Raw genomic sequence first — 70,104 nt, 5'->3', positions numbered from 1 at the left:
CACTCAAACCCATGTCCATTGAGTCACTGATGCCATCCAACCATCTCATCCTCTGTCATCCCCTTCTCCTCCTGCCCTCAATCTTTCCCAGCATCAGGGTCTTTTCCAATGAGTCAGCTCTTTGCATCATGAGGCCAAAGTACTGGAGTTTCAGCTTCAACATCAGTCCCTCCAATGAACACCCAGGACTGAACTCCTTTAGGAGGGACTCTTTGGATCTCCTTGCAGTCCAAGGGACTCTCAAGAGTCTTCTCCAACACCACAGTTCAAAAGCATACATTCTTTGGGGCTCAGGTTTCTTTATAGTCCAACTCTCACATCCATACATGACCACTGGAAAACCATGGACTTGACTAGATGGATCTTTGTTGGCAAAGTAATGTCTCTGCTTTTTAATATGCTGTCTAGGCTGGTCATAACTTTCCTTCCAAGGAGTAAGCGTCTTTTAGTTTCATGGCTGCAATCACCATCTGTAGTGATTTTGGAGTCCAGAAAAATAAAGTCAGCCACTGTTCCCACTGTTTCCCCATCTATTTGCCTTGAAGTGATGGGACCGGATGCCATTATCTTAGTTTTCTGAATGTTGTGCTTTAAGCCAACGTTTTCACTCTCCACTTTCACTTTCATCAAGAGGCTCTTTAGTTCTTCTTCACTTTCTGCCATAAGGGTCGTGTCATCTGCATATCTGAGGAAATTGATATTTCTCCTGGCAATCTTGATTTCAGCTTGTGCTTCTTCCAGCCCAGCGTTTCTCATGATGTACTCTGCATAAAAGTTAAATAAGCAGGGTGACAATAGACAGCCTTGACGCACTCCTTTTCCTATTTGGAACCAGTCTGTTGTTCCATGTCCAGTTCTAACTGTTGCTTCCTGACCTGCATACAGACTTCTCAAGAGGCAGGTCAGGTGGTCTGGTATTCCCATCTCTTTCAGAATTTTCCACAGTTTATTGTGATCCACACAGTCAAAGGCTTTGGCATAGTCAATAAAGCAGAAATAGATGTTTTCCTGGGTCATGTGGTGGTTCTATTTTCAGTTTTTTGAGAACCATCTATACTCTTTTCCACAGTGGGTGTACCAATATGCATTTCTACCAATAGTGACAAGGTTCCCTGTTCTCCACACCCTCACCAACATTTGTTGCTTGTGTTCATTTTGATGATGGCCATTCTGACACATATAAGGTGATGTCTTAATGTGGTTTTAATTTGCATTTCCCTGATAGATAGTAATGTGAAACATCATTTCTCAGCCTGCTGGCCATCTATATTTCCTCCTTGGAAAAATGTATTTTCAGGTCTTCTGCCCATTTTTTAATAGGACTGTTTCTCTATTTTTTTGATGTTGAGTTGTGTGAGCTGTTTATTCACTCTAGATATTAACACCTTGCCAGTTATATCGTTTGCAAATCTTTTCCTCCATTCAGTATTTCCTCTTTGACCCTTCCATGCCATTTTGTTTTAGATGTAGCTTATAGAGAAAGTATCAAAAAACATGTAGCTTTTTTTAAAATTGTACTAAGAGCAATTACTTTGTCAATAAAGGTCTGTCTAGTCAAGGTTATGGTTTTTCCAGTAGTCGTGTATGGATGTGAGAGTTGGACTGTGAAGAAAGCTGAGCACCAAAGAATTGATGCTTTTGAACTGTGTTGTTGGAGAAGACTCTTGAGAGTCCCTTGGACTGCAAGGAGATCCAACCAGTCCATCCTAGAGGATATCAGTCCTGGGTGTTCATTGGAAGGACTGACAAAGAAGCTGAAGCTCCAGTACTTTGGCCACCTGATGCGAAGAGTTGACTCATTGGAAAAGACTCTGATGCTGGGAGGGATTGGGGGCAGGAGGAGAAGGGGATGACAGAGGATGGGATGGCTGGATGGCATCACTGACTCGATGGCATCACTGACTCAATGGACATGGGTTTGGGTAAGCTCCGGGAGTTGGTGATGGACAGGGAGGCCTGGGGTGCTTCGGTTCATGGGGTGGCAAAGAGTCGGACATGACTGAGCGATTGAACTGAACTGAAGAGGAATTCTCCGTGAAAAGTTTAATTTATTACATTTTGCTTCATTGCAATTTTTGATATATTTTGATTTGTAACTCATGTATTTATTATGTTATTTGGTATTTAAAATCTGGTCATTTTTATTACATTTTATCTATGAATTGTATAATATTTTGGAGATTTCACATTTATAGCTATTCTTTTCTAGTTTCTCTTGCATTTTTAACACATGTTAAACATATTTTGTATTGAATCAGAATCTGCTTCCTCAAGAAACCTAGAACATTAACATGCCCTTCCCTAAAACGAACTACTCTAAAATTAACATTATTTAGCACTTTAGAACCAGATTCTATTAAAAAAAAAAACAAAACACTGTATTGCATTCTATATAAAAAGTCATGGGCTTAAAAATATGTTTTACATTTTTGTTTTTCACCCTGATTTCTTTTGTCCCCGTCTCTCTCATTTTTGAACCATTTATTTTACTGGAGTGTATCATACAATTACCTCCTTTACTTGGTAAACGTGATGTACCAGAATCTTACCTTTTTGGATCTGTGGCTACCTATACAGGACCACACTTCTCTGGCTCTAATTTCAACAAATTTTGAACTGTGAACAAATGCACCCTAAGAAAACTGGGGAGGAACTGGTCCTGTAGATTTGTTCAAGTAGCTCCCCAGTTAATCACCTGGCAAAGCCCTGGAGTCATTTCTGCTTCTTGTGTCTGTTAACAGAACACCAGTAATGCTTATCTTCATAGACACCTTCCCTGCGTGTTTGGGGTTTCATCCTCACTGTCTCAGTCACTTCACAGGCCTTTTCCTTTCTGAAGTAACCTATAAAATATCTGCTAACTGATGACATTATTTCTGACTTTCCTAATATTAATGCAGTTTTACATTTCAAAAATGATTTTTCTGTCATTTAATGAAATCTGGAGTGGACACAAGAAAAACCAAACATGTTTATTAAGCCATTTGTCCAATACAGTTTCAATTTGTATAACAATACAATGCGGCGGCTGCTGCTAAGTCGCTTCAGTCGTGTCTGACTCTGTGCGACCCCATAGACGGCAGCCCACCAGGCTCCCCTGTCCCTGGGATTCTCCAGGCAAGAACACTGGAGTGGGTTGCCATTGCCTTCTCCAATGCATGAAAGTGAAAAGTGAAAGTGAAGTCATTCAGTCGTGTCTGACTCTTTGCGACCCCATGGACTGCAGCCCACCAGGCTTCTCTGTCCATAGGATTTTTCAGGCAAGAGTACTGGAGTGGGGTGCCATTGCCTTCTCCGAATGGAAAAGTGACACCTATTATTTGGATTTTTAATCTGAATTTTTATTAACTTCCAAATTAATTAATTTTTATTCAATAAAGAAGAGATTTTAAAAGATTCAGAGGGTTAAAATGGATTTTAAAATTTCTAAGCACATGAGTACTAACATATCACTTTAATAGATCTATCCATGGAATTCTCCAGGGAAGAATACTGGAGTGGGTAGCCATTTCCTTCTCCAGGGGATTTCCCAACTCAAGGACTGAACCTGGGTCAGCTGCATTGCAGGCAGATTCTTTACCATCTGAGCCACCAGGGAAGCCTGATATATATTTGAGTGTATTTAAATGAAATGCTAGTACTTAAGTGATTAGATACTGTATTCAAATACATCTTGCAAAATAATAATCCTAATCAACCTATTCTATACTATGCTACACAGCTAAAATGCATTAACACGCTTATTTAAATATATTCTAACACCACTGTGAATCGAGTAGTAATAGTACTTGGTGGTTGACTCTTTTCGAGAGCCTACTGCTAGTGATTGAACTGGGACTCAGGTCTAGGTCTTATAATAGAAGCCTAGCACTGGTTCTGCACGAAAGCTGCTCTTTTCTATTGCCTTCTAACCTTGCCTTATCAGAAATGAGTTAGCTATGGCCTTGGACTGTTTACCAATAATACCGGAGCCTGTTTTTCCCCAATGAGGTAATATACTCCCTTGAGCTCTGTCTTCAAGCTAACTCTGCTGCTAACCATCCTGAAACTCTTGCCTCATTAAAGAGTTTCTAATGAGGTAGTCAAACATGGATAGAGTGCAGCCAAGGAAAGGTCCTTGGAGGATGTGGCTTCTGAGACAAGGAGGGTTGAGATTTGAATCCCTGGAGAACTCAGCCTTGAAGCTTTGGGGCTTCTAATGAGTGAGGTTGGCGCACAAACAGCTCCCAGTGAGCACATTGGATCAAAGTGCGTGTGGTAATGAGCACGAGGTCTCCACCCCAGCTGCCAGGGCACCTCCTTGGTGAACCACATCTGCTAAGACACTCATGAGGCAAAGCTGAGCCTCACACTCTGTAGTTCCAACACACACCCACCCAACACAGATGCTCCTCTTCTGTCTAAGCTGTCAAACACCGGCTTCTGAATAGCTCACTGTCTGTGGGGCCAGAACTGGAAAACTCGGAAATATCCATAAGTTCATGTAGCCAAATCCTATCATTTGATGGGAAAAGAAAATGGGACCTAGACAAATAGGGATATAACAGGTTGTACAAACTCAGATGTCAATCACAAATTGAAAATAACTGAAAACTTTGAAAAAGAACAATGAGGAGAGATTTCCCCCCCAGCGGATATTCACATGTATTATAAAGGTGATGCTATCTTGAACTGTTGCTTATCTTATACTGGGCTTCTCCGGTGGCTCAGACGGTAAAGCGTCTGTCTACAACGCAGGAGACCCGGGTTCGATCCCTGGGTTGGGAAGGTCCCCTGGAAAAGGAAATGGCAACCCACTCCAGTACTATTGCCTGGAAAATCCCATAGACAGAGGAGCCTGGTAGGCTACAGTCCACGGGGTCGCTAACAGTCAGACACGACTGAGCGATTTCACTTTCACTTTCTTTCACTGTTGCTTAAGCAGCCATTTCCTTGTTATCTGCTCATTAGCATAGCCACCGTCCATGGCAGAGATTAGGAATGCCAGGCCCCAGCTTTCTTTACCCCCTTATAGCTGGGGTACTTGTGCTGGTGCAGCTGTGACCAAGGAGATATCAAGGGGAATGATCTGGGAAACAGTTTACTCATGCTCAAAAGGGAGAGGAGGCCAAGATACCTTCTGCAGAAAAGACCAATAATTTCCATCAATATCCGTTTCCTTTTATTACATTCTAAAACATCCCTATTATTGCTGTTCACATGATCACCCAGAAGAAAGACAGCAATTTTCATTCTCTTTGGCAATGGGTGTGGTGATGTAGCTGAGTTCTGATTAATGTAATACAGCAATTTCCCACTTTTCATAAGATATTTGTTGTATGTGTGTGTGTGCTCATTCAGTTGTGCCTGACTCTTTTGCGACCCCATGGACTGTAGCCCACCAGGCTCCTCTGTCCGTGGAATTTTCCAGGCAAGAATACTTGAGTGAGTTGCCATTTTCTACTCCAGAGGGCCTTCCTGATCCTGGGATCAAGGCTGCATCTCTGTGTCTCTGGCATTGGCAGGTGGAAATATATACCATTCCTCTTGAACCTCCCTCCCCGCCTTCTAGGTCTTCACAGAGCACCAGGCTGGGCTCCCTGTTTAATATAGCAGCTTCTTACCTTTATTTTTCCAAAATGGGAAGGGAGTACTTCAAGGCTGTATATTGTCACTCTGCTTACTTAACTTCTATGCAGAGTACATCATGAGAAATACTGAACTGGATGAAGCAAAAGCTGAAACCAAGATTGCCGGGAGAAACATCAATATGCAGATATGCAGATGATACCACCCTTATGGCAGAAAGTGAAGAAGAACTAAAGAGCTTCTTGATGAAAGTGAAAGAGGAGAGTAAAAAAGTTGGCTTAAAACTCAACATTCAGAAAAGTAAGATCATGGCATCTGGTCCTATCACTTCATGGCAAATAGATGGTGAAACAATGACAGATTTTATTTTCTTGGGCTCCAAAATCACTGTAGATGGTGACTGTAGCCATAAAATTGAAAGATGCTTTCTCTGTGGAAGAAAAGCTATGACCAAAATGGACAGCATAAAAAGCAGAGACATTACTTTGCTGACAAAGGTCCATCTAGTGAAAGCTATGGTTTTTCCAGTAGTCATGTATGGATGTGAGAGTTGGACTATAAAGAAAGCTGAGCACCAAAGGATTGATGCTTTTGAACTGTGGTGTTGCAGAACACTCTTGAGAGTCCCTTGGACTGCAAGGAGATCCAAAGTGTCCATCCTAAAGGAGTTCAGTCCTGGGTATTCATTGGAAGGCCTGATGTTGAAGCTGAAACTCCAATACTTAGGCCACCTGATGCAAAGAACTGACTCATTGGAAAAGACCCTGATGCTGGGAAAGTTGAAGGCAGGAGGAGAAGGGGACCACAGAGGGTGAGATGGTTGGATGGCATCACTGACTCAATGGACATGAAATATGGGTAAGCTCCAGGCGTTGGTGATGGACAAGGAGGCCTGGCGTGCTGCAGTCCATGGGGTTGCAAAGAGTCAGACATGAGTGAACTGAACTGAACAATTTCCCAGGACCTTCCTAAAGAGATGACACATGTATACCCTCTGATCTTTTATTTGTCTCTTCCTCAATGGTACCCTACTCAAGAACTCTTGCCTGGAAAATCCCATGGATGGAGGAGCCTGGTAGGCTGCAGTCCATGGGGTTCCTAAGAGTTGGACACGACTGAGCAACTTCATTTTCACTTTTCGCTTTCATGCATTGGAGAGGGAAATGGCAACCCACTCCAGTGTTCTTGCCTGGAGAATCCCAGGGACCACGGAGCCTGGTGGGCTGCTCTCTGGGGTCGCACAGAGTCGGACACGACTGAAGCAACTTAGCAGCAGCAGCAGCAGCTAGCCTTCCATTTATAACAGATCTTACCAGCTTGGACCATGAATTCATGTTCAAATGGGTGGAGCCAAAAGGAAGGAGAAATGTGAGTTCTTGGTACATGGAGCTCCACAGCAGCCTTGCACTACCTACACGGAAGGGCTAACAAAAAACAAGTGAACTTTTTTCTTGTTTAAGCCACTGTTGTTTGGGGTTTTCTATCACTCACAAATCCTAAATAGTACACACTTTCGTCCATGCTCCCTTTCTTTCTCTCTCTGGATATGTTTGAGGGTGGATGTGATGTTTGGAGTTGCAATAGTCACGTTGAAACCCTGAGTATTATACTCAATACTCAGGAATGTGGCAAAAGGAAGAAGGAGCCTGCATCTTTGAGTGCTTGGAGCACTTTCAGTCCAACTACTCTTGGACTGTACCCTTGGCACGATAATAAAGACATTTTTGTTTAAGCCACTTATAGTAAGATATTGGTTGTGTGTGTGTGTGTGTGTGTGTGTGTGTGTGTGTGCTCAGTCAGTCAGTTGTGTCTGACTCTCACAACCTCATGGACTGTAGCTCACCAGCCCCTTCTGGACTCCCACCCTTCTAGGTCTTCACAGAGCACCAGGCTGGGCTCCCCGGTGTAATACAGCAGCTTCTTGCCTTTGTTTTTTTTAAGGCTGTTAAATTTTAAAATCAGTAACCTTGCTTTAAACAGGCAGATATTTTTTGAAAGTGCTGTTTGCATGGATTCCCTGTGCTTCTCCAAGAATTCCAAGAGGCCTGTCTCCTTTCCTTAGTGGTTTTCTAAGCTCTGAAAAATAGGAGCAATCATTTTTCTTCTCAAATAAATATGCACTGTAAAGGCTGAAGAATAAATTACCACTCTCCCTTTCCCAGGAAGGGGGAATGTAGGCCAAGGAAAGCAGAAGCTTTCTCCAAAAATTTCTGACTGTAAAATTGTCAGCCCAACACAAATTGAACAGTCAAAACCAATTTTCATCTTATAATTAGCTCCAAAACTCATAGTCAAGCCTAATGTAACCTATGTGGTTAGTGTTCGTACAACATGGCTTTGAATGGAAGCTCTAATGAGATTCCCTCTTCTAAGCCCCAGGAGCCTAGCAACATGTCTAAACAGTTTCTGCTGGAGTGTAGGCGCTTCCCAGCGCTGTGCTGGTGTCTGCCGGGCAGCAAGGTGAGTCAGCCAGGCGTGCACACAGACGCCCTCTCTGTTGGGTCTCCTTCCCAATTAGGTTGCCACAGTGCCCCGAGCTCCCCTGCTGTGCGATAGACTGTTGTTCTGCCACTAGGTTGTGTCCGACTCTTTGTGACCCCACGGACTGAAGCCCACCAGGCTCCTTTGTCCGTGAGATTCTCCAGGCAAGAACACCAGAGTAGGTTGTCATTTTCTACTCCAGAGGACCTTACTGATCCCGGGATCAAACCCACATGTCTCGCATCTCCTGAACTGGCAGGCAGATTCTTTACCACTGAGTCGCTTGGGAAGCACCAACAGATTTGACCGCTTGGATGAAAAATCTACATACTTTAGAAACTCATCATATCAAATATGACTTCAGGCACAGGAGAAAGCATTAATCAACAGATTCCAGTTGTAACATATGGAACTTGTAAACAAAGTCTTCCGACAAAGAAAATTCTAGGTCCATATGATTTCACAGAAATCTCTATAAAAAGGTAATGAAAAATAATACCCACCCCACAGACACTGCCAGAAAATCTGTGGTTGAAGCTAGTGAAAGCCTGCTTCCCAAACACAGACGTCACAAGAGCAGAAGACAACAGATCATTCGCTCATTAGCATAGTCACAGAAGTCTCTCAAAGTGGGAGCAAAGAACCCAGAAACACAGGAAGGGCGTCACGGCATGACCGAGCAGGGTCCATTCCAGGCTGGAGAATGTTCAAAAATTTTACGGTAATTTACCAAGTTAACAGAAAAAAAATATGATCTCAATAAATGCATGAAAAAAAAAAACTTTGACAAAATTCAATGCTCATTCAAAATATCTGAGAAAGTAAGAGTAGAATAATTAAAGAAAATGTACTCTGGCCAAAAAGGGCATCTCTAGTTCAGTTCAGTTCAGTTCAGTCGCTCAGTCGTGTCCGACTCTTTGCAACTCCATGAATCGAAACAAACCAGGCCTCCCTGTCCATCACCAACTCCCGGAGTTCACTCAGACTCATGTCCATCGAGTCAGTGATGCCATCCAGCAATCTCATCCTCTGTCGTCCCGTTCTCCTCCTGCCCTCAATCCCTCCCAGCATCAGGGTCTTTTCCAATGAGTCAACTCTTCGCATGAGGTGGCCAAAGTACTGGAGTTTCAGCTTCAGCATCAGTCCTTCCAATCAACACCCAGGACTGATCTCCTTTAGGATGAACTGGTTGGATGTGCTTGCAGTCCAAGGGACTCTCAAGAGTCTTCTCCAACACCACAGTTCAAAAGCATCAATTCTTCGGTGCTTAGCTTTCTTCACAGTTCAACTCTCACATCCATACATGACCACTGGAAAAACCATAGCTTTGACTAGATGGACCTTTATTGGCAAAGTAATGTCTCTGCTTTTGAATATGCTATCTAGGTTGGCCATAACTTTCTTTCCAAGGAGTAAGTGTCTTTTAATTTCATGGCTGCAATCACCATCTGCAGTGATTTTGGAGCCCCCCAAAATAAAGTCTGTCACTGTTTCCACTGTTTCCCCATCTATTTCCCATGAAGTGATGGGACCAGATGTCATGATCTTCGTTTTCTGAATGTTGAGCTTTAAGCCAACTTTTTCACTCTCCTCTTTCACTTTCCATCACACATGATGGTGAAAATTGTAACGTTTCCCCTAAGATCAGGAGTGGAGCATAGCTGTCTGCTCTCCCTACCCTCATTTAACTTTGTGCTGGAGACTTCAACAAGGGCAAGAAGACAAAGAAAAGACATGAGACGTAGCAATTTTGACCAAAAATTTAAGATGCTATTTATTCACAAATAATATGATTTTCATTGTATAAAATACTTGGGATCTACAACCCAACTATTCAACTTAATAATGAACTTAGTTAAGCCATAGAACATGAGCTGCTTTTCAATATACTAGCAACAAATAACAGGGAAAAAATTTAATGTGAAAGCTATTTATGATAGTAGAAAAATAAGGAATAAATTTAATAATAGGCACACACGAGGTCTGCACTATAAATTGAAGAACCTTGAAAAGGAAAATTAAAGTAGCCCTAATAGAGAAATGTATTATGTCCATACTTTTCAAATACAAACACTAAATTCCCTTAATCTGCCTGCAATGTAGGAGTCCCGAGTTCGATTCCTGGGTCGGGAGGATCCCCTGGAGAAGGGAGTGGCAACCCACTCCAGTGTTCTTGCCTGGAGAATCCCACGGACAGAGGACCTGGTGGGCTGCAGGCCACGGGGTCTCAGTCAGACACAACTGAGCAGCTGACATTTTCACTTTCACGTTTTTCAAATTTCCTTAAATGATCTCAGATGGAAATAGAATAATGTAAAAATCAATGAGGAGTAATTGAAGTATAAATAAATGGATAAACATTAATTTTTTGGTGATATAAAAATAAGACAAAAGATATGTGGACTAAGGTTTATATGGAAATTTGCAAAAGTTGGGAGAGAGTAAGTGAATTTGAACTTTTAAAGCTCTAGCATTATCATAGCAGTTACAAAGTAGTAGCTCTCCTTTGACTATAATGAGAGAATAATGTATGTTGTCTTTCATAAGATAACAAGAAAATAATAGTATAAAGTGTGCAATAATGTGATAATAAGAGGAAAGCAAAAATCTAAAAAAAAATCCATTCAATTGCAGGTAAATAAAAAATATAAATAAAGGGCCAAATGAAAACAGGCAACACATGTTAATAAAATTACACACCATTTACACTAAGCTTTAATGTAATAAATATTTCATTATCAGATTGGCCAAATAAAAAAAGCTGTATAAAACCTATATGCTTTTTACAAGAGACATCATAAATATAGGGACAGAGAAAAGACAGAAGCAGGAGTAAGGGAGAAATCTGGGCTGCCCTGGTGGTTCAGATGGTAAAGAATCCACCTGCCAATGCAGGAGACCTGGGTTCAATCCCTGGGTCAGGAAGATCCCCTGGAGGAGGGCATGGCAATCCACCCCAGTGTTCTTGCCTGGAGAATCCCATGGACAGAGGAGCCTGGTGGGCTACAGTCCATGGGGCCACAAAGAGTCGGAGATGATTGAAGCGACTTAGCACATATGCATAGCTGTTGGAAAAATGACCAGAGGGTGGAGAAAATATTTGTCTTGGAAACCTCGACATAGGAGCCCAACTTGGTTCCAGAGCCTGTTGGTAAACCTTCCAGGTAAAGTCCTACCTGGAAGATACAGGTAGATTGGGAGGAAATAGAGCTAGACTGGGCGGTGATGGGATTAAGGTGAAAGCATGGATGAAAACTGGAATACTTGAATGGACTTCATTGAAGTGGCTGCATCACCTTTATGTGGCTATATTATTGGGATAGATACTGTGTCTGACTTGGGAACACTTCCCCTGCCTAGTTTTGGAATACGGGAAATGTGTAAGCCCACCCTTCACTCAGTGTTAATTCAGTATACCACATGGGCCCAAAGAACTGCCGGAGCCCATACAGGTTGTTAATTTGAAATAGTATAGAATTATAAACGAATGTATAGTAGACAAGAAGAGATAACCACTTTAGTTAATAACATGTTAGAAACTGGGATGCTTGTAAATAAATTCCTGTATAACAGCCCTGTGCAACCTGTGAGAGAATCAGACTGCTAGTGGAGACCCACATAGACTATTAAGGCTCAAATACCACCCATAACGGGGCTTCCCAGGTGGCTCAGTGGTAAAGAACCTGTCTGCCAGGGCAGGATGCACAGGAGACGAGGGTTCAATCCCTGGTCGGAAAGATCCTCTGGAGGAGGAAATAGCAACCCACTCCAGTATTCTCGCCTGGGAAATCCCAAGGACAGAGCATACACATACCACCAATAGCATCAGAAGTTCTTCCTGTGGTTTCAGTAGTGCAAAAAAATGGAAAACAAGCAAGCTAAAGGAGATGTGTGCTCAGGGATGGGTCTTGCAGATCGCCTTTTTCTTATCTCAGCCTCGTATAGAAGTCAACGTGGAAAGCACCCCATTTTACACTTACCGTCCAGTCACAGGGTTTCCTGAATCTGCCAACTTACTGTCATAACTTGGAAGGGGGACATTTGCGCCTGATGCGTGGCCTGACTGTAATAAACACTAAACTGGTATCACAGTAATGTCAGACGCTGGAGAGCAAGCTGGGAGTGACTCACGTACCGTGCTGGTGCACGTGACTCACAGAAGCCGGTAGGTGGGCCCAGCAGACAGAGACATTCTCAGGAACGACACAGGAGAAGCCATCCTTGACATCCCACCGGCATCTGAAGATAGACTGCAGTCCTTGCCTCTCCCTGGAACTAAGGAGAAACGCCATGCGCGGTTGGGTTGTTCAGAGGATGCAAAATGCCACGTTTGAAGACTGCTGGCTCCTACTCACACCTGAAAGAAGCCGTGTTTGAAGGGGAGCTGAACAACAGCAGCTTATATCTGAGTCTCTACTGTGCCCTTGGCCCTGAAGAGAATACGGTCTCGGACACGGCTTGGGAAGAATCTGTAAGTCACGCTCTTGCAGACTGGAGCGCACGGCTAAAGCCTGAGAGTGCCACCTAGTGGCAAACAGCGGGATTTTGGAGCATGGCGCTTCTAGACCCAGGGACGATGAAACGTACCATCTGAGGGAGAGTCACCAGCTACTGTTGAGCATTGGGTGCAAGTGTCCTCAGGACTGATGATGTGAAATAATCCTGAAGCCAAGGCACCCATAAAGTCTTGGGTGATGTCAGAGAAGCACTGCGATAAGGGGCGAGTTCCATGATAACACGGAACTGGCCATTCAGGAGCCTGCTGTCATGAGCTGGGTGCCTCTTCCTCCAAGGCTGGCTTTAGGACCGTCTGCTGAGCAGCCAGACCCTGCTGCCACATGGACAACGTCCTGTGAGTGCTCTTGACTGACCAGCTGCAAGCGTCCTGGTTTAGGAGGGGCAGCTCCAGGTGGACAGGCAACATCCGGTTTGGAATCCTGCCATCCTATGACGAACTGATGGGAAAGCCCTGGCTGAAGCACGGAAGAGCCGGCAATGCAGTGCGCTGAACGGCGTGATGCTGTTCTCGCAGTGATGGGCAAATAGATGTGATAACCATGCTGAGCACACAGGCTTAGACTAATTAGCCCTCTCCCAGGAGTTAGCAAAATGGCTGTCTGAGGAGGCCTTACAAATAGCTATGAAAAGAAGAGACGTGAAAAGCAAAGGTACACCCATTTGAATGCAGAGTTCCAAAGAATAGCAAGGAGAGATAAGAAAGCCTTCCTCAGCGATCAATGCAAAGAAATAGAGGAAAACAATAGAATGGGAAACACTAGAAATCGCTTCAAGAAAATTAGAGAATCCAAGGGAACATTTCATGGAAAGATGGGCTCAATAAAGGACAGAAATAGTATGGACCTAACAAGCAGAGGACATTAAGAAGAGGTGGCAAGAAAACAGAAAAACTGTACAAAAAAGATCTTCATGACCAAGATAATCACGATGGTGTGATCACTCACCTAGAGCCAGACATCCTGGAATGTGAAGTCAAGTGGGCCTTAGAAAGCATCACTACGAACAAAGCTAGTGGAGGTGATGGAATTCCAGTTGAGCTATTTCAAATCCTGAAAGAGGATGCTGTGAAAGTGCTGCACTCAATATACCAGCAAATTTGGAAAACTCAGCAGTGGCCACAGGACTGGAAAAGGTCAGTCTTCATTCCAATCCCAAAGAAAGGCAATGCCAAAGAATGCTCAAACTACCACACAATTGTACTCATTTCACATGCTAGTAAAGTAATGCTCAAAATTCTCCAAGCCAGGCTTCAGCAATACATGAACCGTGAACTTCCTGATGTTCAAGCTGGTTTTAGAAAAGGCAGAGGAATCAGAGATCAAATTGCCAACATCTGCTGGATCATGGAAAAAGCAAGAGAGTTCCAGAAAAACATCTATTTATGCTTTATTGACTATGCCAAAGCCTTTGACTGTGTGGATCACAATAAACTGTGGACAATTCTGAAAGAGATGGGAATACCAGACCACCTGACCTGCCTCTTGAGAAACCTATATGCAGGTTAGGAAGCAACAGTTAGAACCGGACATGGAACAACAGACTGGTTCCAAATAGGGAAAGGAATACCTCAAGGCTGTATACTGTCACCCTGCTTATTTAACTTCTATGCAGAGTACATCATGAGAAATGCTGGGCTGGAAGAAGCACAAGCTGGAATCAAGATTGCCGGGAGAGATATCAGTAACCTCAGATATGCAGATGACACCACCCTTATGGCAGAAAGTGAAGGAGAACTAAAGAGCCTCTTGATGAAAGTGAAAGTGGAGAGTGAAAAAGTTGGCTTAAAGCTCAACATTCAGAAAACTAAGATAATGGCATCCAGTCCCATCACTTCATGGCAGATAGATGGGGAGACAGTGGAAACAGTGTCAGACTTTATTTTTATGGGCTCCAAAATCACCGCAGATGGTGACTGCAGCCATGAAATTAAAAGACGCTTTCTCCTTGGAAGGAAGGTTATGACCAACCTAGAGAGAATTATTAAAAAGCAGAGACATTACTTTGCCAACAAAGGTCCGTCTAGTCAAGGCTATGGTTTTTCTAGTGGTCATGTATGGATGTGAGAGTTGGACTGTGAAGAAAGCTGAGTGCTGAAGAATTGATGCTTTTGAACTCTGGTGTTGGAGAAGACTCTTGAGAGTCCCTTGGACTGCAACAAGATCCAACTTGTCTATCCTAAAGGAGATCAGTCCTGGGTGTTCATTGGAAGGACTGATGTTGAAGCTGAAACTCCAATACTTTGGCCACCTTATGTGGAGAGCTGACTCATTGGAAAAGACCCTGATGCTGAGAGGGATTGAGGGCAGGAGGAGAAGGGGACGACAGAGGATGAGATGGCTGGATGACATCACCAACTCGATGGACATGGGTTTGAGTGAACTCCGGGAGTGGGTGATGGAAAGGGAGGCCTGGCGTGCTGTGGTTCATGGGGTCACAAAGAGTCGGACATGATTGAGCAACTGAACTGAACTGATACAATCGTGTGTGTGTTGATTATGTATGTGGGGAAAAGGTTCTCTTGTGCCAAAAAGTCAAATTTCCCTGCCCTTTATGAATAATAACGTCCATGAACCCTGAGATAGCGCAGGGTCCCCGCTGAGTCCATCTCCCTGGAGCAGATCATGGTCCTTGTCCCTGGAGCAGCCCCTGGCCCCAAGCAGGAGTCATACCCCTTCACAGTTGTGACGGGAAGGGGTATCAGAGGTTGGTGTGAAGACAGCACTCTGTGGTGGGAGACTGAGTGGACAGGGGCCAGAGCTCAGTCAAGGGCCTGGATGCCTGGACAGGGCGCGGGCAGGTCAGCACTGAAGCCCCGCAGGGCTGTGTCCTCGGCAGATGCCAGCAGCAGGGCCCGGAGGCACAGGCTGGGAGATTCCGCACTAATTGATGGTGTGGGGGCAGTTACATCTCCGTGGCGGGGTAATTAGACCCTGGAGCCCCGCGTCTGGGAGTGATGGGGAGGAAGCCAACAGCCCTCTTCCCGGCTCCTCCTTTAAACCAGCAGAGCCCCAGAGCTAGCCAGCTGCCTCTCAGGACGGGCCAGACCGCACAGGCACTGTCTGCTTGGGGGTCAGTGGGCAGAGGGGGCGACGGCAGCCTGTGCTGGGCTGGGGGAAGCCAGCAGCGCCTGCGGCTGTCAGGTAGGTTCCTGGGGGTCCTTCCTCTCGGACGAGGGGCCCGTCTGGTGGCCTCTGGACCTGGAGTCTTGGGACTGTGGGGAGTGGGGCAAGGACTGAGAGGCCCCTTGCTACCCATGGCCCCCTCCCTGATCTTACGAGGGGGGCTTCCTCCCTGCCATTCTTCCCCCACCACCACCAGCCACATCTCCAGCATCCTGCCCCTGAGCTCTGAAGGTATCCATGGAGGGTCCCAGGCTCTCCTCCTACCGTCCACTGTCCCCCAGGAGACGTCCCCCTGCTCTAGAAATGTGGGGGCAGCTGCACCAAAAGTCGCCTGCCCCTGCCAGTGCCCCAGGCTGCTCGAGGCTGCCCTCTGTCTCCCCTGCCCCCCGCTGGGCCCTGCCTCCCTGCCCTGCTTCTGTCCCCTCCTGCCCTCACAGGGATGGACAGGGAGGGACGTTATCAGACAGGGAGCCTAGTCTGCGTCTGCTGTATCTTCTGCAGTCACAGCAGGTGTGATGGGAGACTTCCGCTTTGCCCCCCACCCCCGTCAGGGGAAGGGACCCCTGATTTCAGGGGAGGGCGACCCTGGCATCCTTGGCTCCTGCCCCCTCATCCTCCACAGGGTGGCCCCCCTCTCGGTGGTGGAGCCCCCGGCAGCTGCGCTGTCCCACTCTGCTCCAATGGGCTTGTCTCCTCTAAGCCCTGCCCGCACTGAGACGCGCCCTAGGGTCCTCCTCGCACAGCTGCCCAGCCAGTCCTCACCGCATCAGGGTGTTGCCCAGTGTTGCTCTTCACCTATGCGCACTCCCACACCCAGCACCGTCAGCCCCACCGCCCTGACCTGCCCTTCACTTGGGAACGTCCTCAGCAACTGGCCTGCAAGTTACAAGTGTGGGTCCTTTTTTTCTTCTTCTATGCCTCTCCTAGAACTTGCATTTCATGAAGGTGGAAGTTGTAGACTGTTTTCTCTCCTGATTGAGCCCAAGGGCCTTGCAATCCTAACTTCCCAGCTTTGGGATCTCAGTGTCAGATGGATAGGGACTGGCCCCTCCCCTGCCTCCCCCCTGCTGTGAGGTCTGGACAAGGCGGCCCTACTCGAGGGGTCTGGATGTGGGGGTCCCTCAGATCCAGCACAGTCCAAACCCAGCTCTTTCTAGCCCTCTCTCACAAGCATGCTTTCTCCCCTCTGCGCCCAGATCCTGAAGCCTCCCCTTCAGGGCGTCTTGGAGCAGCACTGGGGGCCCAGCCAGCCCTCGGGGAGGAAGACATCTGAGACTTGATGGATGCCCGAGTTCTGGACGCAGCAGGGCAGCAGGGGCACCTGAGGTCAGCAAGGTGCTGTCAGGGACTGAAAGTGGCTCCTCGGGCAGGACTCTGTTGTTGGATGGGGTGGGGGTGAGTGGGGGGCAGACAGGTCTGTTGGGAGAGCAGAGTTCGTGCCAGGAGCGTTCCATGGACGCGGCTGGAAGATCCGTGTGCCGTTCTCCAGCCTGTGGAGGGTGGACCAGATGGAGTCAGGAAGGTGGGTGAGGATCAGTTAGAGTTCAGGGACCGTCATTCGGGCGTGGTGGTGGAACCTGGACGCGGGGTAGCTGGACAGAAGCCCAGGAGAGAGGAGACAAGGGAGCCAATCCTAGAGACGCCGAGGATGCGGGAGGACTAGGACCAGCCTTGGCTGAGCCACACCAGGGAGAAGAACTGAAGCTGGGCGTCTGCTCGGGGCAGCTGGGGGCATGGTGGTGCCGCTGCCTGATGACAAACACAAGGAGGAGGGTGTGGACTCCAGGGCCAGTGGAGGCCTCTCGTCATCGGCTGGACACATGGGCAGGATCGGTAGAGAGTTGGGGGTGTGGGCCTCACCAGGTGGAGACTTGGGAGTGGGTGGCCTTGCTGAGCGAGGACGGTGAGAGCAGATGGCTGGGGCCAAGGCAGCACACGTGGAGGAGAGGCGGGTGGAGAAAGAACTGGATCGCGGCCCGGAAGTTAGGACGGGCTGGTTACAGGCACCGGTGGGACCACCGGTGTGGGGACAGAAGCCAGGCGCCTGTGGGCCTGGGGGCTAAGACCGTGGCGCAGGTGAGCAGTCGCAGATGAGATAGAGGGAGGTGCACCAGGGATGCCAAGTCAGGGAGATGTCTAACCGCTCAGCAGAGTCCACGGCAAAGGGGAGAAGAAGCAGGAGGAGGCTGGACCGGGCGCATGCAGAGCAGTGGGGTGGCTCAGCTCCGTGGGACCCCTACGCCCAAGGCTGAAGCCAAGTAAGAGAGGGGCCGTGGGTGCGAACAACTCGAGGGCAGCCTGGGGCGCAGGAGTGGTTCTCACACCGTCCTAGGGTCCAGCCTGCCTGAGGGTCCAGCCTCCATGGGCATGCGGGAACTCTGACCATGCTACCACCCCCTGCCCCCAGACCTTTAAATTTTTCAAGAGAAGCCAGAAATCTGCGCTTCTCTGTGCAGTGTTCTGATTGTCCGAAACAATGGCCAAAGTGAGGGTGTAAAGAATTTTCTGTGCTAAAACGTGTAGCATAAGATGGGGGTGTAATAACACAGTGGTGGCTGGGAGGGGCCCTCGGACTCACTCAGCTCCGTTTAAGCCCTCCCTCTGCCCCACCATGAAATCTGACCTCTCAGGTATTTTAAAATGTCACTCTTAATCTTTGACTTATTTGTTAACGACCACAGTCCTGAGAGTGGCCTGTGCCTCCACAGATGTGGGCCACGCTCTCCACTCCATGGTGCCCATGGACAAGGACAGGGCTGGGGGGCCTTTGGGCACTGACGTTTCATCCGCCAGAAGTCTTCTTTCCGGTGTTGTATATAAAGAAAAGGCTCATTTAGGTTTTTAGCAAATGTTTAACAGATGACCTTGACATCATTCATTCAGCAATCCTCCCTTTTCTTCCTATTTATACCCCATGAGATCTGATTTAGAACTTTCTATCTAAGAGCTAGAGATAGAGATAGTTGAAGAGCTGACTCCTTGGAAAAGCCCCTGATGCTGGGAAAGACCCTGCAGGGCAGGAGGAGAAGGGGATGACAGAGGATGAGAGGGTTGGACAGCATCACCGACTCAAAGGACATGAGTCTGAGCAAGCTCCAGGAGATGGTGAAGGACAGGCAGGCCTGGCGTGCTGCACTCCAGAGGATCGCAGAGTCGGACATGACCAAGCAACTGAATAACATACTGTGTTCACACCGTCCCATTGACTAAGTGGCAGCACTTCTCATTTTCAACATTTCCATTATTAAACCATTCAGTTCAGTTCAGCCGCTCAGTTGTGTCTGACTTTTTGCGACCCCATGAATTGCAGCATGCCAGGCCTCCCTGTCCATCACCAGCTCCCGGAGTTCACTCAAACTCACGTCCATCAAGTCGGTGATGCCATCCAGCCGTCTCATCCTCTGTTGTCCCCTTCTCCTCCTGCCCTCAATCCCTCCCAGCATCAAGGTCTTTTCCAATGAGTCAACTCTTCGCATGAGGTGGCCAAAGTACTGGAGTTTCAGCTTCAGCATCAGTCCTTCCAATCAACAGCCAGGACTGATCTCCTTTAGAATGGACTGGTTGGATCTCCTTGCAGTCCAAGGGACTCTCAAGAGCCTTCTCCAACACCACAGTTCAAAAGCATCAATTCTTCGGCGCTCAGCTTTCTTCACAGTCCAACTCTCGCATCCATACATGACCACTGGAGAAACCATAGCCTTGACTAGATGGACGTTTGTTGACAAAGTCATGTTTCTGCTTTTCAATATGCTATCTAGGTTGGCCATAACCTTCCTTCCAAGGAGTAAGCGTCTTTTAATTTCATGGCTGCAATCACCATCTTCAGTGTTTTTGGAGCCCGAAAAAATAAAGTCTGACAGGGTTTCCCTTGTTTCCCCATCTATCCATGAAGTGATCGGACCAGATGCCATGATCTTTGTTTTCTGAATGTTGAGCTTTAAGCCAACTTTTTAACTCTTTTCTTTCACTTTCATCAAGAGGCTTTTTTAGTTCCTCTTCACTTTCTGCCATAAGGGTGGTGTCATCTGCATATCTGAGGTTATTGATATTTCTCTCAGCAATCTTGATTTCAGCTTGTGCTTCTTCCAGCCTAGCATTTCTCATGATGTACTCTGCATAGAAGTTAAATAAGCAGGGTGACAATAGACAGCCTTGACGTACTCCTTTTCCTATTTGGAACCAATCTGTTGTTCCATGTCCGGTTCTAACTGTTGCTTCCTGACCTGAATACAGGTTTCTCAAGAGGCAGGTCAGGTGGTCTGGTATTCCCATCTCTCAGAATTTTCCACAGTTTATTGTGATCCACACAGTCAAAGGCTTTGGCATGGTCAATAAAGCAGAAATAGATGTTTTTCTGGAACTCTCTTGCTTTTTCCATGATCCAGCGGATTTTGGCAGTTTGATCTCTGATTCCTCTGCCTTTTCTAAAACCCACTTGAACATCTGGAATTTCAGGGTTCACATATTGCTGAAGCCTGGCTGGGAGAACTTTGAGCATCCCTTTACTAGCGTGTGAGATGAGTGCAATTGTGCGGTAGTCTGAGCATTCTTTGGCATTGCCTTTCTCATTACTTTCACTTTATTGTATTTTCTCATCTCCAAAATAGCAAGTCCTCTTCATTAATCCTCTCCTTTCTTTTTCCTGAACCTTCTTTGATATTCCTATCTGTTCATACTTAAAGATGACTTTAAGGATTATTTCATTCTGTTTTAAGGAAAATAAAATTTGGTGAGATTTCAACTGTGACCAAAGCTTCCCTGGTAGCGCTAGTAGTAAAGAACCCACCTACCGATGCAGGAGGCGTACGATACAGGGGCTCGATCCCTGATTGAGGAAGACCCCCTGGAGGAGGGCATGGCAACCCACTGCAGTATTCTTGCCTGGAGAATCCCACGGACAGAGGAGCCTGGGGGCCTACAGTCCATAGAGTCAGACACGACTGAAGCAACTTAGCACATGCGTGCACAACGATAATCAAGTTAAATTTTAAAGCCCACTTGGAAGTGTTGACAGCTTTACAATATCTCTTCAGGGGACATAGTCATGACTAGTTGTTGGTAACCCAGGGGTTGAACCTGTGTCGGTTGCGTCTCCTTCATCGGCAGGCAGGTTCTTCACCACCAGCGCCACTGGGAAGCCATATAGGAAGACTGCAGCTTTACTATCGTTTGAGATCCCTTAATCAGTTATGCATGAACGTGGGCAAACTTTGGGAGATGGTGAGGGACAGAGAGGCCTGGCGTGCTACAGTCCATAGGGTCGCAAAGAGTCGGACCCAACTGGGTGGCTGAACAACACCAACAGTCAATTATAATCTGCGTTTTCTAGGTTAAAGACACATTATCTGGAAATAATGACAGTTTCGTCTACTTCTTTATCCATTTTTGTAGTAGGCAGTAGAGGGTGACGTTCTTACTTCTTGGTGGTTTTAAAGAAGACCCATCTTAACCCTAGTCTCTGCAGAATGTGAGTGATTCTGGTACTATCCACAGGGATGTCACAGGCTGTTGGCCGAGTGAGAGATGTTTTTTCTTACCTGAAGTCAGGATTTATTGGAAGTCATTGCTAACATAATCTACAGCAAACGGTATTGACATTTTTGAGTTGTTTTTCCATTTTTATTGGAGTGCAGTTGATTTATAACGGTATGTTAGTTCCCGGTACACAGCAAGGCAATTCAGCCATAGATTCTTTTCGGTTATAGGTTATTACAAGATGTTGAGTGTAGTTCCCTTTGCTACAAAGAAGGACTTTGTTGGTTCTCTATGTTATATATAGTAGTGTGTATGTATCTGTTAATCCCAAACTCCTGAAGTACCCCCCACTTGCCCCTTTGGTAACCATAAGCTTATTTACTATGTTCAATCAGAGATTATTTATATATTAATATTCAAATAAATCACTTATTTGGGGATGGCAAATGTATACAAAGTTTGGAATTGCTTTGGGTCAAAGCCTTTCCGCATCAGTGGGACTCCCGTCATCACTCTGATACATTTGATTGCCCGGCAGCCGCTTGGGCTCTGAGCGTGGGCATGCTTGCTTGTCTGTGGCATTCGCTCTCTGAATGTGCTTCTGGGTGCTACCTCCTGGCTTTTCATCTGAGTTTTGTAACTACACTAAACACGCGCACACACACACTAGGTCATTGGCACATAGTTCTCCTTTTGTGGAAAGGAATTTGCCATTTTGTGAAATGAATTGGGAAATCCCCACATCCTGCAGCAGTTTATAAGCCACGAGAAAGCTCTGCTCCTGAGAGAAGAGGAAGATTTGTGCTGGTACAGCATTTGAGGCCATGGCTGTCTCTGAAGCATCTCTAACAGTTCTTGTGTTTATATCATGGGGACATGGGGCCTTCTGTCTTGTCAGCTTTCTCAGAAAGTGGGGACCTTGAGACTCTAACTTTGGCCATCCTGTGAGTGCCTTTAGGAATTGTCTAAGCTCTTGGCGCAGCATTTTCATCTGTGAAATTAAGCTATAAGAAAACCATGGCATAAACCTCTGCCATTTCTTCTGATGATACTATTTATTTTGTGACTTTCTGTTTTACAGCCTGTTAGAATAGTGTCAGAGGGCAACCTGAAGCTCTAACAGTCCATCTTAATAATTCTGAATCTCTAGCCCACACGCAAATGGGCTCACTGTTTCTCTTGTTGACACCCCGTGGGAAGAGTCATGGCCTCAGTGTCTGAGGACCCGTGTGTCTTGGTGAGTCCCTGAACTTTTCACTCTGAGCCTCAGATTTTCACCTGGAAAATGTGAGCCTTGTTTCCCCATGGCCACGGTAAGGGTTACAAGAGGGAATTTATGTGAGTTACATCTGACATGTGATAAGGGCTAGGGTTGGGAAGATCCCCTGGAGAAGGAAATGGCAACCCACTCCAGTACTCCAGTATCCTGGCCTGGAGGATCCCATGGACAGAGGAGCCTGGTGGGCTACAGTCTACAGGCTGGTTCTGGGGGACCCACCTGCAGGGTGGAGGAAGCGTGCTGGAGCAGCCCCTGGACTGTTCTGCAGACACTGCGTGTAGAGCTCTGTCTTCATGCCCTGTCACACACACCCCCTTAACCCTGTCCATGGGCTCACTGGGCAGGTGGCTCCTCCTTCGGTGGTGACAGGCCCCTCAAGAACATTCTGGACTCCCCCACTCTGCTGCCCCAGCCCCTCTGCCTTCTGTTTTCTTTCCTCCGGAACCCCGTTGACACCTCCCCTTGCTGGTACTCCCCTCAGGAGTTTCTGATGTTATGGGGCTTTATCTTTTCATCCTTTACCAGATCTCAAGGGGGCCTTGAGGTGACAACTCTCTCCTGTTGACCTGGGAGGCTCCTCCTTCTCTTCACACCCCCAGCTCTGTGGAGAGATGCCATGGGTCTGGGGTCTGGCTGGTCAGAGAGACCCATAAACCTTACCAGCCCCTGGTATCCCTTCCTCTTACAAAAGCGTCTCTGAAACCAGGTGAAGGACAAGTATCTTCTAATGTAGCCAAGGACTGTGGACATCCCTTATGGTTATTAGACTCCTTAGGGAAAGTTCAGGTTATAAAAGCAATTAGATGATTTGAAGGTCACCTGGAGGAGGAAACGGGCAGGCTATTCCAGAGCCCCACCTGCTCTCAGGGTGTCCAGTCCCCAGGAGACCTACACCCCCCCCAGTGAGTTCAGTTCAGTCGCTCAGTCGTTTCCGACTCTTTGCAACCCCATGAATTGCAGCAACGCCAGGCCTCCCTGTCCATCACCAACTTCCTTCACTCAGACTCGCATCCATCGAGTCAGTGATGCCATCCAGCCGTCTCATCCTTGGTCGTCCCCTTCTCCTCCTGCCCCCAATCCCTCCCAGCATAGTTTCTGTTCCCCTGCTGTCCGAGGAGACAGGCACCCACTCCTTGGGTCAAAACCCACCCCCAGACTGACCTCCACTTTCTCTCCTCAGCTGCCCTTGGCCCTCATCTGGCCTGAAGGTTGTTTGTGGCCCTGGGCGCCCCGCACAGGAGGATGAGGGGGGAGAATGTGACGCAGGTCAGCGCCTTCATCCTGGTGGGTTTCCCCACAGCTCCCCGGCTGCAGTACCTGCTCTTCCTCCTCTTCCTGCTCACCTACCTCTTCGTGCTGGTGGAGAACCTGGCCATCATCCTCACCGTCTGGGGCAGCCCCTCCCTCCACAGGCCCATGTACTACTTTCTGGGCTCCATGTCTTCCCTGGAGATCTGGTACGTGTGTGACATCATCCCCAAGATGCTGGACGGCTTCCTCCTGCAGAGGAGGCGCATCTCCTTCGTGGGCTGCATGACCCAGCTCTACTTCTTCAGCTCCCTGGTGTGCACCGAGTGTGTGCTCCTGGCCTCCATGGCCTACGACCGCTACGTGGCCATCTGCCACCCCCTGCGCTACCAAGCCATCATGACCACGGGGCTGTGTGTCCAGTTGGTGGCCTTCTCCTTCATGAGTGGCTTCACCGTCTCCGTGATCAAGGTCTACTTTATCTCCAGTGCCACGTTCTGTGGTTCCAACGTCCTGAACCACTTCTTCTGTGACATCTCCCCCATCCTCAGACTGGCCTGCATGGACTACTCAACCGCAGAGCTCATTGACTTCATCCTGGCCTTCCTCATCCTGGTGCTCCCGCTCGTGGCCACTGTGCTGTCCTACGGGCACGTCACCCTGGCCGTGCTGCGCATTCCCTCGGCCACGGGCCGCTGGAGAGCCTTCTCCACCTGTGCGTCTCACCTCACCGTGGTCACCATCTTCTACACGGCCATGATCTTCATGTATGTTCGGCCCCAGGCCATTGATTCCCGGAGCTCCAACAAGCTCATCTCTGCTGTTTACACTGTCCTCACCCCAATCATCAACCCCTTGATCTACTGTCTTAGGAACAAAGAGTTCAAGGGCACCTTTAAAAGACTCTGGTCTTAGGCCAGGTTTCAAAGCAACACAATTAAATGTCTTGCCATCTAATTTGTGATGATAATACCATTTTATAAGGCACATTATGTTTTCTAAAGTAAACCTTTAAATGAAATTTAGTAAACCTACAGAGACATTACTTTGCCAACAAAGGTCCATCAAGGCTATGGTTTTTCCAGTGGTCATGTATGGATGTGAGAAATGGACTGTGAAGAAAGTTGAGCACCGAAGAACTGATGCTTTTGAACTGTGGTGTTGGAGAAGACTCTTTTGATAGTCCCTTGGATTGCAAGGACATCCAACCAGTCCATTCTTTAGGAGATCAGCCCTGGGATTTATTTGGAGGGAATGATGCTGAAGCTGAAACTCCAGTACTCTGGCCACCTGATGTGAAGAGTTGACTCACTGGAAAAGACTCTGATGCTGGGAGGGATTGGGGGCAGGAGGAGAAGGGGACGACAGAGGATGAGATGGCTGGATGGCATCACTGACTCGATGGATGTGAGTCTCAGTGAACTCCAGGAGTTGCTGATGGACAGGGAGGCCTGGAGTGCTGCAATTCATGGGGTCGCAAAGAGTCGGACATGACTGAGCAACTGAACAGAATTGTGCACAGTTAAGAAACCTGCCCCTGAACTTGTTTTCACAGAAGGACTGCACCCAAGCCAAGAGTCAGAAGCTCCACTCATGCCCCTGGCCCCAAGATTTCCCCCATCCTGTCTTCTAACACCAGATGCTATTTTTGATGTTTCTGAGGCTTTTACAAATGAAACCATGAAGGACGATTTATATTCAGTTTCTTTCAGTCGTTATGATGGTTAAGGGAAACTGTGATTTTTTTTTAATGTAGCAATAACCCATGCATATAATATTAATATGTAATATCCCAGTGTATAGATACATCACAATATATTTCAGCATTATTATTCAGAATTATGAATAGTGCTGCTATAAATACCTGGTTTGTCTCTTTCTCTCAATGTGCGTACAGTTTTATGAACTGTGTGCTAGGCTATGGACATGGAATCCATACCTACAGTGGCTGTAACAGAGGATTGATATCTGATCAGGCTTAGTAGAAACAGCAAGACTGTTTCCCCAGTGGGAACATGAGAATTCCAGGAGCTCCATGCCTTGCCAACATCTGCATTCTAATATTTCTCTCCTTGCCTTCCTTCTGGGTTTGTACAAGTGCTCACAGCAGCCTGAACTGATTTCCCATGACCAAGGCTGGGCCCCTTTGTAAGTTTACCTTTTTAATGTCCTTGTGTATGTGCCCATTCTGAAGGATCCTTGCAATCAAGTTTTTTGCCTACTTTTGTATCGAATCACTTTTTAACATGCAGGACTTCTTATATATTCTGTATCCACGCCCTCTGTTGGATACAGTTATTGCAAAAATATCCTAATGTCTGGACTTGCCTTTCATTCTCTTAATGTTGAATTTTATGAAGAGAAGTTCTTTATTAATGCACAATTTCTCCATTTCCCCCCTTCATAGTTAGTTCATTATTTTGCATTTGAGAAGTGTTTGCCTATTCCAATATCATGAAGATATTCTCCTGTGTAACTCCAGAAGCTTTGTGACTTTACCTTTCATGTCCCGATTTACAGTCCATCAAATGATTTTGATTTATGGTATGAGATCTGGGTCAACATTAATTCTTTTCTATATGCATATGAAATTGACCAGAACCCACTCTTTGTTGAAAAGACAATGCTTTGCCCTCTGCAAAATCACCCTTTCCATAAACCAATCATCTCTTTTTGGACTCATTTTGCCCCATGGTCTGTTTGTCTATTCATGTGTATTATGCTCTTGATGTCAAGCCCAAGAATTCTTTCCCTAATCCTAAGTCCCAAAGGTTTTATCCTATGACTTTTTTTCTAAGGGCTTCATAGCTTTGCCCTTACAATGAAGGGCCATGGTCCACTGTGAGTCAGGTTTTGTATAACGTGTGATGGGCATACTCAGGTTTGTTGTCCATGGATGTCCATTTGCTGTAATACCATTTGCTCAAAAGGCTGTCATTCCTTTGCTGAGCTGCACTACACTTTTGGAAAGCATCAGTCGACTATACTGCGGATTTATTTCTGATCTCTGTGTCACTCCCTGTCAGGACCACGTGGTCTCAATTAATGTAGACGCAGAGTAAATCCTCAACAGTGGAGGAATGATCTCTTCCACTTCATCTTCCTTTTCCAAATGGCTGCTGCTCTTCTAGGGCCTGGGCAAGTGAATTTTATTACAAGCTCATGTACATCAATAAAAATCTTGTTGAGATTTTGACAGCCCTTGCGTTAAACTTACAGATCATTTGGGGGAGAATTCTCTTTGTTTCTCTGTTGAGTCTTCTCATGTTGTGTAGCTTTCAGCATACATATCTTGTACGTTTGCTAGATTTATATGTCTTTGCTAGATTTATACCTAAGTATTATATTTTAAGAGCAATCATCAATGGCATTGCATTCTTTTTATTTCCACTTGTTTTTTTGTTAGTATATAGCAATGCAGTTGATTTTCATCTTGATTTTGTAACCTGAAATCTTGCTGAATTCACTTATGATTTCTAGGAGTTTTTTGTAGGTTGCTTTGAGTTTTCTACACAAACAATCATGTTACCTACTATACAGATAGTCTTATTTCTTCCTTTCCAATCTTTATGCCTTGAAAGTGAAAGTGTTAGTCATTCAGCCATGTTCGACTCTTTGGGACTCCATGGACTGTAGCCCACCAGGCTCCTCTGTCGTGCATGTGATTCTTCAGGCAAGAATACTGGAGTAGGGTGCCATTTCCTCCTCCAGGGAATCTTCCCGACCCAAGGATCGATCCTGTGTCTCCTGCACTGGGGTGGATTAACGCTGAGCAGCCAAGGAAGCCTGCAGATATTGTAGCCTGTTTCTTATTTTAGAAAGATTAGAAGGAAATCATCAGTCTTTCACTATCAAGTATGATGTCTGCTATAGGTTTTTGTAGATTTTTTTAAATCAACTAATTAGTAAATTGTTGCACCTTATGTGATTTCAGGATAATGCAGCTATAATATTTTTGTTACAATAAGTCCCCTACATACAAACATTCAAGTTGCAAACTCTCAACGATTTGTTTGCGTGTCCAATCACACAAGTAGAACTGTACACAAAGGCTGCAGCAGCCATTCAGAATGCAATCCAGTGTTACCCTGTCATCTATGAAGAGAAAAAAAGAGGTACTATCCAGACATCGCTGGATCTTTTTTTCCAAGGGGGTGGATAGAACTGAATCCAGGAAGGAACCATAACCTGTGTCATCCACGTCATGCGTGAGTGAAGCAGGAGCTCACCCTCCATCTCCTGTCACTGATGATCCTTCAGTTCTGCCATCTCCCACCTCCTCTCTCTCCTCCAGTCAGTAACTTCTTGCCTGTTTAATCCATGCCAGTCCTTGTATGCCAGCTGTTGGTATGTGCTACTGTACTTTTCAAGGCGCTGTGTGTACTGTCAGGTTAAACATGTTTTTTGTTTGCTTGTCTTTTATATATTGTGAAAAGTATTATAAAGCCATTGCAATACAGTATTAGTAAGTTGTGTTAGTTGGGTATCTAGGCTCACCTGGTTGAACCTAGAAACGTCTTAGGACTCAGAACAGAACTCGTTCAAGTGCAGGGGCCTTAATGTATGGTGGTTTTCAAAGTACCTCATACTGATCCAGAAAATCCACTTTTCTCTCTTATAAGCTAATATTGAACTTCTGCTCATTTGGTTTCAGTGCTGTAGTTAAGTGATTATACAATTGCTCCAACTGAAGCTGGACAGATAGGCTAGAGAATCATAAATGGAGCTCCTTTGGAAGGGACATCTCCGAGCGCACTGCTTCCTCTCCCTGTTTCTGGATACGGAATGGCAGAACCTGGTCATAGTTGGCTGTCCAGATCCCAGAACAAATATCCACGTGAACCACCTTACTATTAGGGACATCGAACATATCATTTATTTCTGTGCAGCAACAACTCAACTTACTCTAGATACAACAGTATTTCTGTGTAACTGAGTAAGGTTTAGTTTTAAAAAAGTAGTTGGGGAAACATTATATATAACAAACCATGCCTTCCTACAAAATTCATCATAAACATTAGGGTTAAGAGCCGTGAGAAGAACTGCCCCTGTGGACACCATCTCCTGTCTTGCTCACGATCCATAGCTGGAGGCAGGAACCAGGGAGAAGAGGAGACCAGGCCTGGAAAGGCCCTTGACAGAAAGGCAGTTTTCAAAACAGAGTGGTGGGTGTGGGGCCAAGGAGACTGACCATGTGCTTCCATTTGGGGGAGTTGTTTCCAGCTGGCCCCAGTGGTAAAGAATCTGCCTGCTAATGCAGGAGATGAGGGTTCGATGCCTGGGTCAGGAAGATCTCCTGAAGGTGGAAATGGCAAACAGCTCTAGTATGCTTGCCTGGAAAATCCCTTGGACAGAGGAGCCTATCGGGCTACAGTGCATGGTTTCACAAAGAGTCGGACACGATTGTGTCTGTGTTTGCGTGTACGTGTGCACAAACGTGTGCACACACACACACACTGTTTGAGAAAACAGGACAGTGATATCCTCAGGATAGTGATATTTAACTTAAGGTTATTTCGCTTTCCACTGAGATCTCGCTCTCTTTTTCACTATGCCATCAGTACAAAGTTAATAAAAACAGAACTTGGTCTTAGGAAGTGATAAGGATGTGTATTTGCTTGGGTGAAGCAGGAAAGACAACCAAGTGCTGGAGCGACTATGCAAATTGGCTAGAGGCACAAGGCCAGAGAACCTGACAGGGAGGCGTCCCCACCCTCACCCCCCACACCCCCAACTTCTCAGACACACTGGCAAGGACATGGGGCTTCCCAGACATCACAATGTGGAGCCAGCACTTGGGTAATAAGTGGTGACTCCACTGGGCCAGGTGGCTTGGGGCTACCTGGTCACACCTGGTCATCTAACTGTATTTGAGGCACACCTGTGCTGTGTGAGGAGTCTGCCGCGGGCTGAGGGCACAGTGGTGCAGGATCTGGACACGGCCATTGCTCTCGGACAATGTATACAGCCGTGTTTCTCTCAATGTGGGTCATTCACATCAGAACTAGCTGGAAGCTTGCTAAACAGATTTTAGAGCCCATCCCAGATCTTCTAAATCAGACCCTCCGCCATTGGGGGCTGGGGATCTGAATTTTGGACAAGCATTTCTCTTTCTGGAGACATATCCATTGAAAGGACATTTGTTGTGACAACTCCATGACCATTCTGAAAAGCTGAAAACGGAATGAATGTTAAACAACACTTAGGGTATTAAAAACAATACGCCTGAGGGGGGGGGGGGTAGGGGGAGGTTTGTGAGACCTTTTTAAATGGTAAGTGTAGTAGGAAAGAAATCTCAAGCGCCTTGGGCCGGGAAGGCCGATCCTGGTCCCGATCCCTCTTCGAGAGCCTCTCTGAGGATCACGCTTCTCCGCCGTCCGCTCTCACACCGGCCCTCCTTTCACCCACTGGCTGCCCTCCTACCCTCCGGTGGTTTGTGAGCTGCGGAGACACTTCAAGATGACTCTTAAGTCCGCCCTGCAGCCCTGGGGAGTCGGGGGGGTGGGGTGCGCCGCGCCCTGGACGCGGATGAGGCGCGGTAGTAACTACCGGACCCGGGGCGGCTTCAGCTCCCCACACTGCGCCACCTCAAAACCCGCGGCGAGCGGGCCTCCCTTAAGATCCAGGAGGCGAGAGGACCGTCCCTCAGAACCCAGGCGGCGGTCGAGCCTCTCGGGGACCCGGGCGAACCTCCCCTGGGAACCTGGGCGACGGGAGGACAACCCCTCAGAACTCACCCCTCAGAACTCGGACTGCGGGCAGGCCCTGAGAGGCCCGGACGAGGCGGACGCAAAGGGAGACCCCTGGCGGACTAGCCCGCGACTGCGCACTGTGAGCCTGCGCTCGCCGCCGGAACGTTCCCGACAGGCGCGGCGCGGACACCCCGGCCGTGACGTCACGGCGGCGCGCCGGCAGCGGGAGAGGACCCCGTCGCGACCGCGTCCCCGCGGGTCCTTGAGCCGGGGCAGATCGCGGAGCCATGGCCTTGAGGTTGCTGAAACTTGTCCCCGCGTCCGCGGCTTCGCGGGGCCTCGCGGCGGTCGCCCCGCGCGTGGTGAGCCGGCGGCGGGCGGGAGCTGCGGGGTGACCTGTCTTGTCCTCCTGGCGCCGCCCCATCCTCACCTCCCCGGGCCTCCCAGGGTCCTTCCTGGCGGGGAATCCCACTGTCCTCTGAAGTGTCCGGTCGTGCATCGCGAGGGCACAGCTTGGAAGGGCCGCCAGCTTCTTCAGGCCATTTTCTCCCAGCTCCAAGTAGAACGTGGGGCTCGGAGGTGAATGGGCCGCCTGGCCGCCCTGCTGGGGGAAGCCAGGTTACAGAGGTTGTGGGGTGGGCGAGTGAGCAGGTGTGTTGAGCCGGGGCCGGGGCGCGCGCGCTCATTCATTCATTAACTCCTGAGGCGGCGCTGTCAATAGCCGGTAAGCCGTGAGTGACGGAGAGCAGAAATGGCAGAAGGCGTTCAGGTCAGATCTGGAAGCATTAGGAGACCTTCTGGAATGACACTGTTCGCAGAGCCAGCAAGACAAGCAAAATGAGTTGTGTCAGGAAAACCATTTTATGACAGTGACTGTATCTTAGCTTCTGTGGCTCCTAGTGACTGGAGGAACGTTGGTAGCAAATTGTAAAGAGACTTGACCTCTGTGCTCAGGATTTTGACGCGCAAAGATTATTGAACAGAGCAGTCCAGTGGTCTTATTAAAAAGTCATATAAATGTCTTTAGGAGATAATTCAGGCTGCAAAAGAGAAGAAAAAGAGAGAGATAATTGTGTTTAACACCCAATATATTTCCCTGCATTAGTGGAAGTGAGAGCCCCAGGATAGAGGGGGTACTACTCTGCTGCGGGGTGCTCACTAGATGGACCCACCTGTGACTGTGTACAGTCTTGAGCATCACTCCCTGCAGGGAATATAGATGGACTTCAGTAGGTCCAGAGAAAAATGAATAGGAGGCAAAGGGTATGCAGCTTGTTATTAGATTGGTGCAAAAGTAATTGCATTTCACATTGTTGAAATACATTCTTAAATGTGGTTATGTTATACATCATTTTAATGCACCATTTCTCACTTTATGGTTTTTTTTTTTTTTTTTTTAAAAAATTTTTTTTTTGTTTTTTTTACATTTATTTTAGAATAGGGAAATGATGTTAGACAAAAAGCAAATTTGAGTGACTTTTTTTTTTTTGAGTTCAAAATGAGTCATAAAGCAGGGGAGACAACTCGCAACATCAATGCATTTGGCCCAGGAACTGCTAATGAACGTACAGTGCAATAATGGTTCAAGAAGTTGCAAAGGAGACAAGAGCCTTGAAGATGAGCTCAGTGGCTAGCCATCGGAAGTTCAGTTCAGTCGCTCAGTCGTGTCTGACTCTTTGCGACCCCATGAATCACAGCACGCCAGGCCTCCCTGTCCATCACCAGCTCCCGGAGTTTACCCAAACTCATGGTCATTGAGCCGGTGATGCCATCCAGCCATCTCATCCTCTGTTGTCCCCTTCTCCTCCTGCCCCCAATCCCTCCCAGCATCAGAGTCTTTTCCAGTGAGTCAACTCTTCACATGAGGTGGCCAAAGTATTGGAGTTTCAGTTGAAACATCAGTCCTTCCAGTGAACACCCAGGACTGATCTCCTTTAGGATGGACTGGTTGGATCTCCTTGCAGTCCAAGGGACTCTCAAGAGTCTTCTCCAACACCACACTTCAAAAGCATCAGTTCTTCAGCACTCAGCTTTCTTCATAGTCCAACTCTCACATCCATACATGAGCACTGGTAAAACCATAGCCTTGACTAGACGGACCTTTGTTGACAAAGTATATCTCTGCTTTTCAATATGCTATCCAAGTTGGTCATAACTTTCCTTCCAAGGAGTAAGCGTCTTTTAATTTCATGGTTGCAATTGACAGTGACCAATTGAGAGGATCATCAAAGCTGATCCTCTCACAATTACACGAGAAGTTGCTGAAGAACTCAGCATCGACCATTCTGTGGTTGTTTGACCTTTGAAGCAAATTGGAAAGGGGAAAAAGCTCAGAAAGTGGGTGCATCATGAGCTGAGTGAAAATCAAAAAAATCATCAATTGGAAGTGTCGTCTTCTCTTATTCTGTGCAATAACAATGAACCATTTTTCTATCGGATTGTGACATGTGACAAAAAGTGGATTTTGTATAACAATCTGCAATGACCAGCTCAGTGGTTGTACTGAGAAGAAGCTCCAAAGCACTTTCCAAAGCCACGCTTTCACCAAAAAAATGTCATGGTCACTGTTTGGTGGTCTGCTGCCTGTCTGATCCGCTACGGGTTTCTGAATCCTGGCAAAACTATTACATCTGAGAAGTATGCTCAGCAAATTGATGACATGCACGGTAGACTGCAGTGCCTGCAGCCGGCACTGGGGAACAGAATGGGCTCAGTTCTTCACGACAACACCCGGCTGCACGGTGCACAACCAACACTTTAGAAGTTGAACGAATTGGACTACAAAGTTTTGCCTCATCCACCATATGTGCCTGACCTCTCGCCAACCAACTACCGCCTCTTCAAGCACCTTGATGACTTTTTGCAGGGAAAACACTTCCACAACCAACAAGAAGCAGAAAATGCTTTCCAAGAGTTCATTGAATGCCAAAGCATGGATTTTTTACTCTATAGGAATAAACAAATTTATTTATTGTTGGCAGAAACATATTGATTGTAGTGGTTCCTATTTTGTTTAACAAAGATGTGGTTGAGCCTAGTTATAATAATTTAAAATTCACTGTCCAAAACCGCACTTACTTTTTCATCAACCCAATAATTGAGGAATAATTGAAGAAATTGGAAATGTGTTATGAAAGATCACTATTCCATGTGATTCCACAGAGCAGAAAAATGAGACTGAGGATAGGAAATTACAGAAAGACTATCATAAATGTGAAAAAGCACTTTGGAAAGATTTTGAAGTCAGAGTGGCTGATAGCTTTCTATGACATTGCTGCACACCTGCTCTGTGCCACAACTTGTGTCTTCAGGTTGGGGACACGGATAAGGAACAGTTTGCACATGGCTCAGAGGTAGCCTGGAGGAGTGAGAGAGTGAGAGTCGCCCAGTCGTGTCCGACTCTGCGACCCCATGGACTATACAGTCCATGGAATGCTCCAGGCCAGAACACTGGAGTGGGGAGCCTTTCCCTTCTCCAGGGGCGAGAGTGATTGATTCCCAGGATGCAAGGCACCAATATGATTAACCCCCTCACTCGTCTCCTCTGCTGCTCTTCCCCCATCCGGTCCCCTTGGCACCAGCTACCCTGGCCTTGCTGACCTTTGCAGTGCCCCAGCCTCGGCATTGGTGCGCACTGCTCCTCTGCCCAGATGTCCATGGGGCCAGTCCCCTCACTGCCGTCCAGTCTTTCTTCAGGCTCATCCCTGTTGATGGGCCTTTGGGTGGTTTGTCTTTTCAGGCGTTACCTCTGGAGCACTGTGATACTGTTGTTCTGCCCATTGGCTTCCTGTGGTCGCAGAGGTTTCTTAGGTTCTCCTGTGTCTGAGGACTGTGGCAATTTGGGGCAGTACCGGGTGGGTAGTTTCTCCCTTGATGGGATTCGTCTGATATTTTCTCATGACTAGACTGGGGTTGTGTGTTCTGGGAGGAAGAGCACAGAGGTCAAGCGCCGTCCCCCTCATGTACTGTGCGAGGTACACTGAGCATGACTTATCACTGTCGACCTTAGTCACCTGACTGGGGTAGCGGCAGTGTCTCTGCTGTGAAGTTGCTCTTTCCTCCCTGCTTTCCGTCCAGTCCTCTTTGGAGGGAAGTCACTGCGTGCAGCCCACACCCAGGGAGTGGGGATTATTCTCTGTCCCCAGGGCAGAGTATCCACATGAATTATCTGGAATTCTATTGTGTGGGAGGCTTGTCTCTCTTCCACACTTGTATATTTATATCAGTATGGACTGTGTATATTGTTTCGTATTTCGGGCTAAAACTCAGTGCAGCTATACTCTGTTGCTCAGGCTGTTCCAGCTGTAGTGTTGCTCAGGGTGTTCCAGCTGTGGTCATTGGGTGCTCCTTCAGGTAGCTCCTGTATCCCTGCAGCCTGCCCCTCCTGGTGTGTGTGTGAGCACTTCCTTACTACTTGGTCTGGCAAGAGGGTAGCCGTAGAATCAGCCATTTCTCCGGGGAGCCCTTGCTTCTTTGAATGGAGAACAGCATTAGAAACCAAGATCTAGGTGCTTGGCGTAATTGCTCCTAGGGTGTTGTTGCTCAAGGCCCTCTTGCCAGACAGCAGGGGAGTCCATTGTACGCACCTCTGAATACCTGTGTCCGTGAGTGTTTCCCTGTGTGACCCCCTATGTCTCTAGTGAACTGGACATGAGTTCACACCGATGTCTCTAGCTCTAGCCCAGTACTGCACAGGGCATTCCAGCTCCTCCCTGTGCTGATCTGTGGGGTTTTTTGGTTGGGAGGGGGGCAGTGGCAAGGCGTGGTGTTTGAGTTTCAGTGTGGAGAATAGAGCTGCGTGCTGGAGACAGGAGAAGCAGGCTTTTGCATTGCAGACAAGGGATGTGAGATGGCCGCCATCAGTGTGCCGAGGGGAGGGAGGGGCCGCTGGCCAGAGAGACTTAAGGCTTGGGGTCAGTGGGCTTGTGTGCTTGGTGATGGAGCCGGAGGAAGGAGGAGGGGGTCACAGGTGACTCTTGCCTTTGTTCTGCTTGGTGGGTGGTGGAGGGGAGCTTGTGAGGGGAGCAGATGGGGGTGAAGTGTGGATGCTGAATTTCAGTTTTAGGTCTGTTAGCTTTCAAGTACTTTGAGGACATCGGGAACTGTTTAAAAACATGAGATAACCTGTTCCAGAGACAGAGGCCTGAACCAGAGAAATGTTCTCTGTTTGCTTCCTCTCCGCCCCACCCCCCCCCGCCTTCCTTTCATTCATACACACACAGACACACACACACCCCTACACACCACACCACACCCCCCACACCACACCCCCCACACGCACCACGCGCACACACACACATACAGTTTTTATTGAACAAGGTAGATGTGTCCTGTTCCAGGCCCTGAGGATTTAGCAGTGGTCAAAACAGTATTCTACCTTTATGAGCTTATGTTGGGGGTGGGGCTAGGAGATGGTAATTAAACAAATAGGTTGTAAAGATGTTGATGTTGGTTTTTCTGTCACCAAGGGTCTTCTTGGCATTCGTATCTAATAGTTGCTAATGCAATGGCACCCCACTCCAGTGCTCTTGCCTGGAGAATCCCAGGGACGGGGGAGCCTGGTGGGCTGCTGTCTATGGGGTTGCACAGAGTTGGACACGACTGACGTGACTTAGCAGCAATGCCTGCAATAACCGTGACACTCCCGTGGTGGTGATGTTTGGTGTGTGTTTTTCAGGGAGGAATTCATACAAGTGTCCAGCACAAGCTGCAGTATGGCCCGTTGGCGTACATACTTGGTGAAAGAACAACCAAAAAGATGACAGAAAACAGCAAACTGATAACTGTAGATGGCAATATATGTTCTGGAAAAAACAAGCTTGCAAAAGAAGTAGCAGAGAAACTAGGTATGAAGTTACGTTATGCAGAATAATAGCGTCTTCTCAGATAAACAGTTCCTTGTCTGGGTGTGATTTTATTTTCATATTGAGTAGGTAGAATTGGGCCTAAGATAGGTATTTTACATTTTTGAAACACTTATTGAAAAAGCTGTTTTTAATCTTCCAGATAAGGGACATTTTTAAGTCCAAGCTGGTTGTGAGTTTGGACTGGGATTTTATGTTGACGATGTAAGCTGAGCACGCTCACGTGAGCGGTCTCACTTGTAACAGCCCCTGGAGCAGGGACATGTGCCCTCAGTAGGAAGTGGTGGCCCGCAGCTCCCTGGTGCAGAGCCAGGTGTCACCCCGGTTCTGACTCTGGGCCGGTGTTGTCCGAGCCCCTTCTCTACTATTTGACAGGCCAGTGCCGCCCACATGCACGCAGTGGACGCCCGCACGTAGGGGCGGCTCTCCCTCTCGGGAGGAGCTCACACAAGGCTGCGGGGGCCCTGCTGTCGTCAGCCCTGGGCTTCATGCCGCCCCTGCACACGTTGTCTCCAGGGTCTCGCGCGCTCCCTTCTGCGCACCAGGAACGCAGGCATCAGGGTGCCTTTCCTTGGTCTCAGCCGACCGGCCGCAAGGACAATGCTTAGCTGGGTCCTCACTGCTCCCTGTGGGGTGTGGCGTTTCCGCATCACGTTTCTGGGGCTTGTGTCCTCAGGCCTGAAGCACTTTCCTGAGGCGGGGGTCCACTATGCGGACAGCACCACGGGGGACGGGAAGCCCCTGCCTGTGCACTTCAGTGGCAACTGCAGTTTGGAGAAGTTTTACGACGACCCGAAAAGCAACGATGGCAACAGCTACCGCCTGCAGGCCTGGCTGTACGCTAGCCGCCTGCTGCAGTACGCGGACGCCCTGGAGCACCTGCTGAGCACAGGTGCGTGTCCCTGCGTGGACGGACGCTGCCAGGCGTAGGCTGCACTCGGGCCCCTTCCGGAATTCGGTCGTCCTAGATTGCCTCTCTGTAGAGCTGGTTTTAAGGGGTATTTGATGAGGCAAGTTCTGGCTTTCCAATTAGATCATACTTGAGATCCACGATGGTGTGGTGGGGGGCTGACCCTGGGGTCTCACTGAGCAGTTGGGATGGGGGCAGGATGGTGGTCGGGGTGGGGAGTCTGCAGTTCAAAAACCAGTGTCTTTTCTCTGTTAGCTGATGTTTCTGTTGGATCTGCGAAAGAGCGAAACAAAACATTGTATTTCTGAAGTGGATACATATTCTAGTTTTAGAAAAGGATTTTCCCCTTAGAAGTGCATACATGATATGTGTTCTTTTGAAGATATTTGGTATGGAAATGGAGTTGTAGATAATTTTTTTCCATTTCTAAAGTGGACAGACTGGTCTTCACTGCTGCAGTTACTCTCTGATCCTGACTTCTGTCTCCCCGTCTTTAACAGGACAGGGTGTGGTGTTGGAGCGCTCCGTTTACAGTGACTTTGTCTTCCTGGAGGCGATGTACCGACAAGGCTTCATCCGGAAGCAGTGTGAGTCGGTGGCAGGCTGGCCTTGTGGGCACGGGGGTGGCTTTGTAAAGGTCCTGCTAGACCCACCCTGCAGCTGGTACACGTTCTGGGAGCGTCTGTTGTTAATAAGTAGACAAATGATGCCGTTCCTCAGGAAAAGCCAGTCCCTGCCCGCCCCTGTCCCTCCTAAAGTCATCTCTCCCCGTGAGAGCGGCCTGTCCCGGAGCCTGCCTGCAGCCCGCACGGCTCATTCCTGGCCCTGTGAAGCCCGCCTTTGCTCCCACGTGCTGTTCAAGTGCTTTCAGTGACGGCAGCACCAGGTGGGGGGTGTGGAAGCTCTGACAAGTGGCCAGTAGACAAGGAAAAAGGCTCCTGGTTGCAGTTAGCCTGGCCACGAGGAGGGAGGGAGCCTGGGGAACGGCTGACCACATGGAGATGGGGTGTCGGGGGCAGCGCCCCTGAGCAGGGAGCCCTGGTTGAGCCACGGTGCTGCCCTCGAGGGAGCAACCTGCGCTGCAGGCGCGGGCGAGGCTCAGAGAGGGGCCGGGGGTGAGTGTGCATGGGGGTGGGCGAGCACAGGGGAGCCCCTCGGGGGTTAGGCGAGGGAGATGTGTGGTTCCGTTTGAGATCGTTTGTCTGAAGGATGTGTTCAGGGAAGGGAGGTCAAGAAGGAGACCCTCGGTAGGAAGTTGGGGTTGGAGGGGCACCACCAGAGGAAGGCCCGCAGTGGGCAGTGGAGCACCTGTGGGGCCAGCTGGGCCTGAGGCACCCAGGACGTGCACCTGGCAACCCTGTGGGAGAGTAGAGTGGACCCACCAGGCCGGTGGGGTTACCCATTGTACCTTGTATGCAGCCAAGGCATGTGCGGATCTGGCCTGTAGAGAACTCTTAAGGTGAAGTGAAAGTGTTACTAGGCTGGGTTTAAATCCCAGTGTCTGACTCGGGATTCTTGCTCTCTAGTCGCTCAGTCACGTCTGACGCTTTGGGATCCCATGGACTGTAGCTGCCAGGCTCCTCTGTCCACGGGATTCTCCAGGCAAGAATCCTGGAGTGGGTTGCCATTCCTCCTCCGGGGATCTTCCCGACCGAGGGATCAAACCTGCGTGTCCTCCATTGGCCGGCGGGTTCTTTACCACTGAGCCACCGGGAAAGCCCTGACTGTGGGGTAGTCGGCTAGTCTCTGTGGCCTGACGCGTGTGGTCTGTGGCGGTGGGGAAGCCCTGCTGTGTGGGGTGGCTGTGGGCGCCGAGTGCCGGCGCGATGTGCGTGCCGCCGGCGGTCCCGGTCATGACGGTCGTGTGGCTGCAGGTTGACGTGCGGCTCTGGGAGCTGCCGGTCCCTTTGTCCCTTGATCTGAGGGGGACGCGTGTCTGAAGGCTGTCTGGGCTGCTGGCTGACAGGTGGCATTTCTGCCCCCCAGGTGTGGACCACTACAACCAGGTGAAGAAGGTCACCATCTGTGAGTACCTGCCTCCCCATGTGGCCATCTACGTGGACGTGCCGGTCCCCGAGGTGCAGAGCCGGATCCAGAAGAAGGGAAACGTAACTCAGCCTTCCTGTCCTAGACCTGCCTCTCTGTGTGTCGGCATTCATGGTGGTGGTGTTTACACGTGGTGGGAGACTGACTCACTGATGGCCCCACGGGGACCTGGGTGCACATGCGCCATCCTCCAGGTGCTGGCGTGGAGGGCTGCGGGCGGCCCTGCTTGCCCCCTGCTCCCCAGGACCTGGGTGCTCAAGTACCGTCCCCCAGGTGCCAGCGTGGTGGGCTGCGGGCAGCCCTGCTTGCTCCCTGCTCACCCAGGACCTAGGTGTGCATGTGCCGTCCCCCAGGTGCTGGCTCGGTGGGCTGCAGGTGGCCCTGCTTGCCCCCTGCTCCCCAGGGCCCCCCGGGCCTGGTACACCGGCCCTCACCCCCTGTGCTGCCCCCTGCTCCCTGGTGGGGCCGCCCTTTTAGCTCTTGATGGCCATGCTCTGTCGCTTCCTGCAGGTTGAGAATCGTCTCTGACACCCTTTGAGTTTACCTCTCACATCTAACGGGCTTGGGCCCCTTGTCCTCTTTCTCCTGCTCAGTGACTCTGTGACCCCAAGTGGGATCTGCACACATGTCCATTCACCACCTTAGTGGTGCTGAGACAGTCGGTCTTGGAAGCCCTGTGATTTGAAATTGGTCCTGCCGGCGGGGTGCACGCTGGCCAGGCCCGTCGTCACCCTTACAGCTAGTCCTTTTTGGAAAGATCAGTCCCGCTGAGGGTGTTTTTTCATGGGAGGAAACGCTGTGATGACAGCCTGGACTCGCCTGTGTGTCTCTTGTCCCAGGGTCCGCCCTGGGCGCTGGGGCTCACGTGGGTGCTCAGTGAGTGCCTCTCAGGGCAGGTCCTCTCCAGGGCAGCAGCGATGCTCAGGCGCCCTCGAGGCGGCTGAGCGAGCCTGTGGTCACTCGCCTCCTCCCCTGATCAGTTAGCACATGCTCAGGGTACCTGTGTCTCTGCTGGTGGCCTGGCTGCACCTGGGAGTGTTTACTCCTGAGTGTGCCCTGTGGTTTATGCTTTGGAGAGCCTTCCATCTGGTGGCCAAAGAGGGGAACTACAAGTCAGAGTATTTAATTATCACTCTACTACTACTAAGTCGCTTCAGTTGTGTCCGACTCTGTGCGACCCCATAGACGGCAGCCCACCAGGCTCCCCCGTCCCTGGGATTCTCCAGGCAAGAACACTGGAGCGGGTTGCCATTTCCTTCTCCAATGCATGAAAGTGGAAAGTGAAAGTGAAGTCACTCAGTCGTGTCTGACTGTTAGCGACCCCATGGACTGCAGCCCACCAGGCTCCTCCGTCCATGGGATTTTCCAGGCAAGAGTACTGGAGTGGGGTGCCATTGCCTTCTCCAATTATCACTCTAGGGAACACTTTTGCTTATTAAAGTGACATTTATTGAGAAATAGGAAGTTATATATTAATATTTACAGTTCTCTGTATAACTCTTGTTATCTGTATAGCAATATTTAAGAGACATTCGAGGAACACAGTAGATCTGTTAACATTCTTGTTTTTCCAGTACTCGATGAATACTGTCACCAGCTAAAACTACCACTGTGTCTAAGAAAAGGAGACATTTTGTCAAAGAAACATTATGCCATTTTCAGATGTGTATTCTGATGGCAGATACTAATAGTAAACAAGGAAATAAATGCCAGGAAGAAACTTGAACGGGGTGACGATAATCTCGCCTTCAGCACTGCAAACCCAAGAGGTTTTGGTGTGGAAAGTTGCCACTCACGATTGAAGTTTACATTTCTGTACCTGGCAAGCTTCATGTGAAAGGGAAGTGAGCTTGAGCAGGTGGGAGGGGTGGGGAGACAGCTGGTGACAGGAGGGTGTGAGGATGGGGGAGAGGTGGGCCCTCCCCTGCTGCGGCCGGTCATCTCTCATTCCCCGCACGGGACACACAGAACAGGGAAGGCGCTGTGGCCGCTCACAGTCCACATCTTAAGTCTGGGAAGGGGAGGCCGCACCCCAGGTCTCCCTGGGCAGACTCCCGCGCTCTGTGCGGCAGGAGGGGGGCTGCTAGGACGCACTGCAGCTCCTTCCTGTCACCCCCAGTCCCCGCAGCCCCCCACACGACTGTCCTGGGAACACTGTGCTGGTTGATTGCCTCACACTTACATAAGCGCGGGAATAAGAAAGAAGCCCGGACGTTTCCCATGTTTGCTTTCTGCTTTTGTCTAGCCACACGAGATGAAGATCACCTCCGCCTACCTTCAGGACATCGAGAATGCCTATAAGGGGACCTTCCTGCCCGAAATGAGGTGAGCGGGGTCACAGTGGGTTTGTGTGCCAGATGGGAGCTCTCCACACATGGCCCCCCAGCCCAGGGAGTGCTTCTCGTTCATTTCACTAGGTCTTGTCTGGGAGACTTAATCTGACGTTTATAAGCAAGAACAACAACAGACATTTCAGTTTGATTTGGTCGGCTGGGAGTTGGTTTGTTTTATTAATTTACCAATATTTACTTTGTCATATCGTTAGACTATTCTGATAGTAGAAGTGAGTTGAAGCTATGTTTGGTGACAGGTTTTAACGTTAGAGAACTCATGTTTTCACTCTCGGTGGCAACTGACTGGACCTTTTACCTAGAAAGGTTGTCTGGAGGGACTCAGTGAGTCCACACGCAGGATTGTGAAGGCTCAGTAGCACCTGTCGGTCCTTTCGAAAGCTGTTGCTTAAGGAGCCTTTGGGTTCACTGGAAACGCCACTGGGCCCCTTTCCAGCTTTGCTTCTCCCCTCCCTCTGACAGCACCGAGCATCTGCTCTCTCTGGCCGGTTGTCCTGTGGCCCTTGTGTGTCAGGCACACGGCAGTCATTTGCTGCTGCACCTCACATCCAGCTACAATTAGGATGTTTCAGTAATGCTGTTAAGGTTTCTAGTAGAGTTTCTCAGACTTTTAGAAAACGTAAGCCTTTTTGATACCTAAAAATGTTTTGCTCTTGTTATTTAAAATGTCAAAGTAACTGAAATTGTGAACAGAGTATTGTCTAGCAGTTTTGGAGGAAAAGTTTTAAATTAGAATGTAGTTTTTTAGCTGTAAGCCAGTGCTTGCTTGTGATCAGCTTTTCCCTCACGGGTAGTGGAAACAGCACTGCTCCGTTTTCAAGGCCAGAAGCGCAGAAAGAAAGTGTCATGAGTCTTGCTGGGGTGGGCATGGAGAGGTGTCAGGGAGAGGTGGCCGGCCCTAGACTCTCAGTTCCAAACATTCCTTGTGGAGATCTTCCGGCTGCAGAGTCACTGCTGAGCAAAGGCTTCCCAGCCAGTCCCAAATAGGACACTGAGCTGGAACGTCGGGAAAGGGAGTCTTAGATTCGGCTTACAGATGAAATGAGGGTTTTCTTGCACCCGGCATTTAATCTTCAAGAACTCACCCCAGGCCTCCTGCTGGTGAAGTGTCCAGCAGGGGTTCTGAGTGTCCGTTGCTTGGTCCGGTGCTCCCGTGTGCTCTGTACGCGAGCCGAGTGGGGAGTCGGCTCATGCCCCTGCACGGGCCTGGGCTCCCGAGGGGCTGCTTTGTGTCCTGCTGGAGGTCAGACAGCCGCCTCCTTGGAGGTGGACCCCGCCCCGCACTTGCTCTCTGGTGGCTGGTGAATCCCCTGTGGAGCTAAGACAGTTCACGTCCTCACCCAGCAGGGCAGATGGTCAGACGCGGGGCTCTCCAAACTTATAGCAGCTCAAGTAACGTGTCCCTCCTGCCACCCCCTCTGCCCCACCCTCCCGAAACCCCCTCAGCTGCTCTCCGTGTGGCCCAGTGCGGCCCTGGGCTCCCTGCGCCTTCCTGCGATGCATGCTGCCGCTGGTGGAGGTTTGCGTGGCTGCGGAGCTGACCCGTGTCCCTGCCCCGTAAACACCAGCCTCCTGCCTGTGCGGTGGGGGCGGTCCAGTCAGGCGAGGGTCAGAAAACAGACTTGCCGCTACTACCATCCAGCCTTGGGCACAGCCCTGCCTCGGGTTTGCCCTTCTTAGCCGGCCATGCCCTGAGAGCCAGTTCAGAGAACGCAGGCGTTTCTGTTTAGAAGGGGCGCCTGACATCAGGTGTTCATTTGTGCAGTGACATCCGCTTGGAAGATTCACATGAAATGTCATCTTGTTTTCTCTTACAGTGAGAAATGTGAGGTTTTACAGTACAGTGCATGGGAAGCTCAAGATGCAGAAAAGGTAAGAAAACGGCTGAAAATCTTATAACTTTTCTTAAATTTAACTCCTGTATGGGGGTTTTGCAAATCAAGTGATGAGTTTGGCTCCTCCTGATGCTGGAAGCATCTGTGTTTCGTGATCTGACATAAGTGCCTCGCCCCCATCACATTTCTCTGAGCGTGACATTTTGATTTTCCTTTAAGTTATTCACTTTCTAGGATCTTAAAAATTATGAAAGGGTGGAGATGCAAGGAATTTGGGGTTATTTGCATCAGCATTTTCATTAAACACTTGGTAAAACTGAGCGTTGGATTAGTTAATAGGTAAGATCTATTGAGACTCTCGACCCTTGAATGACAGGGGTTTGAACCGCGAGGGTCCGCTCTTCCGTGGATTCTCAGTAGTAGCCACACTGCCGCACAGCATGAGGGCCTCAGTAGGAAACACGGCGATGGCCTCGCGGCATCAAGGAAGTGGAGGAGCCGCTGTCCCCGCACGAGGAGGCCCGCCTCCGGGTCATGCTTGTCGACTCTGGATCGTGTTGTCTGGGGTCGGCCACATAAAGATGCCAGCTTTCCCCAAAGTAGTGGGTGCAGGTCACCCCCTGCCATTTTCAGGAGAACTTGAGTAATCAGTACATTTGGATAGGCAGCTGGTGGGAAGGTGGCGTATGACACAGCAAGCCCAGCCTGTCTCTGCTGCGACCTGGAGGGTGGGGTGCGGGAGCGGGGACGGAGGAGGGAGAGGCTTGGGAGGGGTGTACACAGTTGCAGGTGAGTCTCAGTGTTGCGCTTCAGAAACCAGCACGGCAGTGTCATTCTCCAGCTTAAAAACAGTTTTTGAAAAAGAATAACATTTTCCTTCCCGAGTGTAAAAACATATTACAGATTTACGGTAATGAAGGGACTGTGGTATTAATAAAAGAAATAATAGGTAGTTTAACAGAGCAGAGTCCAGAAACAGGTGCGTGTGTGTGCTCACGGTTGGAAAAGTCAGTGCTTTAAACGATGATAGAAATAGAAGAAGCTGGATTATCTCTTAAGTGATATTGAGGCAAATGACCATCATTTGGTTAAAAAAAATCCCATGTTTTATATTAAGTATCAATTGAAAAGTGAAAGTGAAATCACTCAGTCGTGTCTGACTCTTTATGACCCCATGGACTATACAAATTCTCCAGGCCAGAATGCTGGAGTGGGAAGCCTTTCCCTTCGCCAGGGGATCTTCCCGACCCAGGAATTGAAGTGGGGTCTCCTGCATTGCAGGCAGATTCTTTATCAGCTGAGGTACCAGGGAAGCCAATTACTTATTTTAAAAAGCTTAAAGATTCTAAAAGAAAATACAGGTTTTGGGTCTGGAGTTGAGGAGTAGGTGATGACAGCACGCAGCTTTGCAGCGGCCGCTGCTTTAGGGACAGCAGAGCCTCAGCGCCACCCTCGGCGTGGGAGAGAGCTGGCCCTTCTCCACAGCGGGAGACCCACCGTCCAGGCAGACTCTGGCCCGGCTCTGGGGGTTCTCGTAGGCTTGCTTCCTTCTGCCTGGAAACGAGGCTGCACTTCGTTTCCTTCAGGCTTCTCTGTCTGCGATGCCCGTTTCTTTGTGTTCAGGTTATTTCTGTCCCTCTGGCAGAGGGTTTACATGGCACGGGTCTGAGCGGAAGAGTAGTGCGTGTTCTCTGAGACTGTGTTATCACTGGAGTTCATAACTGAATGTGCTCACATTCTTGGAACCTAAAGAAGTCCCCGAGTTTGGCGGGTTTTGAGGGAGAATGTGTCTGAAAAGGCTGCCCCACTGGGAGGTATAGGCTGTCCAGACTGCAGGCGAGGAATGTAGGTTCTTGGAACTCTAGGAATTGTGTGTATTCTCTTGTCCTGTTGTTCCTTTGGTGGATGAGATTTGCCTCCTGGAGTCAGGTTGCCGCAGGAAATGAGTCTGGGGTAGGGCTGCTCCCCTCTGCGCCCCGCCCCTGGCCTGCCCCGTTCTCCCAGCCTGCGGGGAATTGCCATACCACCGAGGTTCAGCCGGTCCAGCGCCCGCATGGGGCTCACCCCTCAGCCACTCACTTCACTGAAGACTGACCATCAGACCTTTCTTTCTGACCCTTAGGGCATGATCCTTCCTGCCGGGGGTCTGTGGTTTGTCGTGCGCTGAGTGTTCTCTGTTAAGTCCTGTGTTAAATCCCTACGCACAGGTAGTCGAGGATATTGAGTACCTGAAGTACAACAAAGGCCCGTGGCTGGATCAGGACGACCGCAAGTTGCACAACCTGAGGATGCTGTGAGTCCGTGCGGGGCGGGGCGGGCTGGGCAGGGGCCGAGCCGGGCCGGGAGTGACCTAGGTGGGCGCGGGGCGGGGCCAGAACCTGGGCTCTCAGAGCTCTCCGCAGGTGGCTCCTGTCTGCATAGTGAGGTGAGAGACAGGTCATCAGTCCGGAGTAGCCGCGAGGGCGGGAGGCCGTGTTGGAGGCTTGAGGGAGGAGCGGGTCCGGGGTGCTGCCCAGGGGTGGGGGAGGACTGTCCAGGGGAGGCTGAGCTCTGGAGGGGCCATGAGTGGGCGAGGGCAGGAGGCCAGGCGCGAGTGTGTGATGAGGAGTTTAACGGGGAGGAGCTCTGTGGGCTCAAGCTGGGGAGGTCAGAGCCACGAAACCCAAATCCAGGCCGGACACGGATCACGGGAGGTGTCAGAGTTTAATGCGGGTTCTTCCAGCCTTTGTATTTGCCTGTTCCTGTATTTCTAAATGAAAATTATCCTGCATATGTCTTTGTACGGTGACTGTGTGTCCCTCTTTTGTTAAATATTTAAAATTCAGTTTTTTAATGGCTACTCAAGCTTCATAAATCCTCTGAATGAGGCAAGTCAGCGGTGGGGAACCATGGCCTGGGGGCCCATCCAGGCCTCAGCTGCCAAGAACGGTCCTCACATTTTTAAAGGATTATAAGAAAAAGAAGGTACATATATGAAACCACACATAGGCCTTTTACAGAAAAAGTTGATCTCTGAAATATAGGCATAGTCCTTTTCGTTTCTTTAATATCAGTCTTTTGGGTTATTTTCACTTCTTCATATTTATAATAACAGTAATGAGCATATTGTACTTATTTTTATTCCATTTCAGGTTACTTTCCTAAAGTATGAAAGTGGAGTTATGGGTCAGATTATGTGAACGCATTTTACAGCTACAGTGTGTTTTGAAATTGTTCGCCAGAAAACGTGTGCCAGCTTGCACACCTGAACTTGTGTTCTGGAAGTCCTTATTTTCTCTGTTTCCTTATTTTCAGCTTCCTTGGCATCTGCTCCAGCTTTTGTTGTTATTTTTCTTTAATCTGCTTCTTTTAGTCTTCAGCTGCTCTTCTTTCTCCAGTTTCCTAAGGTAGACGCCTAGGCGGTTGGTTTTAGACCGTTCTTCCTTTCTCACAGGTGCATTTGATGCTATGAATGTTCTCTCGTCTGACTCTCTTGGGGTCTGGGAACACAGTTCCTGTGATTTCAGGTCTTTTGCACTCGTTAGGGTGTTTTATATGGTTGGGGAGGTTTTGTTTGGGGTCCCCTGGGGTCATCTGCCTAAACCCGCCTTTTCCCTCCTGACCCCGCCCCTTCCCCGGGTCCCGCCCCTTCCCCAGGTCCCGCCCCTTCCCCGGGTCCCGCCCCTTCCCCGGGTCCTGCCCCCAGGGTGGGGCTGCGGCCCCTGGTTCTTGATCTCTGCTCCTCCGTTCCTTGTTCTTCATCCCACCCATCCCTGTGTGCCTGCCTGCCCGCCGGCTAATCTTCAGGAGTGTCACAGTGACCCTGTGTTTCCTTTACTCAGAACCTTTCCGTGGCGTGCCTGTTGAGGCGTGAACCCAGGTTCCATTTCCCAGAATTAGTTCAGAGCAGTCATCGTCTGCCCTGCCTCTGCCATCGGGATGCAGAGTCTCCTGAGCCTGTCGCCTCCCCACCTGCCCAGTAACCCCCTCAGGGCCTGAGCGTTTTCCTAGCTTCGCTCTGTGCGCCTTCTTTTCTGCTGCGCCCCGCTGACTTTTCGAGGCTTTGATGTTGGGCATATGTGTGATTCTTGTCCGTACCGTACATGAAAAGCATAAAATGGTGGCTGTCCCTGCGCCCTGACGTCCTGCCGAGACTGAGCCACGTGGGGAGGCTTATCACCTTTCCATCAGTGGCATTGCTTTTTCCCTCTCCCATCCTCTGCCTCCCAAGGATAATTCATAACAATTTACAACAGTAATTCTGCTTATTTTCACTTAAGTGCCATTTGTTAACGTGGGAGACTCCAGCAAAATTATGACCATTTTCTAAGATAATTACAGTAAACCTGCCATTTACCAGCTATACTCCTTTTGTTCAGAACCTGACCAGATTATTGGCTTAGAGCATTTTTTACATCTCAGAATGTGTGTTGGTGTGTAATCATGTATGTATGAGTACCCATTCAACCTTGATAGCATTTTGTGTTCACACCCGTAATCCCCAACTGACCGCTGCCGCCCTGCTTGCTCCATTTTTGTGCTGGAGGCGCATTCCCCGTCAGGCCTTCTCCACGCAGGGCTGAGGGCCCACCTCCTCCAGAGCTGGGCTTCCCTCTGGCCCCTGCTGCTTCATCACTGGGACGTGTGTTTTCTACGGCTTCTGGAGGATATTTTCCTAATAGGGAATTCCAGTGCTACGAAAACTGGAGGGTAGGATTTCAGGCAGAACTTTGCCATTCAGGAGAAGCTAAAAGACACGCTTTGGACATGCTTTAGGAGAAAGTGTAAGCACTCTGTTAATTAGGAAACAGTTGAGTCATAAGTCATAATTTACTGTTTTTCTCTCTCCCTTCTTGCCTCACTGTTGTTTTGGAATTATGTGGCGGAGCGCCTCATTTTGTGAACCGGACTCGGGCATGCGCTGTCTTCTCACGGGGACACTTTGGCCTGTGATGTGAAGGGGCCATGCTGGCAGTGCTTGAGTCTCCTTAGTCAGACTCAGTGCTCCGTGGACAGCATGTTCTCTCTCACCGCTTCAGCTCCCTGAGTCATGAAGTGCGTCCTGTGGTGTCCACTCCCTGCACATCTTCAGTCTGGAATTTGTCTGTAGTTTCTGGAGGCCCAGAGTTGGGTTTATGGGAGAGAGGCTCCGAGGGCTCTGCTTAGTTACCACTGAAGCGCATAGAGTGAATGAGCGGTTTACACAGGTTGAATATGTGGTAGAACAGTCTCTATAGACTGTTTTTTTAATCTTCAAAAGTAGTTTGGAGACATTTGTTCAAAGGTACATCCTCTCTGAGAGCTCCTCAGGTAGCTCAGTGGTAAAGAGTCTGCCTACCAGTGCAGGGGAGGTGGGTTCAGTCCCTGGGATCCCCTGGAGAAGGAGATGGCAACTCACTTGAGTATTCTTGCCTGGCAGATCCCATGGGCAGAGGAACAGAGGAGCCTGGCGGGCCACAGTCCGCGGTGTTGCAAAGAGAGCCGGACAGGCCTGACGGGGTGTGTGAGCTGTAGTTCTTCCAGGTTACGTGTAGGTGGCGCTGTTGGTCTCTGTCACGCGCATTCCTAGGCCAGTTTGTTCCTTTCAATTCTTCAGTATGTTTTTAGTTTTTCAAAACTATAGAGAAAACCAAATCATACCCCAGTTTCATATTTATTAACATTTAAAAACACAAGATTCCTTTTTATTTGAAATTGTTTACAGTGAGATCACCTTAAAAGATATCCCTACTATATAATAAGTATTGCAGAAGGAAATGGCACCCCACTCCAGTATTCTTGCCTGGAAAATTCCATGGACAGAGGAGCCTGGCAGGCTACACTCCACGGGGTCGCAAAGAATCGGCCATGACTGAGCACATCAGCACATAATAAGTATAGAATAATTCTATTTGTGTTAAAAGTGAAGACATGTACTTTATTGATACAGGCTTATGAAGGATACTCTGTAACCAGTTTACACTTAAAAGGAAGAGAAAGCGCTCATATTTGAGTGTGTATGTGACAGGTGTGTGCACGACCAGTGGAACCCGTGTGAGCACACTTAGAGCAGTGTCCCAGCAGCGTCCCCTGGGGCTGGCGTTTGGTTGCAGGGTTATCCGCCCTCCTGCGAGTGACGCTGGGGCGTGCTTCTGCCTCCTGGCCACTCGCGTGCAGCCTGTCTCAGGTTCTCAGTGCCCCGTGCTCCCCGGGCTGGAGGGGCCGGGCCCACACAGGGCCCTCACAGCGTGGCCGAGAGCCAGATCCACTTAGAGAGCTTCCATCTGGGCTGTTTCAGCGGAGGCATCTTCTGCCATTATAAGTCATTAATGGGAAAAGGGCTTTTTAAAATAATCATTTTCTTGGTTTTGAGCCCTGAAGAAAGGAGACTTAACGTTTCTTCCTAAAAGCACTCAAAATGCTTTTCATCTTCTAGTGGTTATAGTCAGAGTAAATTTAATTTAAAGTAAGCAAATTATAACAAAGCATAAACATTTTAGCATTCAGAATAAAATGGCAACACGGAGAGTGAGTCCTCTGACTGTGTGTCTCGCTGCTGAGAAAAGCAGGGCTGCAGCAGGCATCCCGCAGGGGTTCTCCCCGCCCCAGCCTCCTCCACACGCCCTGGTCAGCCTCCGCCCCTGGAGTCGGGCCCCACACGGCGGGGTCCTCCAGGCCAGGTGCTGAGCTGGCAGTGGCGTTCCAGCGACGACAGTGCTCTCCGCTCTGCCCCTCAGGCTGCAGCAGTCGTGCAGGCTGTCGTGGGCGCCGGCTCTCACCTTTGTATCCCCGCTGCGTCTGTATTTAGAGCACACGCAGATCCTTCTTTACGTCTTCACACCTGTGTCCTTTCCCCAAGGGAGGCCCCCATGGCCGTGGGGCTCTCAAAAGACGGTCTGTTCTGAGAGTGCTGTTGGGAGGGTGCCTCCCACAGCCCTGCAGGCTCTTTGGGGCAAGTTTGGCTTCTGAGGTGAAGGGGGTGGATGTTTTAAAGTCAGTCTAATAGCTTACCTTATTGTATTGACTTTGGTGTTTTGTGCCATATTGATTATTGATGTTACTGTATTCATTTTGATGTTCGGTCTGTCTGACATCTGTCTGACTTTCCAGGGTTCAGGATAAGTTGGAGGTGCTGAATTACACATCCATCCCTGTCTTCCTCCCAGAAGTCACCATCGGTGCCCACCAGAGTGACCGGGTCTTCCAGGAGTTCACAGAGGTAAGGCCCTCAGGCAGTGGGTGTCAGACAGCCTGTGCAAAGTCAGTTCTGGAGAGTGCTTTCTGTCGGTTTGTTTTCGTAAGCGGGCTCCATTTTCACTGAAATAATTCTCCTGTCCCCCTTGGTCTCTGTGCTGCCGTAGCTCCTCAAGCAACAGGGCCGCGGGCAGGTGCTGCTCTCCTGGGCAGCTGTCTGAGCCAGGCTGCCGTCTGTTCCTCACTTTTTATCTCTGTCCTTTCCCGTCGGCTCTCGCTCCTGGTGTCACAGTGTGTCATCCACGAGGAGGGGAGGTGTGCGTTTCTGCAAAGCCCTAGGGTGGACAGGTGCCCTTGGGGAGGATGAGGGCAGGCGTGAGAGCTGAGCAGGTCCACACGCTTCATTCTGAGTGGCGTGGAGAATCGTCGAAGCAAGACTGGGTAAACCTGGAGGGCTCTGGAAGCTGTGTTGGAACCTGGCCAGCAGTGATCACTCCTGAGTCGCAGCTCCAGTGGGGTAGTGAGAACGTCCGCGGTGGCTGTGATTGGTTATCGGCACGAGCGCAGAATGACTGTATTTAAATCAGAACTTCAGGCTGGGTGGTCAGCGCTCACGTGTGTTAGCTGCTCAGTCGTGTCCGACTCTTCGCAGTCCCATGGGCTGTAGCCCGCCAGGCTCCTCTGTGCGTGGGATCCTCTGGGCCAGGCAGTCGGTGCATGGGCAAGCTGGCATCTTAGTTGAGCTCTGTTGTGTGGCTGTAGTTCTCTGACTGGTGTCTGCACATTGCTGGCACACCTCTGACTGCTGTGACTTTCAGCACAGATATTTGGGGAGGACCGTGAGTGTAAAGCTGTCGCTCGAGGCCCCTGCAGGTCGAGTTTCCCTCTTCCTGATGCGTGCATCTGTGTCTCACGTCCTCTTGTCTGAGGGGAGCTGGCAGGCGTGGGTCGGGGGCTGAGCCGGCCCGTCGCCACAGCTGCTGCCTCCACGCTGCTCTGCCGGGCTGGGGGCCTTGCCCCCTCACGTGCTGACCCCCCGGCCTCGACAAGCCTGGCATCAGGGCTGCCCCCGCATGGCGGCCGTGGCCGTCCTGCTTGAGCTCATCCTGCCACGCCCAGCTCCGGAGTTCCAGCTCCTGAGGCCAGAAACCTGGAAGTCAGCCGACCTCTTTCTCACTTTCCAGTGCAGTAGACTGCAACAGAATCAGAAGTTCATAACACTCTGGGTTCTGTCCGCAGTCTGACCACCATTCAGAACAGCCGCAGTGACCGCCCTGGTCCAGACTGGCGTGCCTCCCAACCCGTGCTCATTCACCAGCCTCCCAGCTAGCTGCCCTGCTTCTGCCCGCGCCCCGTACAGTCTGCTCTTTAACCAGAGACCAGGATGTTCCCACCAAGTACATCACACCCATCTTTTTACCTCCTTGTATCCTGCAGAGGACAAGCCAGAGCCCTCTCGACGGCTGGAGACCTCCCTCCCTGCCTCCCTCTGCTCTAGCTGTGGGGGCCTCCTTCCTACCTCGTGAACGGCCCGGAGCGCTGAGCCGCACTCTGCGTCCCTGTGTGCACCTCCTCCCATCCACCCTCTTGCCCCTGCAGGCCTCTGCTCACCTGGCACCTTCTCGGCAAGGCCCTCCTAGACCATGACCGGGACCTGAACTCCAGCCCCCGCAGCTCGCAGCGGCTCTGCCCTGCCCTCTTCTGGGAATTCAGTTTCCGCCCCAGCAGCTGCCGCCGTCGTTTAAGGCTCTCTGCCTCACGCTCTGCTTGTTTCCCGTCTCCTCCCTCTCTGATGTCAGGGCCTGTCTGAGGTCAGGGGTTCTTGTCTGTGTCATGGACGGCTTTGTTCCCAGGGCCTGGGACAGCTCTGGCACCTGGTAAGCACTCAGTGAATCTTTAGCAGAATAAATCATTGTACTAACGAACAAACGAGGTAAACACATGAAGGCGCTGGCGCCTGCAGAACCTGAGTGAGCACAGGCGGCTACCCAAGCGCTCCAGGGGCACCTTGCCCGTCAGGTCGCAGCTGCAGGTCAGGTGCCCTGCCGTTCGCATTAAAAAAAATGTGATACCTTTTTTTCCCACAAATGTATTTTAAAAGGAAACTTTATGTCAGTAATGCAAGTGAAAAGCCACTGCCACTTACCATGAACAGTAGGAAGACTGGCACAGCCCAGGCACGCCGCTGAACTCTACACTGGCAGATGTGGGAGATGGGTGCAGCAGCCGCGCCAGCGTCGGTGTGGCTGCGGGAAGCACTGGGGCTCTGGAGAATTAAAGCTGCGAGCAAAACGGGCATTTACAGTTCCCACATGAGAAGGGAAACGCGCCAGCAGAGGATGACAGTTGCGTTTCTTTCTAATCTTTAGACTTTTTGTTAACGTTACTGTGGTGGGTGCATCTCTGGTTCGTGGCTGAATAGACGTCGTGACAGGGCTCACCCTTCTCTTGTTTCTGATCTCACGGAGAAAGTTCTCAGTAATGCACCAGAGTGCTGAGTTGGCCAGGTTAGCCATAGATTCTCTTTCCCAGGTCAGGGAAGTCCCATCTTAGGAGTTTCCAAGGGGCTGCTGTTGAGTATGGATGCTGAGTGCTAGCACACTTTTTGTCATGGGTGGTTTCTCTTCTCTCTGTTAATGTGGTCATAGAACTACATCGGTTGATCTTCTAGTGCAAGGCCGACCTTGGTTTCCAGGAGAAGTCCTACTGTGAGCTTTGTCCTCTGCGTGTGTAGCTGAACCTAACTCACATGTTTAGTTCAGCATTTTTGTATTTATATTCCTGAGAGATTAGGTTGTAATTTTTCTTTCTTGTAGTATCCTAGTCAGATTTGTCAGCAAGATCATGCTGACATCAAGCACTAAGTTGAGAGGGAGTCCTCATTTCAGTTCTCTGCAAGGGTTTGCTCAAGGTTGTCATCACTCCTTGCTACAGTGTTAAGAAGGCTTGATTGGTGGAGCTGTGCGGAAGTGTTTTTCATGATAACTTTCCTTCGTAGATGCGGAATATTCAGGATCCTGTTACTTCTTGGGTTTTCAAAGTTGTGTTTGTTGAAGAATTTGCCTCCGTTTCACATTTTCTCATTTCTTGGCATGAAGTTGTTCAAAATGTCCTTTTTAGAGTTTTTAATTTGATCACATTGATGGTGACCCCTGTCCGCTTCTTCATCCTGTTACTGGTCCTGGTGTTTTCCCTCCTTCTATTTCAGACTCTTGAAAGAAGTTCATCGTTCAGGGAACCAGCTTCATGCTTGTACTATTGTACATTCCATTCACTGATGACTACTTATTTTTCCCCTTTCATTTGCTATTTTTCTAACTTCTTAGTATGAGTGGGTGGATCATTGATTTTCTGCCTGTCGTGCTTTTGAATATATGCATGTAAAGCTGGTCACATTGCCCTCCAAATTTGGCTTAATTAACTGGATCTCATAATTCTTGATGTTGTGTTTTCATTATCATTCAATTCAAAATATTTTCTAATTTTAGTCTGATTTCTTTTTTGGCTATTGTGCTAATTTGAATTATATTAGATAATTTAGAAACAGTTGGAGTGTTTCTAATGGTCTTTTTGTTGCTGGTTTCTGGCTTAACTCCTCTCTAGTCACAAACATCTTGTGTCTTCTGTCCTTGGAAGGCAGCTGAGACTGACTTTAAAGCTCAGCATTGGTCACCTTGGCGGCGGTTCGTGGTCCTGGAGGAGAAGGCCATTCCGCCCATCGTGTGCCAGGCTCTTGCAGCGCCCTGGAAAGGAAGCCTGTCAGTCACGTTACTCAGACGGTCTCTCTCCTCGCTGGCTCTCTCTGCTTCCTCTGTCAGTTTGCCGTGAGCAGTCTGGGGAGGCTGCCGCTGCCTGTGGGTCTGCAGGTTTTGCTTCGTGTGTATCTTGAGGTTGCATTATTAGACTTACACACGTTTAGAATTGCTGCAATTCCTAATAGAGTCACCCTCTTGTGGTTCAGTCGCTCAGTCGAGTCTAACTCTGCGACGCCGTGGCCTGCAGCACGCCAGGCTCCTCTGTCCGCCACTGTCTCCCGGAGCTTGCTCAGACTCATGTCCGTTGAGTCAGTGATGCCGTGCAAGCATCTCATCTTCTATCTCCCCCTTCTCCTCCTGCCCGCAATCTTTCCCAGCATCAGGGTCTTGTCCAGTGAGTTGGCTCTTCACATCAGGTGGCCAGTTTTGGAGCTTCAGCATCAGTCCTTCTCTGTGTGATGAAGTTCTCCGTGTATCGTTGGTGCTGGTTCTTACCTTCAGGGCACTTCACTGGTTACTTCGGTAACGTCCACAGCTCTCCTTTGGTTGATAATTGCATGGTAGTGCTTTTTCCATGTCCTTTAATTTCATTCTTTCTCTATCTTCGCATTTCTGGTGGACGCCTTCTAACCTGAGAACAGTTTTGCCTTTAGTTGCTGCCCAGTCTAACTATGGGGGATGTTTATCTATTCACATTTAGTGCGATTGCTGATCTTTTGTGTTTAAACAGTTTATGTTAACTATATATTTTATACATTTTTTTTTACCTCTTCTTTGTATTTATTTCTTTTCTTGCCTGCTTGTGGATTAAAGTGTTGTTGGTTTTTTTTTTTTAACATTTTTATTCCATTTCCCCTACTGTTTGCTTACTAGTTATGATTTGTTCAATAGTTTTTAGTGGCTAACCCGGTAATTACAGTGCTCATCCTTGATTTGCTAACTTCTCATGTGCGTCTGCTGCTGCTGCTGCTGCTGCGTCGCGTCAGTCGTGTCCGACTCGACCCCATAGACGGCAGCCCGCCAGGCTCCCTCGTCCCTGGGATTCTCCAGGCAAGAACACTGGAGTGGGTTGCCATTTCCTTCTCCAGTGCGTGAAGGTGCAAAGTGAAAGTGAAGTCACGGGCGTTAGTGGTCCTCTAGTTGCACAGTATCAGGCCCCTGGAATACTGTTGCTTCCCTTTACCCGGCTCTTGCGTGCTCTTTCTGTCACCTGTTGTCACTGTCTGTGTCTGCCAACCTTCGGGACACTGTGGTTATCGTTCGTGCGGTCAGCTCACACACACCGGCCCCTGGCTGCCGTGCTGCTGAAGCCTCCCTGGTCTGCACACCTTCCTGAAGGCCATAGTCCTTCGGTCTGAGGGAGCTGTGCTGACAGCAGATTCTCACCGTTACTGGCTACGACGCTCTTTAAGTTGTTCTGATTTTCATCTTGCAATTTTTCAAATTTACAAAAATAACAGGAATAGAAAACTAACTTCCGAACCTCTGTTAGTGATCAGCATCACGCCCGTGATCTTCAGCCGTCCCGACACACGGATTCTCAGAGTGTGGTCAGGGCACCTGGGCGCCCAGAGGAATGCCAGTTCTCAGGCCCCAGCCCAGGCCCCTGGAGCAGTCTCTGGGGATGGGGCCTGGAGCCTGTTTTAGGGAGGCCTCCAGCCAGTTCTGGCACACACTAAGGTTTGAGAACCATGGCTTTAACGTGTAATTCTTACAAACAAGGACAGTCTCCCACGTGGCCACAGCACAGCTGTCAAAGTTAGGAAACTAACATCCATGCATCCCAGCCTCTGACCCACAGACCTTGTTCAGAGAGCATCAGCTGTCCCAGGAGGGTTCACGCGCTGCCTGATAAGATGCACTAAGTTCCCTAACATCCCTACAGAAACCACAGAAAACCTAAGTCTGATCATGGGAAGACATCCAAACCAAACCAAATTGAGGGATATTAAAAAATAACCATCCTGTGATCTTCAGAAGTGCCAAGGTCTTGAATATCAAGGAAAGTCTGAAGAACTGATGATATTCATAGGTTCTTAAGAGACAAGAAAACTAAGTGCAGCCCGTTGTCTTGGCTTAGGTGCCTTTGCTCTGTCAGGCAGCGCGCGATCCCTGTTTGTCCTGACACGGGCTCTGCTGATTTTGGTCGCCTGACTGAGGTGGTGTTCTCACTGTAAAGTTACTGTTTTACTGCTTGTCATTAATAAATGTTTTCAGTGGAAGTGCTTTGAAACTGTGTAAATGTCCGTTTCCTCTTGACTCTGACCCAGTAGTTAGCATCTGTCCTTTTCTTGGCTGAATTAATGGTTGATATGATAGCTTTCAAAGCGGAATTATCCAGATTCTGTCATCCCTTCTACACTGTTAGTTACTGTTCTGCTATGAAGAGATGGTCTCTCCTCTCTCTGCTTATTCATTGATGTATCGGTATCACTGTGCATTCCCAGGATTCCTGTTTTAGACCCGTACATCTGTATTCACTGCTGTCTCTCACTGTACTGACAGCTGCGAGTGCACACCAGCGCCTTCAGTTCCAGGCTCCTCCTCATTGTCCCCCGTTCCACGTCCTGCTCAGGCAGCGAGACACCCGGCCCCCTCGGTTCAGTGTCTCCTTCCCGGCCGTGCCCCCAGGCGTCACCACGCTCCCTCCACTGCTGCCTCTGCCCGTTGCACAGCCCGCGGTGGAGCCTGGTGACGCCCTGCAGTGCCCGCTCCGCACCCCTGGCACTGCTGATGTCTTTGGAAAGGCTTTTCCGCACGCCCCTGCAGGGTCTTGCTGTGACTTGCGGCGACGTTTCTGACTTGGCTCTGGGCGTCTGTGCCGCCTCAGCGGTGTGCGTCTGCACCTCTGTGTCTGCTTTGCTGGAGCTCACAGTGGTCTTCGGCTGGCGCGTGCTGTTGGGTTTGGGCCGGCCCGCCTTGCCTGTTCCTTTCCTCCTCGGCGCCGCGTGCTGGGCCCTGTCTGCCATGTTCTGTACGCTCTTCCCTGTGTCTTTCCTCCTGTTTGCTTGTGACCTTCCGCCCAGGTGTGCCCTTCACTCTGTCCTAATCACTAACTCTCTTCAGCTCTTCTGGATCTGCTCTTAGGCCTGTATTTTCTATGTTTGAGATTTTAACTTTCATCATACTTGTTTTTGATTTTAGAATTTCCTTTTTAAAAAAAAAATAACTTCAAGTCATCTGTTGAAATTATTTTGGTATCTAATTTCTCTTGCGTATCAGTCAAAAAGTTATCTGGTAACTGTAATATTTGAACCTCTGTTAGATCTGTTTAAACTCACTCTCCCTCTGGTCTTTTCGTTTGGGGACATCTAATCTCATGTTTTGGTATACTGGTATTTTAAATGCCAGTCGTTATTCTGGAGGAACAGTTAAGATGGTGTGAGGCTGCGGTGCTGTGCTTACTGTCGTCCGGCAGCATGTCAGCCGGCAGGCCCCGTGTCCGTCAGCAGTTCAGCCGGCGGGTGCTGCTCTGGGGTTTGAGAGGTCTGGCAGTTTCCCATGCGCCCTTCCTGATGGGGCCCTTGTGCTGGACTGCTTCCCTAGGGGGGTCTTGACCCCCTGCTGGGGGCCCACTCGGCTTCTGACTCCTGCCAGTAAGTGTGGGCGGGGCCCCTGGACGGAGTCAGCCCCGCTTTGCTGTCCTCTTCTGGGGCCTTGGAACTTCCCTGCCTTTGATGTCTTGGCACACATTTTTTTTCGAATGTTGTCCATTTTTCCTGGTGACTCAGGGGGGACTGGGCCTGTGCTCGTCCACCAGAAGCTGGACATATTCTCCATTTCACCGAGCAACTCAATGAAGCTGTGTGGCAGCTCTTCACCATTGTTGTGTTTTCTCTTATTTTTAATCTGTGACCATTAAAGGGAGGCTGCTATATTGGACTTCTGATTGTAATGGTTAGAAATGTTGGGATTTTTAGTCAATATTTAAATGATTGGGGAAGTCTAGTTCTTAAAATTCTTAAGTGTTTTTAAATAACTTCATTTTCTAAGAATAAGTTTACACTTATGAAAAATCATGATGATATTACAGTGGGCTTCCCAGGTGGCGCAGTGGTAAAGAATCCACCTGCCAGGGCAGGAGACATAAGAGCTGTGGGTCGATCCCTGAGTCGGGAATATCCCCTGGAGTAGGAAGGGTCAGCACACTGCACTATTCTTGCCTGGGAAACCCCGTGGACAGAGCAGTCTGGAGGGTTACAGTCCATGGGGTGGAAAGAGCCGGACACGACCGAGCGTGCGCACACAGAGGGTTCTTGTTGCTGTTCAGTTGCGGCCAACTCTTTGCGACCCCATGGACTGCAGCACACCAGGCTTCCCTGTCCTTCACTGTCTCCCTGAGTTTGCTCAAACTCATGTCCATTGGGTTAGTGATGCCAGCCAACCATCTCGTCCTCTGTTGTCCCCTTCTCCTCCTGCCCTCAATCTTTCCCAGCATTGGGGCCTTTCCCAGTGAGTCGGCTGTTGGCATCAGGTGGCCAAAGTATTGGAGCTTCAGTTTCAGCATCAGTCCTTCCAATGAATATTCATTCAGAGTTGATTTCCTTTAGGATTGACTGGTTTGATCTCTTGCTGTCCAAGGGACTCTCAAGAATCTTCTCCAGCACCTGAGTTTGAAATGATTAATTCTTTGGTGCTCAGCCTTCTTGTGGTCCAACTCTCACATCTATACATGACTACTGGAAAAGCCATAGTTTCTGCCTTTTAATACACTGTCTAAATTTGTCATAACTATTCTTCCGAAGAGCAAGCGTCTTTTAAATCTGTGACAGTTCTTACACACCCCGTTCTCCATGTTGATGTCTGTATGCGTGTGGTGTGTTTGTTACCAATGCTGAACAGTGTTGATATGGTAGTACTCACGAGAGACCATGCCTTATTTAGATTTCCGTAGTTTTCCCTCGATAGCCTTTTTCTGACCCAGGATATAATGCAAGACAGCGTGTGGCTTTTGGTTGTCCTGTCTCCATAAGCCCCTCCTGACTGTGCCCGCTTCTCAGACTTTCCTTGTCTGAGTGATTCTGCCAGTTTTGCGGAGCGCTGGTCGGGCGTTCTGTGGAGTGCCGTCACTCGGAGCTTGCCTGGTGCCCACCTCGTGAGTGGCTTGGACGTGCGTCTGGGGGGGCAGAGTGGAAGCCCCGTCACTGCGCCGTCACCGCCGGTGCTGACAGCGGGCCAGCCGGGGCGTCTGTCAGCTCCTCTGGGCGCCCTCCCCTCCTAGCGCTCAGCGGGCCATCAGAGCCTTTGGGTTTATTTTGTGGGGTAGAACTTGTATCATTATTTAGAGGGTTTTTTAAAAAATGAAGTTCAGTTACTTGATATTTTCCAGTTCAGTTGCTCAGTCGTGCCCAACTCTTCATAACCTCATGGACTGCAGCACTCCAGGCTTACCTGCCATCACCAATGCCTGGAGCTTGCTGAAATTCACGTCCGTTGAGTCGGTGATGCCATCAACCACCTCATCCTCTGCTGTCTCCTTCTCTTCCTGCCTTCAGTCTTTCCCAGCATTAGGGTCTTTTCTAATGAGTCGGCTCTTCGCATCAGGTGGCCAAAGTATTGGAGCTTTAGCGTCAGTCCTTCCAATGAATGAATATTCAGGACTGATTTCCTTTATGATTGACTGGTTGGATCTTCTTGCAGTCCAAGGGACCCTCAAGAGTCTTCTCCAACACCACGATTCAAAAGCATCAGTTCTTTAGTGCTCAGCCTTCTTTATGGTCCAGCTCTCATGTCCATACATGACTACTGGAAAAACCATAGCTTTGGCTTAGCTGGACCTTTGTCATTAAAGTGATGTCTCTGCTTTTTAATATGCTGTCTAGGTTTGTCATAGCTTTTCTTCCAAGGAGCAGGCATCTTTTAATTTCATGGCTGCAGTCACCATCTGCAGTGATTTTGGAGCCCAAGGAAATAAAGTCTGTCACTGTTTCCATTGTTTTCCCATCTGTTTGCCATGAAGTGATGGGACCAGATGCCATGATCTTCGTTTTCTGAATGTTGAGTTTTAAGCCAGCTTTTTCACTTCCCTTTTTCACTTTCATCAAGAGGCTCTTTAGTTCCTCTTTGCTTTCAGCCATAAGGGTGGTGTCATCTGCATATTGATATTTTTCCCAGCAATCTTGATTCCAGCGTGCGCTTCATCAAGTCTGGCATTTAGCATAATGTGCTCTGCATGCAAGCAAAGTGACAGTATACACACTCGACGTACTCCTTTCCCAATTTGGAACCAGTCCGTTGCTCCATGTCCAGTTCTAACTGCTTCCTGACCTGCATACAGATTTCTCAGGAGGCAGGTCAGGTGGTCTGCTATTCCCATCTCTTTCAGAATTTTCCCCAGTTCACTGTGATGCACACAGTCGAAGGCTTTAGCGTAGTCATTGAAACAGATATTTTTCCGGAATTGTCTTACTTTTTCTATGATCCAGTGGATTTTGGCAATTTGATATCTGGTTCCTCTGTCTTTTCTAAATCCAGTTTGAACATCTGGAAGTTCTTGAAGACTGGCTTTGAGAATTTTGAGCATTACTTCACTAGCATGTGCTGCTGCTGCTGCTGCTGCTAAGTCGCGTCAGTCGTCTCCGACTCTGTGCGATCCCATAGACGGCAGCCCACCAGACTCCGCCGTCCCTGGCATTCTCCAGGCAAGAACACTGGAGTAGGCTGCCGTTTCCTTCTCACTAGCATGTGAAATGAGGAGAAGGCGATGGCACCCCACTCCAGTGCTCCTGCCTGGAAAATCCCATGGACGGAGGAGCCTGGTGGGCTGCAGTCCATGGGGTCGCTGAGGGTCGGACACGACTGAGCAAGTTCACTTTCACTTTTCACTTTCTTGCATTGGAGAAGGAAATGGCAACCCACTCCAGTGTTCTTGCCTGGAGAACCCCAGGGACGGGAGCCTGGTGGGCTGCTGTCTGTTGCACATAGTCGGACACGACTGAAGTGACTTAGCAGCAGTAGCAGCAGCATGTGAAATGAGTGCAATTGTGCAGTAGTTTGAACATTTCTTTGGCATTGCCTTCCTTTGGGATTGGAATGAAAACTGACCTTTTCCAGTCCTGGGGCCACTGCTGAGTTTTCAGAATTTGCTGGCATATTGAGTGCAGCACTTTCACAGCATCATCTTTTAGGATTTGAAATAGCTCAGTTGGAATTCCATCCCCTCCACTAGCTTCATTCGTAGTAATGCTTCCTGAGGCCCCCTTGATTTTGCGCTGTAGGATGTGTGGCTGTAGGTGAGTGATCACACCATCATGGTTATCCGGGTCATGAAGTTCTTTTTTGTATAGTTCTGTGTATTCTTGCCACCTCTTCTTAAGCCTTTCTGCTTCTGTTAGGTCCATGCCATTTCTGTCCTTTATCAAGCCCATCTTTGCATGAAATGTTCCCTTGGTATCTCTAATTTTCTTGAAGAGATCTCTAGTCTTTCCCATTCTATTGTTTCCCTCTGTTTCTTTGCACTGATCACTGAGAAAGGCTTTCTTATCTCTCCTTGCTATTCTTTGGAACTCTGCATTCAGATGGGTGTATCTTTCCTTTTCTCTTTTGCCTTTCACTTCTCTTCTTTTCTCAGCTATTTGTAAGGCCTCCTCAGACAGCCCCATTTGTCTTTTTGCATTTCTTCTTTTGGGGGATGGTTTTGGTCACCACCTCTTGTACAGTGTTGCAAACCTCCGTCCGCAGTTCTTCAGGCACTCTAGCAGATTAAATGCCTTGAATCTGTTTGCCATGTCCACTGTATAATCGTAAGGGGTTTGATTTAGGTCATACCTGAATGGTCTAGTGGTTTTCTTTACTTTCTTCAATTTAAGTCTGAATTTTTAAAAAATGATAAGTTGAAATTAGAGTGTAAATAATAGTGTATCTCTTCATTCACAGAATTTTGTTTGGACCTTAAAGATGTGAGCAACAGTTATCGCCAAATTTTGCTGTAGAAAGGGCGTTGCAGCGACTAAAGATGAACGAATAAAACCCTTCCGTGAATTTCTTCTCCAGTGGTCTGCGTCCAGAACGATTTCTCTCTCCCTGAAGGTTCCCTGGCCCGGCATAGTTCTAAAAATGGCTGAGCTAGCAGCCGGCGAGGTCACTGTCCTCTGAGACCCGAGATAAGGGTGGCTCCTTGTGGGAGTGAGCAAGCGGCATGGGGACATGTTAAGGGATTGTTTCTTTCCCAGCCAGATTGATTCAGTAGTAGAGCAGAGGGTATTTTGCGGCCATTTACTTCCTGGAATAAGTGAGATTTGGTGGGGTGCTTTCTATGGCGATGGTCTGCTGAAATGAGTTCCCCTGGTTTCTCACTGTCCAGGAAAACAGCATTTAAAAATGAGGGTTTTAGCCAGTCTGAATATGAGAAGTTTGTCCAGTTGGCCCTTGTACTATGTGGGGGCAAGATCTTACAGGTGGCCCCCGCTCCATTTCCACGGCCTGTGGTTCCCCCGCGTTGTTCAAGGCTCAGCTGTATCATCCTGATTAATACAATAAAGGTAATAAGCCGAACCTGCACCATGGTCTCCTCAGAAGCCTGAGGAGCTCTGGCCCTGCGCTTGTGAGGGCCTGGGAAGCAGGAGGGGGTGGTGTTCTCAAGACACACCCGTCGCCTCTTGCGAGGGTAATGGAGAGGAGGAACTTAGTTCCTACGGGGAGGCTGAACTTCTTGACGCTCTGTGGTTGGAGATTATTGGGTAGTGCTTCCAATTCTGGGAAAAAGAAATTGCACATTACCCTTCTGTTTCTTTAATTAAATATTTCAGTCTCGTTTTTCTTTTTTTCAGGAGCTGTCTGCTCTTTCTGTTCCTGGTGTTTTTGCTTAACCAGGAGGGATCTAGATTTAAATTTCTTTCTTGTTAAGCTGAGAGCTTCTGATTCGTTGGTAGGGTCTTGCTCCTTGCTTCTGTGTTCAGTTTCTTCTCTTGCTTTAAGCATTTTGAACGTAGTCGCTGTATTCTGTGTGTGGTGTCGGGGTTGGAGCCTGACTCTGTCATTTACCGTTTTCTCCGATTCCTACCCGTGGTGGCTTATTTCCTGCTGCCTTTTGGAGACTTGGACCCTGAGTTCATGCTCTGTGGGTGTTTACCCTGACGCTCCCCAGGACAGGATGGCTCAGGAAGTTTTGAGTTCGGGTGAACCCAGACTGTCTGGAAATCAGCTGCCTTGGCTTGTAGCTTGTACTCCCACCCCTTGTATTTCAAGCACGGGTCATCCTGTGTTGTTTGCTGGCGCTGACGGCTCTGCTCCTGGATGGACTGTGCTGGCTCCAGGCCCAGGGTTTCCAGAAGTGCCAGGGTTGAGCTTCCTTTGCTGCCTGTGGGACTCCAGGCCTGGATGTTGAGGATCAGGAGCCCGTGCTGTGTGGACTGGCTGAGGCAGAGCATCCTTAAGGCCCCCGTTGGGACCTCCTTGCCCATTCTCCGCTTCCCCCACCATCCCCTCTCCCTGCCCCCCGCCCCCCAGTCACTTTGGAGGGGCACCCCTAGGAGCGTCACCATGACCACCTGCCGGCTGCTGCAGGCCTGCCAGCAGCTCTGGGTGTGCCGGGGTGTGGCCTGCCACTCGCGCAGCTTTCCCGCTCTCCCTCGATTCCAGCCCCAGGTGGGGTCTCACATTGCTCAGCAGTGCAGCTAAAAGCGTTTCTGGAGGTTTTGTGTCAAGAGGTTTTTCAGGGTACTGGGCTGTTGTTTTGCTGGAAGCGGAAGGCTTCTCTGTTTTTGTTTGTGATCTGAAAGCTAATTTGGAGCTGGGTCTTCCATGTCCCCTCCACAGAGGGTCCGAGCGGGGAGCTGGGTCTCCCTTTGTGCAGTGGACAGAGAACCATTCAGCCCCAGTTCAGGGCGCATGAGGGAAGCCTTGCGCTGTGATGCTCCGGGGAGCTGCGGCATCCCGAGAAGGCTGAGCGGTGGGGGCTGTGCTCCCCAGCCCCTGCTGCTACGCTGGGGCCCCTGGCATCCTGTCTTGTGGTTCCTGTTTCAGGCGCTGTTTCCAGCACTGGGGACGTGGAGGGATGAGCTAGCGGGGAGTGCGTAGCTGGGCCTCTGAGTGCTGGGGGACTTGGGTGGGAACCACCGTGTAGGAGAGGTCTTGGGTGCCTGCCCGCGTGGGCACTGGTGTCCCCGCCACACCTGCAGTGGGGGGCAGTTGTCCTAGGAGGCAGAGGCAGGCTCGGCTCACTCCAGGGATGGAAGTGTCTGTGCGGCGGGGAGAGCAGCAGGCAGCGTGCAGGAGAGGAAGCTCTGTCGGCAAGAGTGCAGCTCAGAGAGGTGCCCCCGAGGCTCCGGCAGGGCGACCCCCCGAGACTGGACTGGCGCCTCGCGTGTCAGTCCTCGTGTGGGCTCGGCCACTTCACCTGCTGTGACGCGGGGGCCTTGACTAGAGAAGGGTGGGCTTTTTAGGAGAGAAAGGGTCTTGGAGTTTCACGTGCTAAGAATGAACGGTTTGGTTTGGTTTCGCTGACCTGAGGCCTGGGCGCTTGTTTGCAGACCCATGGCGGCCCTGGCCGGGCTGCCGCTGGCCTTCGCCTCCACGCAGTCTCCAGGGACTGCCCGGAGTCTCAGAGGGACGTGAGAGCCGTTTATCAGCACGTTTTCCATGCACACACGGCCCCCAGCTCTGAAGTTGGAAGTGACCTTGTAAACAAATCCATGTAAATACTGGATGTGTGCATGAGTGCCTGCTAATTCTTTAAGCCATTTTCAAACGCTGCATCGGGTCACTTTTTATTTCTGCACAGCCCTTCCTTGGGGTAGACGAACCGTGAGTTGGTTTCCACTTTACCGATTCTGTCTCTTTCCAATTTAAGGAGGCCAGATGCTATTAAGATACTGTGTTCCCTCCATGAGTCAGATCGCGTCCAAGACAGTTGCCAGGACAGAGGACCTCCGGTTTCCTCTCCTGCTGTTTGCATTTCCTCACCACCTCAGCTCGCTATTTTCATTTTCAGTGCCAGGTCCCCCTTTACCATTTCTAAAATAGAGTTGTTTGACAACTTTAATATGTGAATATTGTATGTTCTTGCCTTTACAAAGTTCACTTTACTAAAGACAAAGTTGCAATACACAGAAACGCCTTAGGATCAGTTTACCTGAACCTGCTGGAGAAGCCAGGCACACACCTGGCTGCTTGTACTTCCTCGGCGCGTTCAGACCTTGGTTGGGACTGCTTCGGCGTCTGTCTCTCTCTTGAAATGCCCGCTCTCAGTTCAGAGGCTGTTTCCGGTGAGCAGATGTCTAGCGCTTCCAGTCTGTCCTTCGCTGGCTGTGGCTGGAAGGGGCACTAAGACCTGCCTCTCCCCTCACCTCACCTCTGACTCCGTGGAAAGCTCGTTGAAGGTCAGCGTTGGTCTGCGTGTCCCATCATTTGTATTGCTGTGTATAGGAAATACTGTGTGTCCCTCGGAGAGGAAAGGCAGCATCAGAGGTAGACGTCCTGCCAGGCGCACAGGCTTGTGTGGAGGTGTGGTGTCCACGGGGGTCTGCGGCTCTGCAGAGGCAGGCAGCCTTCCGCCCACAGCCTGGCCAGCTGGGGTGCCCACGCTTCGCTCGTGTTCGGCTGTCACTTTTGTTTTAGGATTTTTAGGAAACGTCCTATTTTCAGGTGTTTGAACAAGTACTGAGTTAGGAGCTTTCCTTTTCAGCTAATGTGAGTTGAATGAAATTAAGACGTCTACCTGAATGATACTGCGACCCTGAGGCATGGAGATGAACCCGAGTATGGGTGTGCTTGCAGTAGGCGCCATCTCCCTGCGGCTTGGAGACGAGCCCCGAGTATGGGTGTGCTTGCAGTAGGCGCCATCTCCCTGCAGCGTGGAGACGAGCCCCGAGTATGGGTGTGCTTGCAGTAGGCGCTCCGCCTGTCCTGAGCCGCGTCCCCTTCTCCCATGTCTGGTCAGGCAGCGAGCACTCAGACCCCTCCACCCCTCCAGCACTTTCCACCCGCTGCTATCCCACTTCCCGACTGGCTCATGTGGTCTGTGTATTTTACAAGCTTAGAGAACACAGGACTGGGTTCATGTCTCTCGAAGCAGCTAGGACACAGTGCGTCAGAGGCAGAAGGATCTGTTTCCTCCAGGAGGATGAGTGAATATGTGTTTCTTTTCTCAATTGGCCGGTGTCTGAGCAGCTGGCTAAGTCAGCCTGTGCCAGCATCTCTAAGCGCCCGGAGTAGCCTCCGTGACCTCGCACCTCTCGAGCCCCTTCCAGCACTTTGCCGCCCAGCCTAGAGCAGGTGGAGCTGGGTGCCTTTCCTGTCATCAGGGCTCACCAGGGCCTCAGGCGCCTCGTGGTCAGACTCAGTGCCATCACCTCGTTTCTGCTGCCTCTGGAGCCCCACTCAGAGCTCACACCCACCGTCCCTGCCGGCTCCCCCCGGTGCAGGACGGACCTGCGCAGGCCAGAGCACTGAGCTCCAGCCAGGCCCAGGGGCTGCGCTCCTGCTGGCTCGTCAGGCACCTCCTGATGGACACGCTGAGCGGACCCTGTGCCCTCTGCCTGCCCTGCTCCACGCCGGGGGTGTACAGTGAGGACCTGGGTTGGTGGTGGAGGCGCAGGTTGGTGGAAAAGGGATGTGGAGTGAGAGAAAGGAAGAAGCTAGCTTTGTGTCTCACTGTGAAACATGGCAGACGGCAACCTCCTGGGGTTCTCTGTCGGCTTCTCTCCACTGAGAGCACCGCCCGGACCTGGGGACCCCGCTCTGCGCCCACGGCCAGTCGGGTGCTGCCCGAGAGGGGCAGAGGGCAGACTGGCACAGAGGCTGGAGGCTGGCGGGCTCTGCGGCTCCACACTCTCTCTGCACGCGGTTATTCTCTGCTCTGTGGTTTAAAATCCGATTCACAAAGCAGATGGCAGAGCCTTCCTAGACCGTCCTGCAGTGCTAGCGGCTAGCCTGGCGGGGTCTGCTGCTGTTAGGGAGGCTGGAGAGCCTCTCAGAGCATCCCTGAGATCCAGACTCTGTTCTCTGGATGTAAGGCTGCAGCTCCTCATTCAGATAAAATGTTACTTTCAGATGTGATAAAATTGAAGGCATGATAAAATCTTAGAATGTTCTTGCTCCAGCCGCTGTGTGTTTGTGGCAGTTGGCTGGAAACGCCGCGTGGACAAGAGTGGCGGAGGGGAGACGCGCGCGCAGCTCCTGCTTCGTGGCCGTTCCTGGCTCCCACCCCGTGTCCCGGGCCCCCGCCCCTGACCAGCTGTGCGGTCCCTGCGGGAGGCACAGGCAGGCGACGGGAGGGTCGGGGGAGGGGCTGACACGCCCCCTGCCACCCCCTCCCGCGTGGCTGTGGCTTCCCTGGGCCCGGACTGCCCTGCCTGTGGCTCCACGGCCCCCTCCTGGCAGCAAGGCAGCGCTCGAGCTGGTGTTGACAGTATTTGCGTTTATAGCGCCCCACCAGGATGGAAGCTCCCGGGGCGGGGTCCTGTTGTGCTTTATTCCCGAGGAGCCCCTCACCCTTGCAGCAGGAAGCCCCAGGGGCAGGCCCCCCAGCCCTGGGGGATGAGGGACGGACCGGGGGACGCGTCTCTGCTGTAAACTGCCGGTAACCACACTCTCCGTTCCGCAGCTGCCAGGCCGCAAGTACCGCGCCGGGTACAACGAGGATGTGGGGGACAAGTGGATCTGGCTGAAGTGACGCCTCCCGGAGGCCGCCTCGCAGTGACGAAGACACGCCCAGGCCCCCCGCTCCTGGGCTCCGCTCGCCTCACGCTGGGGGCAGGGGTGCAAGCATCGCACAGCGGACGCAGGGTAGTCACGGGAGCGGACCCAGCTCCACCTGCTCTAGGCTACCTACTGCTTCCTTCTGCAGCGCCGGTCCCTGGGCAAGCAGCGTCCGCTGTGAGAGAGCAAGCGCCGCCCGGACCGTCTCCTTCCCCACAGCCCGGCTGTGTCGGGCCCAGTCTGCGCCTGTCTTCAGACTTCGACAAATAAAACTATTTCTGTGGTGCCTCTCTCCGTGATGCGTCTGCACACGCACGTACGTAACACATACATGTGTGTGCGCACACCATTAGCTCACAGTTTGCTTGGATGTGGTTTGGTTTGATTAAAACCTGGGTTAGGACTGAAGAGTGGTTCTGAAGTGTTTATCCTGTGTGTTTTAGAGCGTAACTACCGCCTTAGAGGAAAAGGGAAAAGGTAAGGAGGAAATGGCCAAAGGAGGGGAGATTACCCCCGGCTTGTAGAGCCGGGCACGTGCTGCAGCAGAGCTCTGGAAGTCTCCTGCGAGGACCGTGTCAGCCGACCTCGTGACTTCCTCCTTCGAGGGGAGGTTCACGCCCAGGATGGCTGTGGGGTAAAACGCAAAAGCAAATCAGCGTACCTAGCCCTTCATCGCCTGAAAGTCCAGTCGTCAGAAACGAGTCACACAAGAGGGAGTCACTCTTCTTCACTCACCGCCATTGAAACGTGGAAACGGAAGCGCGATTTCCTGCAGGCTGATTGTCACCGTGGCTCTTAAGCTGCAGAACCGCTCAGTCAGGTTTTCTGCCCCAGGGCTCCGCCTGCTCAGCACACAGCTCCAAGCCACAGGTGGCTGCGGAGACGCCCGCGAGGCGAGAGCCTGTCAGCATAGGGCTCAGTTCAGGCGCTTCCTCGCCGCCTGGCCCGTGGCTCCAGTCCTGGATGGGGGTCGCTGCAGGAGCCCCACCGCCCGCCCACCCCGCCTTCCCCTCTCTCCCGCCCTCCCGCCCTTGCTGGCCTGCTCTGGTCAGATTTTAAGGATTAAAAGGTTTCCCAGCAGTTTCTGGGTTGGAATCCAGAGGCATTTTACGAAAAGCTGCTTTTGTCATTAAAAGTAAGTGCGCCAGGCAGGGGGGCAGTCCTGGAGCCCCTCACAGACCCATAGGAGGAGAGGAAGGGAAGGAAACTTGTCTGATTATCTGCCAGTGTCTGGGCCTAAAGAGTCAGCGCTCACTGCGCTCACTGTCATGGCCGTGGGCCTGAGGTCAGCGGGCCGGCCGGTGACAGGCCTCGGGGGCAGGACCGTCAGTTCTGACCTGATGACCCTGCTCCGTAAGGAACCAGCACTCACTGTCAGCCGCCGCGGGCCTGAGGTCAGCGGGCAGGCCAGTGACGGGCCTCGGGGGCAGGACGGTCAGTGCTAACCCGGTGACCCTGCTCCCACCAGGCCGTGGATGTGGTCGCATCGTGCTCGGAGTTTGTTTTCCTGGGAGGTGGGGCAGAAGAGCGCGTGTCTGAGGCTCTGCACGCACGGAAGGCCCAAGGAACTGGCGTGGCTCCGTCTCACAGGAAGGCCCACAGCCGCGAGAAACCCCAGGGGCAGTCACAGCGCACTTCCAGCCTCTCCTGCTCCAGGCTCGGGAAGGAAGCCTGCTGTTACAACCACGTGTGTGTCTCCAGGAGGGAGACTCTGAGAAGATGTCAGTTTCCCCTAAAGTAGCTTTTCTGTCTGGTTTTGTCACCAGGTGGGAGAGGCCACCAGCTGCTCAGAGAGGGTGGCAGACAGGTCCTTACGTCCACCCCAGCTGGCGGGTCACTGGGCCTCACTGTCCCTGCGGCCCTCAGCCCAGCGCTGACCAGGCATGTGGCCCAGCGCAGGTCAGGTGACCCAAGGACACTGCTTCCCTGTCCTCGTCTCGAGCCGGGATCTGTGATTCGACAGGAAGGAGACCTGCCCTTGCCTTGCCCACTGAAGCCCATTTTGTTTGTCAAAAGCCTGTCAGGCACCAGTTTGGCCCGGGGTCTCTCTGTCCTGTTCCCTTACCAGTGACCCGTTTGTGGGCTGGTCGTTCTCAGCGGTGCACATGTCGGCACCAAGAAGCAAGCAGGGAGCACATGTTGGTCGGCAGCGGGCTCTTCCGTGCGTGTG

The 70,104-nt window shown here is 50.0% G+C and overlaps 2 protein-coding genes across 3 annotated transcripts; both read left to right on the top strand.

The window, feature by feature from the left end:
• The first annotated feature begins 23,685 nt into the window (after positions 1-23,685).
• LOC120856645 (olfactory receptor 6B2-like) lies at positions 23,686-24,606 on the top strand. Its single transcript, XM_040231989.1, has one exon. The coding sequence runs from the start codon at positions 23,686-23,688 to the stop codon at positions 24,604-24,606; it is 921 nt and encodes a 306-aa protein (XP_040087923.1).
• A 5,950-nt stretch (positions 24,607-30,556) lies between these two features.
• NDUFA10 (NADH:ubiquinone oxidoreductase subunit A10) lies at positions 30,557-68,228 on the top strand. 2 transcript variants are annotated; one of them, XM_040231986.1, is made up of 10 exons: positions 30,557-30,745; positions 36,061-36,229; positions 36,924-37,139; positions 37,658-37,744; positions 39,144-39,265; positions 41,449-41,528; positions 43,372-43,426; positions 45,597-45,682; positions 50,458-50,566; positions 67,840-68,228. In XM_040231986.1, exons 1-10 carry the CDS (start codon positions 30,671-30,673, stop codon positions 67,906-67,908), a joined length of 1,068 nt encoding a protein of 355 aa, XP_040087920.1. In that variant the 5' UTR covers positions 30,557-30,670; the 3' UTR covers positions 67,909-68,228. The 2 variants fall into 2 exon arrangements, with proteins under 2 accessions (XP_040087920.1, XP_040087921.1); XM_040231987.1 differs by lacking the exon at positions 50,458-50,566 and having other exon boundaries at positions 30,589-30,745.
• Positions 68,229-70,104: the final 1,876 nt, after the last annotated feature.

The sequence above is a fragment of the Oryx dammah genome, unplaced genomic scaffold (assembly GCF_014754425.2).
Source record: "Oryx dammah isolate SB20612 unplaced genomic scaffold, SCBI_Odam_1.1 HiC_scaffold_28, whole genome shotgun sequence".
NCBI lineage: Eukaryota > Metazoa > Chordata > Mammalia > Artiodactyla > Bovidae > Oryx > Oryx dammah.
Note: the sequence above shows the minus strand (reverse complement) of the source record. Positions and strands in the feature narration are given on the sequence as shown.

Coding starts and splice junctions, on each gene's coding strand:
- LOC120856645 (XM_040231989.1), top strand. CDS start 23,686: ATGAGGGGGGAGAATGTGACGCAGGTCAGCGCCTTCATCCTGGTGGGT.
- NDUFA10 (XM_040231986.1), top strand. CDS start 30,671: ATGGCCTTGAGGTTGCTGAAACTTGTCCCCGCGTCCGCGGCTTCGCGG. Junction 30,746..36,060: donor CGGCGGTCGCCCCGCGCGTG/GTGAGCCGGCGG, acceptor TGTGTTTTTCAG/GGAGGAATTCATACAAGTGT. Junction 37,745..39,143: donor AGGCTTCATCCGGAAGCAGT/GTGAGTCGGTGG, acceptor TCTGCCCCCCAG/GTGTGGACCACTACAACCAG.